A 60,948-nucleotide genomic window follows, 5' to 3' on the forward strand; every position below is an offset into this window, starting at 1 on the left:
AGAGAAAAACAACACATTACATACACAGAACATTTCAAATGACTGCAGATTTCTCATCAGATGGAAGAGATGCCAAAACAAAGAGAAATGGCATTTTTAAAGGGTATAAGGAAAACAACTGTCAACCGAGAATTCTGTAACTGGTGAAAATATCTTTCAGATATGAAAATGAAATAAAGGCATCTCAGAGGAAGGAAAAAAAAGGACAACTGGTCTCCAGCAAAATGCTCTAAAAGAAATGCTACAGGCAATTCTTTAGCTGGAAAGGAAATGATACCTAAGAAAAATCTGAAACATCAGAATGAAAGAAGAGTAAGAGAAATGGTAAGTATCTGGGTAACTATAATAGACTGTCCTTTCCCTCTTAAATTTTTTAAAATGAGTATGACAGTTAAAAAATTATAAACATTACATTAAATTATTACATCAAAAATACTTTCTAAACAATAGCTAAAAAACAAAGAATTCTATCTTTTAAAAAATGGGCCAAAGATCTGAATAGACAATTTTCTACAGAAGACATATAGATGGCCAACAGGTACATTAAAAAGTCCTCAATATCACCAATCATCAGGGAAATGCAAATCCAAACCACAATGAGATGTCATCTCACACCTGTTAAGATCACTATTAGCAAAAAGACAAGAAATAACATGTGTTGACAAGGATGTGGAAAAAAGAGAACCCTCATGTACAGTTGGTACAAGTGAAACTGGGGCAGCCACTATGGAAAACAGTATGGAAGTTCTTCCCCAAATTAAAAATACAGCTACCATATGCAGAAATTCCATGTCTTGGTATTTATCTGTAGGACACAAAACACTAACTCAAAAGGATATATGCACCCCATGTTCACTGAGACATTATTTACAATAGTCAAGATAGGGATACAAACTAAGTGTCCATCAGTGGATAAATTAAGTGTCCATCAATGGATGAATGGATAAAGAAAGTGAGGTGTAAATATATACGAGACATTATTCGATCATAAAAAAAGAAATCTTGCCATTTGCAATAAGCTGGATGGACCCTGAGAGCGTCATGCTAAAGTGAAGTCAGACGGAGAACGATAAATACTGTTTGATATCACTTATATGTGGAATTTTTTTAAAAATGACAAAAATGAGCTCACAGATATAGAAAATAGATTGGTGGTTGCCAGAGGTGGGGAGTAAGAAATGGGCAAAATGGGTGATGGTGATGAAAGGGTACAAACTTCCAGTTATAAAATAAGTAAGTCCAGGGGATGAAATGTACAGCAAGGTGACTACAGTTAATAAAATCCTATTGTAAGTTAGGTGGCTAAGACAGTACACTTGAAAAGGTCTTATCACAAGAAAAAAAATTTTTGCAACCTTGTACAATGATGGATGTTAACTAGACTTACTGTGGTCATCATTTCACAATATATACAATATTGAATCACTACATTGTTTATCTGAAACTAGTATAACATTGTGTCAATTATTGTTGTTCAGTTGCTCAGTCCTGTCTGACTCTTTGTGACCCCCTGGACGGCAGCACAGGCTTCCCTGTCCTCCACCATCTCCCCGAGCTTGCTCAAACTCATGTCCATTGTGTCAATGATGCAGTCCAACCATCCCATCCTCTGTTGCTTCCTTCTCCTACCTTCAATCTTTTCGAGCACCAGGGTCTTTTCCAATGAGTTCCCTCTTTGCATCAGGTGGCCGAAGTACTGGAGCTTCAGCTTTAGCATCAGTCCTTCCAATGAATATTCAGGACTGATCTTCAGGATTGACTGCTTTGCTCTCCTTGCAGTCCAAAGGACTCTCAAGAGTCTTCTCTTAGCACCACAGTTTGAAAGCATCAATTCTTCGATGCTCTGCCTTCTCTAGGTCCAACTCTCATATCTATAGATGACTACTGGAAAAACCAGAACTTTGACTATGTGGACCTTTTTTTAGCAAAGTGATGTCTCTTCTTTTTAATATGCTGTCTAGGTTTGTCATAGCTTTCTTCCAAGGAGCAGGCATCTTTTAATTTCATGGCTGTAACCACTGTCTACAGTGACTTTGGAGCTCAAGAAAATAAAGTCTGCTACTGTTTCCATGTTTCCCCATCTATTTTCCATGAAGTGATGGGACTGGATGTCATGATCTTAGTTTTTTTGAATGCTGAGTTTTAAGCCAGCATGTCAATTATATCTCAATTTGTAATACATAATAGTCTCATTATATAATACATGCATGAAGATGTAAGTGGATGTAATACATATAACAACTGTAACATAAAGAGGAAAGCAGTGAAACCTATATGATGGTAAGATTTCTACATTCTAATTGAAGTGGTAAAATGTTCATTTTAAGTAGATTATTAAAAGGTATATATATCATAATTTCCAGAGCAACTAATGAAGTCTACACAAAGAGATATTGTCAAAAACAGAGAGATTAAAAGGGAATAATAAAAACATTCAAATAATACACAAGAAGGCAGGAAAGAAGAACAGAAGAATGAAAAGCAAGGAGGATAGACACCTAATAATAAAATGCTGGACAGAAATTCAAGCATATTAATCACTGTTATCGTTCAGTCGCTAAGTTGTGTTCGACTCCACAGACTGTAGCCTGCCAGGTTTCTCCATCCATGGGATTTCCAAGGACAGAATACTGGAATGGGTTGCCGTTTCCTTCTCCAGGGGATCTTCCTGTCCCAGAATTCTGACCCGTGTAACCCACAACTCTCGCACTGCGGACAGATCGTTGACCACTGAACCACCTAGGAGGCCCACATTAATAATCACATTAAATGTAAATGGTCTACACAGAGAAATTAAAAGACCAGATGTTGTCAAAATTTGGCTACAAGCAAAACTGACTGATTAAATCATTACTGCTGTGAAAATCCTAGGGAATGTAAGCCTTAACGTCTGACTCTACAAGTACCATTTCCAGCTCTTCCTTTTGACTTGTCAACGGGTCTCTCAAATCAGTAATATCTCTGATATCTCTACGTTATTTACTAAACTTTATCATTTTCCCAATTCTTCAACTGAATTTCCCCATGACTTGGAAAAACATAAATTTCCTGAGAAATTTGAGGAAAAAATTGCTGTATGAAGACAACTTTTTCCCCTATGACGTGTACTGCACTGAGACAGATTTGTTGAAGTCTTCTAGTGTTAGCATTTTTTATATTTCTCTTTGCATGTCCTATAGTGTCTTTTTTCATGAAGGTAGCTGCTCTATTACTTGGTGTATAGACATTCACTATATTTATAACTTCACTCAGGATCATACCTTTCAACACTATAAAGTATATTTTGTCTCACTTAATGCTTTTTGGCATGAACGTTACATTTTCTGATGTCAGGACAACCCTGTTTCTTGCTGTTTTCATTTTCTCATATCTTCATTTCTAGTCTTTCTGTAACATTTCTTTTTCAATATGCAGCACAGTCTGCTTGTCTTTGTGAAACAACCCCAAAATAATTTTATTGGTAGGTGAGTTAATCTTCATTCATATTTATTGATAATGACCAATTTGCTCTTAATTCTGTCATTATGTTATACTTAACATACATAAAAATTAAATATAAGCAAGATTTTGAAAAAGCAAAAAATTTAAAGGCCCATAAAAACACTCACTAAGTTTCAGGTTTTTTTGGCTCTTGGTACAAGATCTTACTGTTTTGCTGACTAACCAGACCTGCCACTATTAGTAACAATAACAACAATCTCATAGTTTACAGATTATTGGTTAAAGAGATACCTCAATTTGGATAGGTAGATGGAAAAACAAAAGGAGGCTAGTGCAGTACTGCCAAGTTAAACCTGAACCTCAGATGCAACACTAAGACAGATGATAAACTCACTCTATAATAATCTCCCCAGCTACAGGAAAGCACTACTTAAACAAAAGGGCAGAATTTTTTAAACTTGGATTTTAAAATGGATTAAATAGATTGTGATTCATTAGTGCATCACAACTAATATTTTTTAAAAACTGAAATGGGATACTACTAGAGTAGCAAGGCAAAGTACACAGCAAGGCAAAGTAGTGTGTTATGAAATTTTGTTTCAATTACCTAAACATATTAGTTTGCTAAAGGTGCCATAACAAAGTACCACAAAGGGTGGCTAAAACAACAGAAAATCATTTTCTCACAATTCTAGAGGCTCAAAGTCCAAGACCAGGATTTCAGCTGGTAGGGCTGCTTACATTCCAAGGCTTCTCTCCCTGACTTGTAGATGCCTATCTTCTCCCACAGAGTCCCAGTCTCCTCCTTTAAGGACACTAGTCGTTATTGGATTAGGGGCCATCCTAAAGACCTGATTTTTACCTTAATTACCTCTTCAAAGACTTTATCTCCAAATATGCTTAAATCCAGAGAAATGGGAGGTTAAAGCCTCAACATGTCATTTTGGGAAGGACACAATTCAGCCCATGACAATATACTTATACATATATTACGCATGTACATAGATAGTGAGTTACAATCAAAGTTTGAAAACATTTTAGAGGGCTCTGAATAGATACTTTAAATGTATTTTAATATATTACAAGCTTTATGGGCCCAACTCTAATGTTATAATGGAGCCTTAGGCCTCCTTCAGTTTCCGGGTCTTAATGAGACAGTCTAGAATTTAACTACTACAGGGCTACTCATAATGTAATCATGATAAAACTCACAGAATCATATTCCTATGAACATGTAAGTACTTTTGCTAATTTCGTTACTTAAGCATTACCTGAATATTAAAAATATAATAGTTGTTAGGTCTAGAGTTTATTTACATTGAACCTCTGATAATTATATCTCCATGTTTTTAGAGAACATTATCAATTACTATTTTGACTTCCCAAACTACCTGGTTAAACTACAGAAGCTTAAAGGCACAGTGTCTCCCCTGTCTTTAATTTCAAATGCCTCAAACCTCTGAAACCAGTTTAGTTGATGGCTAACTTAGATATATCTTCAGGGCCTGAGGGAAAATATTGATGTTTTAAATTGTCTAAATTCATTTACAGCAACAATAATCCTTTGTTTTAAAATGTACTATACTACATACACTAAGTTAGATGGGTAAAAATTAATATATAAGCCATAAAATATTTTAAATAGCACTTTAAGTATATAAAAACCACACTGTATATTTAGGCCCCATGTCTAAAACAATTTCTTAATAATTTAGGGTACCAACAGTCCCAAATTAGTCCTGCTGTATTGCAACATGTCTGCTGATCAATTTTATGTCAACGTGTTTGTTGAGTTGGCTTAGTAACATAAAATAAATAATGATGTAATAAATAGACCAAATCAGGCCACCTGGAGTCTGTAACACTATTTGATCATGTCAGTTTTGAAAACCATTGGAAAATAGTCCAAATACTTGTCTTGTCCGAGTCCTGATTACTTCCAAAGTCAAATATATTAAGGGCTGGTTTCACTGGACTCTTTAAATCTTTTATCTTTGCATTTCACTGCACTCACCCCAAAAAGTTTAACTCCCCAGGGCATACCTCTACCTTTCTTTCACACACTTCCAAGCCCTTACACACTTGGAGCAGAGTCCTGAGAAGCAAAAAGCTTTCCTTGTTCTTTTTCTCCGCACAAACATTCTTTTTAACCTCCACCTGGCATTCTGTGAAAATCTATGAAAGATTCAAAGGTCATATGATGTCAGTCGAGTGCATTTACATGAATCTGAGACTAAAACATAAATCTGTTTCACCCAGAGCTAAATATAGGGTTTTTTTTTACTATAAAACTCATAAATTTAATAGGTCACACAATCATGTTCGATTTGCTAAATCAAAAATTCAAGAGAGAAGACAGTGATAAGTACACTAAAAAAATAAGTACTTCATAATCTTTCTAGCTATGAGTTCTAACTCTACATATAAAAATATATTAATAATTAGTTGTAATAAAAACCTGTTTTATAATATGTAATTCAAGGAAAACTAATATATACTCTTTAATATCTAAGCAAAGAGGTAAAACAGAAATCATATTACAATGGAAATGTAAGTACATTTAGAGCAAGAATCTTATTCATTGAATATCCCCTGTACCCAGAATATTACTGAGCATATAGTGGATTCTGAATAAATATGTTAAAATGTAAAAGAAATAAATGATATCATCACTCTATAAGAAAATAAATGAAGCCAGTTAAGAAAATCTCACTCAAATGAAAAGAATTGGTGGCTTCACTTCTTCTAGACACAAAGTTTTAGACGCTTCATTCTATTATTTCATATTTTCCACACTTGTCCAAAAGTTTGGACATCAGAACACAAAATGAAAAACCTCAAAGCTATTTCTCTCTTCAACATTTTCTGTACTCCACATCAGTCAGTCATGTCCAGCTCTTTGCAACCCCATGGACTGTAGTCTGCCAGGCTCCTCTGTCCATGGGATTCTCCAGGCAAAAATTCTGGAGTGGGTTGCCACTCGCTTCTCCAGAGCATCTTCCTGAACTAGGGATAGAACCCAGATCCCCTGCACTGCAGGCAGATTCTTTACTGTCTCAACCACCAGGGAAGCCCATACTCCACATCACCAGTTCTCAAATCGAATTCATCTTTCTATTCATTAGAACACAGCATTTTTTTGTTCTGTGCTATCCTGTGTTATCAAGGCAACAGATAGATATGGAGGCATATGGCTGTACATCTTCATTATGATGGCCTTCACATCAGTGAGATTTCACATTCAATAATATATCAGTTTCTCAAACTGTTGAGGCAACTCCAGAGAACTGTGTGCTCAGCTGTTATCATGTCTGACTCTTTGGGACCCTATGGAGTGTAGTCTGCCAGGCTTCTCTGTCCATGGGATTTTCCAGGTAAGAATTTCTTCCTCCAGTGGATCGGCCTGACACAGGGATCAAACTCAACGTCTCGCGCATCTCTTGCATTAGCAGATGGATTGTTCACTACTGAGCCTCCTGGGAAGCCTATACTAGGTGAAAAATTTCTGAATGATTCATTCTGGTACAGTTTACATTGAGAAAAAGAGGAGGTTTAAGGTAACTTTCCTTCATAGTCATCAGCCTCGTTTCTCTTTTTTCCCTACAATACATTCAACTAGGTCTTGGCATATCAAGACAAACATCTGCAAAAGCACATGCCCAGAAGCTCATTTCTCACATGTAAAAGTTAACAGGCTCACCAAAACTGACATAGATAAATCACTATCACTATCTTAGACTGGATCTAATTGCCAAAAATGTTGAGGAGCAGTATCTTTGAGAGATTTACTTATAGGTCACATTTATCATTTCATCTTAAAGATACAGAAGCCATGTAAACACAATTATAACAGACCTATCAACTAGTGTTTTCTACCACTGCATGAAGAAATACAGCAAAATGGTAAGTTGGGAAATAAAATAAGTGTGATTAGTTTTCTATGTAGATTTTAACTCTGAAGAGTGATTTATGAAACATTATTTTAATATTTATTATTGAAAATTCCTGAGAAAAAAATTGAAATACAACTGATCTAAGTCAGAGGATATCCTTGAAAATTATAAACATTAAATGTTAAATCAGAGGACATGTAACTCAGACAAAGGTAAGCACCTCAAAAGCAATTTGGGCTATGAACAGAAAGATACTGAATCTCCTATGTGTGAGGCAGAAATTCTTCTCCACGTCCTACAAGGCAATCCTACCTGCAGTGATGCATATGTGAATATACAGTGAGAACCAGACAGGAATTACTACCAATGAAGAAAGATTCTACTTCTCTAAGGTTTTTTTAACTTATTTCTTTATTTATTTATTGGCCGTGTTGCACAGTTTATGAGTTCTTAGTTCCCTGACCAGCAATTGAACCTGAGTTCGCAGCAGTGAAAGGGTAGAATCCTAACCACTGGACTGCCAGGGAATTCCCTTAAATTCTTTATTTTTTAATTCTGATCACATCTATTGTTAAACTCAATTTGCACCAAGATTAAGCACCTCTCAAAGGTTATCCAGCAAATAAATAAAATGTCATGGCATGCCCAGGCTTACACCAAACTCCATCATTTCTGACTATATACCATTACACAATACAATATAATGGTATATGAAGTCAACTGAGCTTCAGCTTTCAATGTGAGTTTACTTTCAAAAAATTACCCTAAAATTAGGTAATTACCTAAAATTACCCTAAAAAGGGTAAATTCTTAGAATAATGCTCAATCTACCACTTTAAGACCTACCTGCTTTAAAAGTTGAGTTCTGTTTGAAAGACAAAAAAAAGTTCTTAAACATGGTTCATTTATTCATTAAATATATAATGTATTCTGTACTAAGGATTACAATCCCTGCCCTATGACAATCAAACTCAAATAAAAAATACACTGCAGTAAAGACTAAATGATGTGCTACAATAGACGATATAAAAAACAAAGGTATTAAGAATGATAATAAGACTAAGATAATTAGGAGTCTTCCCTGAAGAGATCATAACTAAATCAACTAAACATTTTAATTTTAATTGTAGGAATTACACACAGACAAAAGGTATTAAGTAAGAGATTCAGCAAATATATTTTAAGTGGAAAGCTAAACTGGGGAACTAATGAGATAAATTTGGAAAAGATAGTAAACCTAATTGACAGATTGATTTTACGCTCAACATAACAGGAAATAGATTAGAGGGGGCGTCCCAGGTGGCACAGTGGTGAAAAAAATTCTGCCTGCCAACAGAGATAGAAGAGATTCGGGTTCAACCCCTGGGTTGGGAAGATCCCCTAGAGAAGGAAATGGCAACCCACTCCAGTAATCTTGCCTGGAAAATTCCATGGACAGAGGAGCCTGGAGGGCTACAGTCCAAGGTACGCAGAGTCAGACACTGAGAACACACATAATAGGAAATAATACCATACTACAAATACTAGGATAACAGAAGCAGAACATGAAGATGCTAACTGATGAAGATATTTCTTTCACATCTACATGTAGGACAGACTATAATACTGAAAATAAAACCAGAAAAACTGTCTCAGTTACCCAAAGGTAAGGTGATAAAGGTCTGTGTGAGAAGCTGAAGAAGGCTTAGTGTAGCCAGGTGACAGGCTAGGTAGGGTGTTACAGGAGGGACACCTACTAGTGTCTCTTTGTAGCCAAAGATACCACAAAAACCAACAAAAATTCCTGGGCTAGAGAGAAACTTAAAGGCCCAGAGGTCTTCAGAGTAGGGTCCTTCAAGAAGATCCCACAGCTATAATCTCAATGGTTCATATGAAGATACTCTTATTTCCACGAGGAACACACAGTCTTAGGATTGTACAAAAGTAAAACTTATTCCATTAACCACGCCAAAGTCGGCCACCTGAATTTTAAGTCCAAATTGATACTATGAAATAAAATTCAACTACAAGTTCAAAAAAGGTGTTCCTAACACACTGTGGTGTTGGAGAAGACTCTTGAGAGTCCCTTGGACTGCAAGGAGATCCAACCAGTCTATCCTAAAGGAGATCAGTCCCGGGTGTTCATTGGAAGGACTGGTGCTGAAGCTGAAACTCCAATACTTTGGCCACCTCATGCGAAGAGCTGACTCGTTGGGAAAGGCCCTGATGCTGGGAGGGATTGGGGGCAGGAGGAGAAGAGGACAACAGAGGATGAGATGACTGAATGGCATCACCGACTCGATGGACATGAGTTTGAGTAAACTCCAGGAGTTGGTGATGGACAGGGAGGCCTGGCCTGCTGCTATTCATGGGGTTGCAAAGAGTCAGACACAACTGAGCGACCGAACTGAACACATTTATGCCACCCACACCTTAATGCCTTTGGTGGAAGATCTCTGTGATACTATTATTCTTAAGTAGAAATTAATCCTTACTCATAAAGAGCACTGAAAATATATCAAGATCATAAATTCTTGATGTAAACAGTAATGGCGTAATGACTCTTGCTCTGAGATTGCCTATTCCATCAACCCACTTGAAACAGACACCCTCCTCAGCGACTTGAGGAAATTCAAACAGCAAACAGGTTATACCACTCATGTGATTCTTGTTAAAAGGCTACCCAGTACTTGGTCATGAATTATAGCAGGCAGGTACACTTGTAATAAAGTGTTTTGTCACATCAAATTTTCCCTTTTTTTCTACCTAAAATAGGCCCCAACCTGAAGAATAGAAAGGAAGAAAAAAAAAATCAAGCTAGCAATTAAAATCACTGAGGAAAAAATAAGTGGGAAATATTTAAAACTTCATAATGCTTTATGACCAGAAATACTAAATGATCATAGGTAAATAAAACTGTCATCATAAACATCAAAAAGAACTCACAGGAACTATAATTTATTAAATCAAAGAAATCACACGTCTTCATATGCCATTAATAACGATGAACGAATTACCAGGCAACATAGTCGGGGAGAGGGGTGCTGAATCCAGTTTTTGATGGAAAAAAGTGTCTAGTAAAGAGAATCCCAAAATGAACCAACAGGCCTCCGCGCTGACTGATGGCATTTTCCACGTACCAAATTCAAAGGAAACGTCAAAAAGCACACCCTTACACAAAAGGAACCATCTGCAGACAAAGCTGACTGTAAAAAGTGGGTGACTGCTAAAAAGCCAATAAGCAAATTTATACATGCCGAGGTGCTTTTTCATTTGAGAGAGATCTTGGGCGTTTAATTACCTGTGAAGAAAAAGGAAACAGATCTGAAAAGGGGTCTCTTGCACTGAATCGCCCTTTTAATGAAAAGGAGGCGAGGTCTTAGAAAATTCATTTCTAGAAGGCCCGATTCAAAAAAATCTGGCTCTCCCCAGAGCCCCAAGTCTGGGACAGGATGGTGCACCAGGCCACGGAGCGCCCGAGGCTGAAGCCATCCCCAAGCACGCTCAGCCTCTGAACCGCGTCCCTCCAGAAACCCAGAGGCCTTGACCTGCAGGTTGCTCACGTGACCCGCCACTCAGAGCACGTCTGCGCCCAGGCTGGACCAGTCGGGCCACCTCGCTCCCACAGCAGCCTCCGGGGATGGGCACCCCAGAGCGAACCTCGTTACGTGGGTTGGCACCCCGAGGCCCCCAGCGGGCAACCCACCTGCTACGCTCACAGACAACAACCGTTCACGCCCTTCGCTGCCACTCCTTTCTCTGCCCCGGCTCTGGCTTTTGGAGAAGCCGAGAAGTATTTAAAACAAGTTGTACATCTCCTGCGTTCCCCAAACGAGATGCCGAGGCGCCGAGCCAAACCCCCGGCCTCCCACCACGTTCCGGGGTACCCGCACCAGCGCCCCCGGCGGCGCCTCCGTTAGGCCAGCGCCGAGGCTCGGGGTGGACTGGGGGGCGCCCCGGAGTTCCCCCGCCGCCCGCCGGTCGGCCTGCCCCGGGGGGCGTCCCGGGGGCCGCGGGCGGAGGGGCGAGGCGGCGTCCGCGGAGCCGCCGGGGGAGGGTCGGGGTGCTGCAGCCCGTGAGCCGGCCGGAGACGGGGACCGCGGAGGGGCGGGCGGGCTCACCTTGTTGAGGTGGGGGTTCCGGGTGACGGCGTAGCCGCGCTGGGGGGTGTGGCGGCGGCGAGGGGTCCCGGGCTCCATGGCGGGGGGCGAGCGTGTGCGGCCGGTGGGAGCGGGCCGGGAGGCGGATGCTGCCGGGACGCCGGCGCGGAGTGCGGCGGCAGCGGCGGCGGCGGCGCGGAGAAAGGGCCGGGGGGCGGGCGTGGGTGGCGAGAGGGGGTGGACGCGGCGGGAGGAGCCGGCGAGGAGCCGGTGTCCCCAGCCGGGCCGCCTGCGAGAAGCGCTGAGTCATGGCAGGCGATCAGGCGAGCGGCGAGCGAGGAGGAGGAGGAGGAAAGCGAGGCCCGGCTGGCGCCGCTCCCTTCCACACACCCCGGGTCCCCCCGCTCGCCATCGGTTTACAGTCGCAACCGTCCCGGCCCATCCCTGCGTGCGGGACGTGCTTCCCGTGGAGCACCTAAAGGGCGGGGGGCAAGGTCAGGCTCCCCCGCCCGGCCCGGGGGTACCATCACCCCTGGCCGAGGTGCCCCCCGCAGCCGCAGCCGCGGGGAGGTTGAGAAAGGATGGGAAACCCAGAGCCTCGGGCGGAGGACACAGGCTGCCCCGGCACAGAGGGAGACCCGGGGGGAGGGCGGGGGAGCTCTTTGTAAAAGACCTCAACTGACCGATGACAATTAGATTTCATCTCTAATTCATCTAATTCATCTCAGCGTCTCCTATCAGACGCTTCCAAACGCTCTATTCACAATTCTGGATGCCTGCCAGGGCCGGAGGAAGCTTCCAACCTTGACCCAGAAAGCCTCGGCCCCGGGTATAAACTGGGAAAAAGGCCAGAGAGGAGAGTGCCATCCCTGGGAATTTTATTTTAGTGCTTTCATTAAAAGACAAGGTGCAAATGTGAGATCCCAATGAACAGTCACGTTTTTCTTGTATACGTTGTTCCTAAAAGTTCTGGAGACCAGGATGTTTAAGAACCTGCCTCTGATGATAATAAAGCCCTCAATCTTTAAGGGCTTCAGTTTCTTCTTTGGTAAACCGAGAAAGTCAAAGATCTCCCAGCGCTGAAATTCTGTTATTGATATTTATACTTTAAGTTTCAAGGAATGTTGAAGTAGTCGTATCACAGGCAAAAGGGGTGTTCACACACTAAACGCTTCCTGTGCCCCAGTTTCCTTTTCAGTTAATAGGATGGCTAGTTTCTGCCCTGTTCCTACCCAATGGTTTTATAAAGAAGTGTGTTTGGGATTCAGTATTTGATTTTATATCCCACTTGAGTATTCGTGCCTGGAGAATCCCATGGACAGAGGAGCCTGCCAGGCTAGGGTCCATAGGGTTGAAAAGAGTCACACGCAGCTGAAGGGACTTAGCACAACATGGCAACACACTTAATTTTATATATCCATAAACTAGACATTCAACCAAAGAGTTTTATTTCTAATTATGTTACTTTTCCTTATCAGAAAGATTTGTTACGGTAGTGTTTTTTGCCACACGTATATCCAGCAGTTTCTTAGTCCTGGTCTTTAAATTATCTAGAATCAGTTGCTTTTTAATAGGGAATATTTGTGTCACAGAATTCTTTCCATTCCTTGCATTTTGGTAACGCTTTTCACTGTGAGTTCTATAATATATAAATAATTCACCCAGCAACATCTGAGAAGAAGGTATACTTTACAAAACTCACCCTCTTGAATTAACTCAGGCACATTGCAATTAAAAGTATTTCATGGAAGATAAAAACAGTTCAATGACAGGCCTGGAAACAAAACACTTTGCTGAAAAAGAGACAAAAATGTGAGTACAACAGAACCTTATTTCAACACAGCTCTTAGACATAAATTTACACACATTATCTGTCTAGTCCTAGTTCTGTGATATATTTACAGATAGAAAAGCTGATGTAAATATAGAGTAGTCCCAAAGAGTGTGGGCTTGTCCCCCAAGCCATTATTACAGAGGGATTACACGATCCTGCCACATCTCTCTTCCATTACGTTTATTTCTGTCTTGAAAAGAGCTCCAACCCTCTAGGGATGAGGCCTAGCTGGGGAAGCCATTTTGTATATCTGTGTGCAGTACCAAAACTACTGGAAAGAACCTATTTTTCCACCTAAATGTCAACTAGGAAGGACACCAACTTTTTCAATCCTTTTTAAAGATTGTAAGGTTAGGTTTTATTGCAAAAAACATGTAAAAAAAAAACCCAAACAACGGAAAAAAAACTTGTTAGAATTTTCCTTGTGAGAAACTACAGTCACTGTACACACAATTGATCAAAGAATGGGTGTGATTCACAAACAAGGGACTAGAGTCTGTAGTTTCTGATGCTCAGTGAGAATACTATATCAAAATCAGATTTTTTTGATGCCCAAGTTTGATGCACAATGAACTGTAATCATATTTAAGTATGATTATAGCATTCCTACCTAATGTTGTTGAGGTTTCACATAGAGAAAATTCAGGAAATATCTAAAAGTACATGTAACATTTCAAATATAACTTTCACGAGAATAAAAGATAATCTAATAGAAAAAAGATGTAGCTCTCTGATGGCTTGTGGTATTAAGTAAATGATTTTGTATTTCTTTTTTTTTTTTTTATTAGTTGGAGGCTAATTACTTCACAACATTGCAGTGGGTTTTGTCATACATTGACATGAATCAGCCATGGAGTTACATGTATTCCCCATCCCGATCACCCCTCCCACCTCCCTCTCTACCCGATTCCTCTGGGTCTTCCCAGTGCACCAGGCCCGAGCACTTGTCTCATGCATCCCACCTGGGCTGGTGATCTGTTTCACCATAGATAATATACATGCTGTTCTTTTCAAAACATCCCACCCTCACATTCTCCCACAGAGTTCAAAAGTCTGTTCTGTATTTCTGTGTCTCTTTTTCTGTTTTGCATATAGGGTTATCATTACCATCTTTCTAAATTCCATATATATGTGTTAGTATACTGTATTGGTCTTTATCTTTCTGGCTTACTTCACTCTGTATAATGGGCTCCAGTTTCATCCATCTCGTTAGAACTGATTCAAATGAATTCTTTTTAATGGCTGAGTAATATTCCATGGTGTGTATGTACCACAGCTTCCTTATCCATTCATCTGCTGATGGGCATCTAGGTTGCTTCCATGTCCTGGCTATTATAAACAATGCTGCGATGAACATTGGGGTGCATGTGTCTCTTTCAGATCTGGTTTCCTCAGTGTGTATGCCCAGAAGTGGGATTGCTGGGTCATATGGAAGTTCTATTTCCAGTTTTTTAAGAAATCTCCACACTGTTCTCCATAGCGGCTGTACTAGTTTGCATTCCCACCAACAGTGTAAGAGGGTTCCCTTTTCTCCACACCCTCTCCAGCATTTATTGCTTGTAGACTTTTGGATAGCAGCCATCCTGACTGGCGTGTAATGGTACCTCATTGTGGTTTTGATTTGCATTTCTCTGATAATGAGTGATGTTGAGCATCTTTTCATGTGTTTGTTAGCCATCTGTATGTCTTCTTTGGAGAAATGTCTGTTTAGTTCTTTGGCCCATTTTTTGATTGGGTCATTTATTTTTCTGGAATTGAGCTTCAGGAGTTGCTTGTATGTTTTTGAGATTAATCCTTTGTCTGTTGCTTCATTTGCTATTATTTTCTCCCAATCTGAGGGCTGTCTTTTCACCTTACTTATAGTTTCCTTTGTTGTACAAAAGCTTTTAAGTTTAATCAGGTCACACAAAAATACATTACTGCTATGTAAAATAAGTTCCCTTTTTTTTTTTTTTAGTTGAATATCTTAACATGCCTGACTCTTGGTTTGTTTCTCTATGAAGCAAAAAACTTTGACCTTTTAGGGTTCTAATTTTGAGAATTCCAGTGTTCAATATAATAAGAGAAGGTCTACCAGAGTGGCTGACCCTAAAAGTTCAAAATCAAAAGTAGGCACCTGGGGGACTTCTCTCGTGGTTCAGGGGCTTAGACTCCTAATACAAGGAGGCCCCGGTTCAATTCCTGGTCAGAGAACTAGATCCCACATGTCGCAACTAAGAGTTCACATGCCAAAACAAAGATTGAAGATACCATGTGCTGCAACTAAGACATGGCACAGCCAAGTAAATAAATATTTTTTAAAAAACAGACAGCTGACTCAGACGTGGCCAGCCCCAGGGTAACTGGCAACCATGGCGAGAGCTGACTTTTTACCTACATACTGCAGTGAGATCAGGACTTGAATAAGTGCTAACATGGAGCTGGCAACAGTTGACCTCTACCCATCTTAGGTTGTCAGCTGGGACTCTAAGAAGATGACATATTAACAAAAGAAAAAGAGTTTGTTAAATAACACACACAGCACGAATTATTCAGGAGAAAACTGAAATGAAGAGTGGCTAAAGCAAGTAGCCTAGAGCTGCAGCCTATACATCATCTTCAACAAAGAACAATAAATCGGTAGAGAAATGACAAAGGAAAGCAGTTTTAGGCTTCCAAGGGCGGCAAACTAGGAATATGAGTACATGAGGAGAAACTAATAGAATAAGATTTGTTCACAGATTCCTCTGGTCCTCATATTTTGGGGTGACAACCTGGCTTTACCTGACTCTAAGGAATCCCTGATGAACCAAGCTCTTCGTTAGTGGTATTTGAGTGTTATAGTAAGAGGTGAAATGGGTACGTGAGTCATTTCACTAGAATGTTTTAAAGAGATGTACGCTTATTTTGGTGGTGGTTTAGTCATGTCATGTTCGACTCTTGTGACCCCATGGACTGTAGCCCTCCAGGCTCCTCTGTCCATGGGATTTCCCAGGCAAGAGTACTGGAGCTTGTTGCTGTTCCCTTCTCCAGGAGATCTTCCTGACCCAGGGATCAAACCCCTGTCTCCTGCTTTGCAGGTGGATTCTTTAGCAACTGAGCCACCAGAGAATCCTTGTACCCTTATTTTAATCTATTTGAAAACAAAAGTCTAAGCAAAAGCCCCATCCTCTGAGGCAGTGGTCCCCAACCTTTTTGGCACCAGGGACCAGTTTCATGGAAGACAACTTTTTCACAGACCGGGATGGGGGGATGGCTTCAGGATGATTCAAGCACATTACATATATTGTGCACTTTATTTCTATTATTACGTCAGCTCAAGCATTATATCTTGGAGATTGGGAAACCCTGCTCTAGGGGGACCCTACAGAATGTCTAGAGCTCCACAGAACACAGCTTTTTTTGAAGAAAGTAATATCCTTCTTTATTAACCCTTGAAAGCATTATCTCTACTGTTAGGAATAATGTAATACCACTTCATTCTTATTATATATAACAATCATTAAATATATATGAAAACACATACAAAAATACAGATACTGCATGGTGACTCCATAATTTTGGAGTAAATCCATAGACTGAGTCAGAATAAGCGTAAATCATTTATAGCTTAACTGTTCGTTTATACCTAAAAAAGTTTTCATTAAGCACGCTAATAGTTTTCAAATGACGTAATAAAAATATGCTTGCAGTATTTGGCTGAATTACATTTGGGGAAAAAGAAGCTAGCTGTTTCACCTATTTCAATACTAGTATACTCTGGATCATATTATACATGTACAGAAACTTAGAAGGTCATAAATCTCCCAAGAAGAGACATTATTTATTCTGTGTCGCTGATATGTATCTGTAAAACATTTTAACACTGCAAACATCAGAAGTTTTGAGATGGGGCACTGGAAAAGGTATATACTCCACTACAATGATGCTGAATACTTCTTCACAGTGCCTCTTCATGATGTCAATCAACTGGAAGTGGGAGTTTATCAATGAGTTGCTTGATATCCATCACTTCTAGGCGACATGAACTGGGTTTTTCAGGTTACATTGGCTGGATTTACCAATGTTTTTAACTTTTCTACAGTAAGAGAACTGACCATTAGATAAACTTAAAGGAAGTAATCTCCATGACCCTGAAGACAGAAACATCTTTATTAGCACCACTGTTAGGACCCTTGTTGGAAGTCAGCAACTGTACACAGTGTTACCTGCCTGTTTCTGCTGAATGGTAACAGTGGTGGACAAAGATAAAGCTCCTACCTGAAAAAGATCCACCCAAAATAATAATCTTAAAAGGATTAAAGGAATACTCTTCTTCACCTCTTGCTCTATCAAAGCTTTTACATTTTCTGCTGCCTGTTTAATTCTAGGTTTATCCTCCTGTCAATCAAGCCCAATAATATCAAACCAAGAAGGCACAGCCATGTTCACATTTAACGTAACAGATTAACAGATGCATGCAGGTAGATATATTTGATATGTGAACTTCTGATACCTGCAAAGGCTTCTTGCCCCACCCACACCCTGTATCTCCCCACCACAGCAGTGGGCTTTCTGGGGTTAGCAGGGTGGGGAACTAAGCCGACACACCTAAGGCTGAAAAGAAACCATGGTCCGGCCTCCTGCAGCCCCAGTTTAAAAATCATGGATCTAGGCCAGTGGTTTTCAATCTTTCTCCCGTATTAGAATCCCCTGGGGAGATTTAAAAACACTCTTGTTGATTTCGTTGGTCTGGGTGGTAACTTTATCACCAGGATTCTGTGCCCCAAGGTCCCCAGATGATTCTAATTTGCAGCCAAATTAGAATTCCAGACCCCAGGTTTAGAAGAATGTTTATCTTACTTTTGCTTGCATCAGAATCAGTTGCAAGGCTCCTTAAAGCAGGGCCCCACCCCTAAAGTCTCTGATTCATAAAGTGGAGGTAGAGCTCCAAAATTTGCATTTCTAACAAGATTCCAGATGACGATATTAATGGTAGCCAAGGGACCACATTTTGAGAACCGGTGGTCTAGAACAGCGCTATCCAAAAGAAATGTAATGTGAGCCGTATATATAAAGATTTCGAAGTAGCCAAGTTTTTAAAAAGTAAAAAAAAAAAAGTTGAATTTTATCTTCATCATATATTTTATTTAACCTAATACTATATCCAAAATATGAGTATGTCAATTTATCAATGTAAAATTAATGACATGTTTTACATTTTTCTTTTGTACTGTCTTTGAAATCTAATGTGTATTTTATTTATACACATTATTTATAATGTGTATTTATACATAAAGCACATCTCAATTTTGACATCAAATTTTTATCAGAAGTACTTGTTCTCTACTTAGATTTTATAAAATTTACAGTTGAAATGGTAAATGCATATACCCAAGTTGCTGCAAACATACTTGAACTTTTTAAAAACTAAATTGAGTTTTATATTTAAATTAAAATCTTCTTTTCCATACTTGAAAAATCTAAGACTACTTGGTCTACTGAAGGTTAACCATTAACATTTCCTACCTGGGACTTCCCAGGTAGTCCAGGATTGGGACTTCATCTTCCAGGGCTGGGGTTGTAGTTTCAGTTCCTGGTGAGGGAGCTAAGATCCCACTTGCCTTGCAGCCAAAAAAACCAAAACGTCAAATGGAAGCAATACTGTAACAAATTCAATGAAGACTTTAAAAATGGTTCACATAAAAAACAAAACAAAAACAAAAAAACATTATTTATTTGTATAGGCATTTTCCAGATTGGTAATGAATTATGTTCCTAAAGTTCATGTGTAAGTCAATGATTTAGAAATCATATTGCATTTTTCATAGCCATAATACAACAAATGCTTCCATGCTAGTTTTAAAAGCCCATGCATTCATGCTTAGACATTCAGTCATGTCCAACTCTTTGCTACCCTTTGGGTTGTAGCCTACCAGCTCCTCTGTCCAGGCAAGAATACTGGAGTGGATTGCCATTTCCTTCTCCCCTTAAAAGCCCATTAACACATAATGTTGGAAATATCATGCAAAGAATAAAAGAGTCTTCCTAAAGTTTTCTAAAAATAAAATATTTCTGAATAAAATGTCTGACAAGTTCCAATTTAATATTCCATGAGTAGAGTTATCCTTCTATATACCCTGGGGAAATAGAAGAATAATATAAACATTTCTCAGTAGATATGAACTATGTCATTTGCTTTAAAAGGCAGAAACAACTCTAGCCACATCTGGTTTGAAAAAATAATTGGTCTATCTCACTGCATACATAAAGGGCATTCATACAACCTGGGCCTTAAAAAAACCCCAAAGGAATATTCCCAAATGCAAAATATAGTTCAGATTTTCTATCCTAAAATTAAAGACTAGTTCTAAATTTAAATCCTCTTGCTCAAAATTCTCCAACAGCAACCACCTCACTCCTAGTAGAAGCTAAAGTCATTAGCTGACCTACAAGGCCCCATAGAAACTGTTTCAGTCCCTTTATCTCTGTGGCTTTATTACATTTATCTCCCCCCTCCTCTTTCCTGTTGTTCTAACTGACTGTGACTGTCTTATTTATCCCCAAACAGAATACACACATCCCTGCCTCGTAGACTTTGCTCTTGCTAGTCCTTCTCTGAAGCACTTGTCCCCCAAATATCTACATGGTTTCCTCAATCCCTTCAAGTCTTTGCCCAAGTGTCATTTGTCAGCTGAGGCCTTCACTAACCATGCCATGGAATACAGCAATCACTATTTTTCCTTCACACATCTTCCTTACTCTCTATAGGTCTTCCTTACTTAATTTTTCTCCACAGAATTTTTTATATTTAAATATAATATGCAATTCACTAATTAGTTTATCATCTCACTACTATGAATGCTCACATGTCAACCCCATAACAATGGTGATTTTACATCTTTTGGTCCTTCTGTGAAACCCATCACTTCTTTGTTCCAGAACTCCACATAAACAACTTTTCTAACTTATTTCATCATCTATTTATTCATACACACTTTTCTTTCATGAGTATTTATTTGACTATCTTCTTTAAGTCTTAAAGGGCATAGATCCTTTCCTCTTTGGCAAAAGATTTATCTAGAAATAATTAATAAGCCACCAGAATTGGACATAGAAAATTCAACATTTCAAATAATCCTTGGTTTTCAAACTGTTCTTGAAAAATTTGCTTACTATATTCCTACAGAATGACATAAATTTGATTGAGACTGTTCTCTGATGAATACTCACTTAGATTGTGCCATTGTATAATGTTTTAGCACCTTATAAAATTATATCTACTCTCAATAAAATTTCTATGTATTAATAGCATGTATTGCATTATTTGGCTTCCCTGGTGGCTCAGTTGGTAAAGAGTCTACCTGCAATGCAAGAGACGTGGGTTTAATCCCTGGGTCGGGAAAATCCCCTGGAGAAGGAAATGGCAACCGACTCCAATATTCTTGCCTGGAGAATTCCATGGACGGATGAGCCTGGAGGGCTACAGTCCGTGGGGTCACAAAGAGTAGGATGTGACTGAGTGACTAACACACACACATGTGACTCGAATGGTAAAGAATCCGCCTGCCAATGCAGGAGATGCAGGAGACATGGGCTTAACCCCTGAGGTGGAAATATCCTCCTGGAGGAGGAAATGGCAACCCACTCCAGTATTCTTGCCTGGGAAATCCCATGGACAGAGGAGCCTGGTGGGCTACAGTCCATGGAGTCACAAAGAGTTGGACAAGACTGAGCACACACACATACTTACTGTATTATTTAAAACATAAAGTTACATATATTATGAAAAAGACCCAGCTCAATATTTTTGCTATTCATTTTCATTGAATTAATATTTTACTACTTCCTTACATTTGCTTTACTCTATCTAGATAAAAACTACCTCCCATCATTGTCATTGCTTCCAGTGAAAAGGGGGTAGGTTAGAGTAGCTGATGGCTATCCAGACACTTCTCTTTGTCTCTCTCTGTTCAAATACTCTCAGGCTCTCTCCACGGGGTCTCTCATTCTGAGTTAATTTGGGTCCTCACAGCATGGCAGCCTCAGGGCAGTCAAACTGCTTATTTGGAGATTGAAGACTTCCAGAACAAGTATTCCAGGGTAGAAAAAAAATGCTCTTCCTTTTGGTTATTTACCCTTGTCACGTCTCCATACTCTCCTGATGTAGTCACAAAAACCCATCTCGATGGGAAGAGTGCCAAAGCCACACTGGAAGAAGAGCATGTATGATAGGAGATTTGCTGCAACCATTTGGAAAATACAACCTGCCAAATAGGAGTGTGAAGAAATCTATTAGACTGCCTGTTCCCATCACTTTTTTTAAAGATACTAGATCATCTAAAATATGCAGTGGGTGGTACACTTGATACACACAAGTTATTGACATAGACTGAAAATGTACATAAGGAAACAAGTTGAGAAAAATTTATTCCAGAAAAGTAACCTAGAGGCTAAGCCATAGTTCAGTTTAGATACAGACCCCAACCCTTACTATATCTTCAGTATATCAGATGTTGGAGTCACTGATGATTATCATATACAAGATTTCAAAGTGCTTTCTAAAATTGTTTTTAATGTGATTTAATGTGGTATATTTTCTTTTAATATTTTGAAAAATGACAGTTTATAGAAAATACACATATCAGTGCCAGAGTATTAAATTAGCTATAATACACTATTCTACAATACTTTAATTGTCTTAAGTAGTTAGGAGGTTACTAAATTAGGCTCATTTCATAGACTGTTAACAAGGAGCAGTAAAAGAATTATATATTAGAAACCAAAGATATTGGGGCCTATTAGGAATCATGTATTAGTTTAACTGTAGTCAGAATATCATATTAAAAGTAATACTGGGGACGCCCTGGTGGCCCAGTGGTTGGGACTTCACCTTCCAGGGCAGGGTGGTATGTTGAAACCCTGGTTGGAGAGCTAAAATCCCACATGACTCAGGATTGAAAAACCAAAACATGAAGCAGAAGCAGTATTGTAACAAATTCAACAAAGATTTAAACCCTGACTTTCAAGAGTTGCAATTCAGCCTACCAAGGCCAGGGTCTACCTTTAAAACACAGAAAGTAATACTGAATACTAAATGGATAGAGACTTTTTTGTTGTTGCCTTTTTTTAACTTGGAAAATTCTGCTCCCAAATTGTTGATGATTTGTTTTAGTCTATAGTTCTGTAATGTATGAAGTTTGTATAAAGAGTACATATTACTTTTACATTCAGAAAAAAACAAAACTTTAAACTTTGAAACATACCCAGTGGGTATCTATAATTAAAACAATATACTGTAAACTTTTAGGAATCTCAATTTTCTTCTTTGTTCCAAAGATAATTTGAGACGACAATTTGGCATTATACCACATTACAGTATGGATACCTTAAATCTCTGCTTGCCAGGAGGCACTAAAGCCAGCCACATAATGCGACTCTGAGACAGGGAGGATAAATTTCATAATACCCTTCTCTGCCAAACACCTGTGTGGATCTACCCTACTCGTCTAACTTTGAAAAAGCTGGACTAAAAACAAGCCAAAAAAAACAAGGATTCAAATTTACAGTTAAAAAGCTGTATAGAAAGGTAACCATTTTTCATAACACTATATATTGAATTTACCAGCTAACCCTGACTCACCCAAATAACAGATTATCCCAGAATTCAGTGAACAAATAGTTGACTTTCAAGTATAACACGATGTTCTAGAAATGACAATATTATGTGACTTTTTCCTTTTCCGTCACAGAGTTGAACATGACTGAAAGCAACTTAGCATGCACACACACAACACACACACACATCTGCTTCATATTTTGAAAAACTTGATGCTACAGTTAGAGAAAATACATACCAAATATGACTTATTTTCAAGTAAAGTTTTTCAAGCACAAAAAGGGGTTCAAAAAACTACTTCAATTTCTCCTTTTAATGAACAGCTAGTAATTGCTTTAAAACTGCCATTCATCCCTGACAATGTGCTAAATTATTTGCCTTTATATCTCAAACAGATGCTAGAAAATAATGAACCAAAAATCACACACATAAAAGCTACTCTTATTTTGTTGCTTTATCCAACTTGAAGTTTAAAAGAATAGTCTGTATTTTTGGAGATCAACTCAAAATACATTGACCTTGTTAATTTGGAGCCCATGGGCTGTATCTAGTGGTTAGCACCTAGTGATCTGGCAGAACTAAAACTAAGCCAGCATTAGGCACCAACTATCAATCTCTAATGGCACGAGAAACCTGTCATTTCAAGTCTAGTCCTAAGCTGAAGCTCTAATACCATGGCAGAGCTCCAGACCTCCAGGGTTACTGTGCATGAAAGGTTGTACTCAGGAGAGTTATACAAGAGATTCATTCATGACAGATGAAGAGGCTTGGGAGAAAGCACGTAGGCCAGGGTGGAAATGTGGAGCACTAAAATAAATTTCACTGTAGTGGAAATAGCAAGACCAAATCACTTTCCTAAAGACATGGTCTAGTTTCTGTAGGGACATTGGGAATCTTTGGGCAGGAGAAAAAAATTTTGCATAGATTCAGTAGGAGAGTCATGAAGTTATTCTGGGGTTTTGAAAATAATCAGGCTTAAAGGGGAAAGGTGCAAGTGGGGGGGATATATTAGGAGGTTGGGGATTTATTCTATGTTCATCCCAACCTCCTAATATATACACATTACTATATATAAAATAGATCATCAACAAGGACCTACTATGTGCTATGTGCTATATGCACAGGGAACTATACCCAATATTCTGTAATAACCTATATAGGAAATGAATCTGAAAAAGACTAGATATGGTAATATGTATAACTGAATCACTTTGCTGTACATCTGAAACTAACACAACATTGTAAATCAACTATACTCCAATATAAAATAAAAATTTTAATTAAAGAAGAGAAAAGAATCAGACTTTGGGTACTTGTCCACATGTATTCCTTGACTCACGCAAGATTTCCAAATTCAAGTAGAATTTATATTGAAAGAGGAACCTTAGATGTAATACTGTATTTCCAGCCCCGTACATATTCAGATTTGGAGATAGCTATTATTTGCTGGCCACTTCCCCAGTGGCTCAGTGGTAAAGAATCCACCCGCCAATGCAGGGACAAGGGTTTGATTCCTGGTGCGGGAGGGTTCCACATGCCAAGGCCGCACCTAAGCCCGGCTGCCACAACTACTTAGCCCGGGCTGTAGAACCTGTGCTTCATAACAAGAGAAGCCGCCACAGTGAGAAACCTTCACACCACAACAAAGACCAGACCAGGGCAGCCAAAAAGAAACGAATAATTAAAAAAAATATTTTTTAAAGGAGTATGTCAACATGTCTTCAAGCTCTTGGAATTAAGTTAGAAACAATTCTCCATTTGTCAGGAAATCAATGCTTAAAATTGTACAGGTCACATCCCAGAGCTGATTTATATGTCTTCCCTGTCTACAGGGTAACCAATACATAATCAGTATCAGTATCAGTCGCTCAGTTGTGTCTGATTCTTTGTGACCCCATGGACTGCAGCATGCCAGGCCTCCCTGTCCATCACCAATACATAATAGAAAATGCAAATATTAAATCACCTGGACTCTGTTATATATAGTTTTGCTTGCAATTTTCCTGACAATATCTGTTGGAGAGATACTAAATCTATCTCAAGAGAATCAAATAGGTTTTTTTAATCACAATATTGTCCTCCAGTCTGTATATATTCTTTAGGATATATCTGTACATAGGAAAAGTAAAAGGGTATAAGAACAAAGTCATATAAACTTGAAGCATTATATAGTTTCTGAACAATTAAAGAGCAGCAGAGAGGCATAGTGTTTTAATTTTCTTTTACCTCTTAAACCTAAAGCTTCCACTTTTTCATAAGTCCTTCTCCCAGCCCCTACATCTCAAGGAAGATCTAGCCTTACAATTTTTTTTTTTAATTACTTGCTTTAAAATCCTTATCAGGGTGGTGGTCCAGTGGTTAAGAGTCTACCTGCCAATGCAGGAGACGTGGTTTGATCCCTGGTCCAGGAGGATCCCACATGCATGGAGCTACCTAAATGTAAGACCAGAAACTATAAATCTCTTAGTGGAAAACATAGGCAGAACCCTCGATGACATAAATCAAAGCAAGATCCTCTATGACCCACTTCCTACAGTAATATAAATAAAAACAAAAGTAAACAAGTAGGACCTGATTAAACTTAAAAGCTTTTGTACAACAAAGGAAACTATAAGCAAGGTGGAAGGACAACCCTCAGAATGGGAGAAAATAATAGGAAATGAAACAACTGACAAAGGATTAATTTCCAAAATATACAAGGAGCTCATACCAGAATAAATTTTCTGAATAAATTTTTTGGTTTTTTCTGAATACCAGAAAAAAACAAGCAATCCAGTACAAAAGTGGGAAAAACAGCTAAACAGACATTTCTCCAAAGAAGACGTACAGATGGCTAACAAACACAAGAAAAGACGCTCAGCATCACTCAGTGTTAGAGGAATGCAAATCAAAGCTATAATGAGATATCACCTCACACTGGTGAGAATGACCCTTATCAAAAAGTCTACAAACATTAAATTCTGGAGAGGGTGTGGAGAAAAGGAAATGCTCTTGCACTGTTGGTGGGAATGTAAATGGATACAGGCACTATGGAAGGCGGTATGGAGACTCCTTTAAAAACTAGGAATAAAACCATCATATGACCCAGTAATCCCACTCCTAGCCATATACTCTGAGGAAACCAAAATTTAAAGAGACACACGTAACCCATTGTTAATTGCAGCACTATTTACAATAGCTAGAACATGGAAGCAACCTAGATACCCATCAACAGATGAATGGATAAAGAAAATGTGGTACATATAAATGACGGACTGTTACTTGGCCATCTAAGAAGGGTGAAAATAGTGCCATTTGCAGCAACATGAATAGAACTAGAGATTATCATACTAAGTGAAACAAGTCAGAGAAAGACAAATATAATTTGATATAACTTATGCATGGAATGTAAAATATACACAAATGAACTTATCTATGAAACAGAAACAGAGTCACAGACATAGAGAACAGAAGTGGTTGTGGGTGGGAGAGAAATGAATTGGAAGTTTGGGATTAGCAGATTCAAACTCTTATATATAGGATGGATAAACAGCAAGATCCTACCATGTAGCACAGGGAACTTATATGTAATATCTTGTACTAAACCACAATGGAAAAGAATACGAAAAAGCATATATATATATATATCTGAATCACTTTGCTGTATACAAGGAACTAATACAACACTGTAAATCATCTATACTTCAATAAAATAAGTTTAAAAAATCCTCCAAAAAATAAAATCTATTAGTTTTAATAAAACATTGTAAACGTTTCTACCTATTCAACTTATTAAAATGAAACAGAAGTTAAATGCTACAAATAAAACCTTAGAGGGGGATAAAATGTTGTTGAAGAAATGTGAAATTAAATAATTTTTTAAAAATGAGTCAACTGAGATTTTAGAAAGGATAGTTCTGCAGGTAATATGCTACCCTTATTATGAAATACTACTGATTTATTGGCATTTACGCTAAAGGTCATTTTAACATTTTAATTACAACACTAGTGTCTTCCTGGCAGTAGATAAGATAGTTCTTGAATATTTGCTCTCTTTTAATGTGTAAGAAGTTACTGCAAAACTGAATGATCTAAAACAACATTTTATCTCACAGTTTTTGTGGGAGAGGAATCTGGAGGCAGTTTAACTTGATACCCTAGTTCAGGGTCTCTGTCAAGACTGCTTCATGGTGACAGCTTGTCTCAAAACTCCATCAGGGAGGATCAGACTCCAAGCGCACTGAAGTGGACGCTGGCCGGATTCAGTTTCTAGTTGGCCTTACTGGCTATGTGGGGCTCTCCCTGGGCACAGCAACCATGGCAACTTGCTCTTTCAGAACAAGCAAGAAGAACCAGAGAGAGAATAGGGCATCACCTTCCAAATTTCAGAAGTGACATCCATAACTTTTGCCCTATTCTTTAGAAGCAAGTCTCTAGTTTTATCTACAATCAAGGAAAGGAGATTGTACAGAATGTGTGAATACCAGGAGGTAGCAGTCTTTGGGAGCCATGTTGGAGACTGCCTACCACACCTGACACGGGAAATTCTTTACAATTCCAGAGATTTTCCAGATCTCAGTGCTTTTGGATAACCATTTCCAAGGGTTACTGGTTTTAATTTTAATAAAATGTGGTCTATTTTGTATCTTTAAAAATTTTAATGAGGGAAGGGAGCAATTTCTTATACATATTTTAAAACAATCTCCTGGTGTTCACTTATTAATGATGCATCAGAATATTTGATATATCAAAAACTCTTTTTGACTCACCAAAATTAAAAGGAGTCAAAAGGAGAAAAAAATGAAATGAATAATATATTTTTCCAAAATATATTTCAGTATTGAGCCAGATAATGTCATGGAATATAGCTTGTTTGATACATATGTCATTCATAACTCCCATATTATAAATAAATTAAGAAAAAGGGCAGTGTTAAGTAGACATTAAAATCATTTTCAAAAAATAAGACCACAAAACTAGACTAGTCAATTCTTTCTAAAAACTTCCCCTTCTCACCAGGTCAAGAGTTCTCAACCAGATATTTCTATATATTTATAGATGTCAAAACTTGATGTGTATATGCATTTCCTGTAAAAGGAGTTAATAGCATTCATGAACTTCCCAAAAGAACAAGAACCATTGCCCTAAGCAACAGGAATTTAGGCACTGAATTCTCACATAGGGTCTCATGAATTTGCTTCATATAAACAACAACAACAAAAAGTAATTAAAATTTATTGAATTTTCTTTTAAGCTATCTGTTTCATCAGTATAACTAATGTTGAGTTCTATATTCACTCAACAAATATTTACTGAGTATCACTAAATCCCAGCAAGTTCTAGGCAATGAAAATATTAATACAAGTCCCATCCTCACATTCTTGAGAATGTGGGTGGGAGAAAGTAAACAGTATTGTGTACAATATTGCTTTGCAGAGAAAATAAGCAGGTTATTCCTGAATTATTTCAAGCTTTAATGGGAATATACAGTTCACCATAAATCAGCCCTACTGATCTTTCATAAAACTTTTGACGTCAGCACAATACCCTCAGTTCAGCCCAGCGAATATTTATGTAGCACTTGCTATGGGCTAGGTATTGGGCTAGATGCTGGAGGTGCAGAGATGAGCCTGCTGCTCTGAGAAGTTTATATTCTAGGCTTAGAGGAATCACTTCTAGGAATCCCTCTGGGCTGGGTTAGTGGTCCCCCTCTGTGATCATACAGTTACCTGGGCATATCTTTATTGTGCTTACCTTCAAGTTGAATCTGTTTAAGTGTCTCTCTTTCTTGCTTGATCATGAACTCTTCGAAAGCAAGACATACATTTCATTAATCCTTGAATTCCCAGCATTTGGGGCATAGTAGTTCAAGAAATGTTTGTTAACCTGTACTTGGAGATACTGTCTAACCATAGAGGGATTGCACATGCCCTGAGACTTTCTCTAACCTCTATTTTAAGTAGTAAGATGCAGAGTACAATTTTTCCTCTCACAGGTTTCAGTCAAAATCAAAGAATGTAATTAATATGAGATCTGTTATGACATAAGAAATGTCTTTATCAAGACCATATGCATTCTTTCTAGGGAAACTGGTTAGAAACACAGTGCTGTGTTTTATCAACCAAAGACTGTTTTATCAACAAAAGAATGTTCTTCATCTCAGTCCTCTCCCCCTTTCCTGACCTGAGCCAATGGCACAGCTCCACCCATCCTATCCCATCAGCTCTTGCCCCAAGATCAACAGTGACCTGGGACATGGGGAAAAGAGGACCATGCCATTAAGGTGATGATCCCTGATCATGTCTACTTCACTGGCAAGTTTTTGGGGAAAGGGCAGTATTAAATTTTACAAAAAAAAAAAAAGGAATCAGATTCAAGTGTCAGGTCTTTAGGGAAATAAAAGGCTAGATAAAAGTTCAAATAAAACTGAAACTTTACAAGGTCAATGTGTTCTATGTGCACACTGTATCAAAACAATAAATATCATGTAACAATTTCTCTCTGAATAAGAACAGATTCTCTGCCCACACCCAGCAAAAGAAATTTTTATACTAAACTTTTCTCAAAGGCCAATGGTTTCCCACACTCAGAAATGCATTGTTGGTCCTCTGAGCGTTTGTTTTCTGCCAAGTTTCAAAGTTTTAATTCTAAATTCTTTTCTTTAGTTTTTGAAGTATACACCATAGCACACTATGGTATATATATTTGAAGTATACACCATAGAACATTTTTTTTTGTTTGACTAGTTCAAATAGTTTATCATTATTTCCACGAAATCTTGAGAAAATTACTTTTAATCTTAGATATAGAAGGAGAAATTCAGACAATCACATTTTTTGAGAATATGACCGATATAAAGACATGGAATCAAAGGCCTGCACCCTTGTTATCTTGATGCCATACTGTATTAGCACGATTATTAGTATGCTACTATTGCCCAGGAAAAGTTGGGTGTAACCATCTTAATCATAATTTAACAGCTATGTATCAGCCTGGAGGGAAATCTCTAATAGAATGACACAGGACTCTATCATGGTCTTTATTCTTTTAACACTCTTCTACCTTTTAGATGAAAATGTAGAAAGTATACCTTTGTAAAAAGTAATGAAAAATTTCAAATAGCTTTTTTTAACTATAAGAAAAGTTCCTGCCTTATAGATAATTTGGAAAACACCAGGAGAAATCATCAATCATGGTGAGACTTTTCTTTCTCATGGGCATATCATGATGATTTAATGATCTAATGATTCTTTAATGATTTAATGATTCTTTAATGATTTAGCCTGGCTTTGAAATACTTTTGTGTGTGCTGGATGCCCATTTTATTTATAGGCCTAGCAACATATTAGCTAAATTTATTAATGACATGCAAATTGGAAGAATAGCTAAGATAGTAGAGGAAAGAATTAAGATGCAAAACCTCTTCAGAATATTGTACATCAACTATATTTCAATTGAAAACCCAGAAACCAAACAAAAACCTCTCCAGAGCTGGGAAGGATTAGGTTGAAACTAACAACTTAGCACAAGTAAACTGTAGAACTCTAGCACAGAAACAGCTGTGTAGCATAGGAAGGAGCAAGGTATCCAGAGGGGAGTTTCTGTGTAAAAGACCAGGTCATTCTATGGATGACAATTTAGTATTGGGCTATAGTCACTACAGAAAAAGATAATGTACGTTTATGTCCTGAGAGTGAAGTACAGACTCTAGGTGAAGGGAGGAGATGCTGTCACTGTGTCCCATGTGGTTTGGGCTACATCTGGAGTGTTATTTTCATTCTAAGGGTACATTTAAAGGCAATGTTGATAAAATTGGAGTCTTCCTAGGTGACATTTTTTATTGAAATCATATTATATAAAGAATAGTAGGAGGGACTGGTGATAGTCAGCTTGATGAAGAAAAATCTAAAGGAAAACCAGTTAACTTTGATAATTTGAAGGTTAATAACTTGAAAGGTTTACTTTTAGACCGTTCCACAGAGCATAACTAAGACAAGGGGTAGAAGAACTGTCATTCAGATTTCAGCCTAAGTGACAACTTCCTCAGTAACACCTTGCCGGATGTAGCCACCCCATACCAAGTATGTAACCCTATTTTAGTTTTTGATATAATTATCTATTATTTAATTTTTTTCTCCTTGTCAACTTAGTTCATTTATTTTTTTCTTTTTGTCTGTTGGTCTGTTTCTTCTTATTAGAATATAATTTCCTTCAGAATAAGGTCCCTTCAGTCTTTTCACAGTTATATACAGTACCTTGAACAGTGCTCCTATAAATATTTAGTGAATCAATTAATTTACAGAGAAGCAGATTTGAGTTTAGCATGAGAAAAAAGGTTTGTTTGTTTTTCTCCCCCTCTGGGGATAGAATTGTTGGGGTGAGGGGTGTAAATTACTGAGCATACTTTACATTAACCAGTTTTAGCCTCATAGAGTTTGTCATTCTGTTTTTTTGATCACTTATTTGCCAGAAATGGGCTTCCCTGGTGGCTTAGTCAGTAAAGAATCTGCCTGCAATGCAAGAGACCCGGGTTCAATCTCCGGGTCGGGAAGGTCCTCTGGAGAAGGAAATGGCAATCAACTCCAATATTCTTGCCTGGGAAAGCCCATGGATAGAGGAGCCTGGCAGGGTACAGTCCAAGGGGTCTCAAGAGTTGGACACGAGTTAGCAACTGAATCACCACCAGCACATGCCAGAAATCGGCAAAGAAGATGAGGCTCAGAGAAGGTTAATAACTGTGCCCCACCTCAGGTTGCTAGAACGGGAGTTGTAAACTAGTCTGTCAGTTTCCAAAATCAGTGGGTTTTACATTATACCATAAACAGAACAAGGTTTGTATGATGAATTCAAGCCAAGACTAGATGACGATCTATCAGAGTGCTAAGTTATACTAAATCATAGATTCTTTTTTTTTTTTTTTTAATTTGGGTGGGATGTTGGACTAGATCCAACTGCAAGAGCCTGTGATTTCATGATGGAAGGAACCCATTCATGATGGGAACCAATTCTGCAACAGGTTTTCTTCATTTTGGAAATAAAAAAGAAGAAAGGAAACCTCTTCTGAAAGTGTTGCTTGGAACCCAAGAAGGTGAATTTGCACAATTACCAAGACATTATCCTTTAATCCTAGCTGGGTGGTGTGGAAAGTGAACACAGAAATATATTTGTGTTTCAAATGGTAGTTCCTGTAGTCTACAAGTGAAAAATAAAATCCCAAACTTTGAAACTGTAAGATAGAAAGTTTTCAATGAAGTAAGAAAATTGTATTGTGATCTCAGGGTGAATGTCTAAGCAAAGCTTACATAAAACTCTGAAAAGAAGTCGAACAATGGAAAAAGGAAACAGACTTTGGCAATGTCCCAGGAGTCATTCTTGGAAAGAATTAGTCTACCCATTACAGTATTAGCATTAATCGGATTAACTAATACTGTTACCTTATACCTTGAATATATTCAGAATCATGTTTTTAAGTCAAGTACTGAAGTTTTTTAAGGGTCAATGATGAAAATTTCATTAATCAGGGACTTTCCTGGTGGTACAGTTAAGACTCCACACTTGCATTGCGAGGGCATGGGTTCAATCACTGGTCAGGAAATTAAGACCCCACGTGCCGTGTGGCCAAAGAAATAAAAACAATTAAAATTTTTTTCCCATAAATCAGAAATGTTTGCCCAGGTGTCTGAAAGAAGTTACATTTGGATTTGTGGACAAAAGATATTCTGCAGAGATTAGCTATAAAGTAGAGGTAAAACAATAACTCATGGCTTCTAGAAAGAGTACAAGGGACTAATCTTGTAAATGATTTTTTCAGAAATCTTAAGCACTTCCCTACTTCCCAATTTTTTGCAAATCTTTTTTGGTTTAGCTTTTTATTGCTTGCAAATAAGGATATTTCCAGTTATTTATTGAAAAAGATAGTTTTAAGTTAATATTCTTAAAAGTCTATAGTGAGTTCAGCAACTATTCATGAGAAATGAATGTGCTTCTTAATCGGTATAAAAATTGAGTGAGAGCAAATTATATTGTATTTGTAGAATATTAGCCTGTTTAGTGGAGAAGGAAATGGCAACCCACTCCAGTATTCTTGCCTAGAGAGTCCTTTGGACGGCAGAGCCTGGTGGGCTGCCGTCTATGGGGTCGCAGAGAGTCGGACATGACTGGAGCGACTTAGCAGCAGCAGCAGCCTGTTTAGTCAATCATTACAACATAAAGGTGATTTGTTGTATCCAAAGGAATCACAAAAGTGAAAAAGCAAGTGAATTCAAGGTAAGGTCGATGAGAACTAAAAATGGGTTTAAAAACTGAATTTTGAAAGGTCATTTCATATGTATATCTGCATATAGAGCTGCCTGGCAAAAATGTTAGTGTCCTTCTTTGCTATATATTGTATGTTCAAGTTCTGGGGAAGGAAACAGTTGAACAGTTGAATAGTGTCTTTCATAACTATAGACATGACCCTAAAAATGTAGGTTGAAATTTTATAAACTAAGTATCTTAACTGGATCACGGAATCCGCTTTAATAGTATTTGTTAGTAAGCTATAACGTTATCATTTCTATACTGTGTCAATTTTGAGTTGTTTTAAGAAAATTTTGCTTAAAAGGACACCTTTTTAGCTAATGAGAAATGGGTCATACCTACCTTGGCATAGGATTCAGAATAAAAATGCATTATATGACACCTCCATATTCAAACCAGTTATGAAATAAACTGTTGCTGCTGCTACTGCTAAGTCACTTCAGTCGTGTCCGACTCTGTGCGACCCCATAGACGGCAGCCCACCAGGCTCCCCCGTCCCTGGGATTCTCCAGGCAAGAACACTAGAGTGGGTTGCTATTTCCTTCTCCAATGCATCAAAGTGAAAAGTGAAAGTGAAGTCGCTCAGTCGTGTCTGACTCTTCGTGAACCCATGGACTGCAGCCTACCAGGCTCCTCCATCCATGGGATTTTCCATGCAAGAGTACTGGAGTGGGGTGCCATTGCCTTCTCCGAAATAAACTGCTACAATTCATTTATTCATAAGTGTCAGTGTGATGGGATCTAAGAGGAGTTCCGCTATTCTACTTTTCATTGAATACAACACTCCAAACTCTTGAATCAGAAGAGGACGTGTAGGTTATTCAAAATAATTACTTTTCATATAAATACACTGGTGAACTTATCTTTTGGGGCCACTGATCACCGTATAGTCCCCTAAAGAAAGCTGAGATGGAATTATGGTAAACAAGTGAAAATTTACATGAGAGTAGGTGACACTGGAGAAAAAGCCAGCTCCAACATAGGCAGGAACATAGTATGTGGGAGAAGCCAGGTGTGTGAGCACAGCTTAATACTGTGCGTTCCTAATGGCGGGGCTAGAGCCTCTTCACTTCAGACTAAAGCTAACCGCAGTACACCAAGATTTGCCAAAATCATTCTTTCCCCCTTTATACATGTTCCTACTTTCCTCCTCTGTGTATCCCACATTCTAAATGATATAACTAACTCTCCATAAAGAGGTAAGTTCTTTCACAAATATATAATATTAAAATCATGTTCTTACCTCAGAGGAATCTTCAGAGGATGGATGTTCTGATAGAGTCTTTTTACAGCTTTTGTTTGTTTGAGTTCTTCTAAGAAAAGAGTGCATCAATGACATCATGCACTAAGAAATAATTAGTATTAAATGTCTTGAGAGTAACTCAAATACTTGCAATTTCTAATCTGAAAATTTGGCATTTTTATTGGAGGCAATACAAGGAAGGTGATTATTTCCAAGATTAACTAACTTCCTGTAGATCACAAAACAGCAAGAGCAACTGTGCCTTGTAACAATGAGGAACATTAGCACATCTGCTCCAGTAACACACAACCAAGGCTCTGTTGTTATGTTCCAAATGGTGTAAAGACCCTGCCATGATTCATTCATCAACCCCCTGAAGGAGACTGAAAGGGAAACTCACATTGTTGGATACCTATTTTACACTAAGCGTTTTGCTAGGTACTTTCACACACAGTATCCGGCTCAGTTTTAGCAACATCCTGCAAAGTGAGTATCAGTTCAGTTCAGTTCAGTCACTCAGTCGTGTCCAACTCTTTGCGACCCCATGAATCGCAGCACACCAGGCCTCCCTGTCTATCATCAACTTCCGGAGTTTACTCAAACCCATGTCCATCGAGTCAGTGATGCCATCCAGCCATGTCGTCCTCTGTCGTCCCCTTCTCCTCCTGCCCCCAGTCCCTCCCAGCATCAGGGTCTTTTCCAATGAGTCAACTCTTCGCATGAGGTGGCCAAAGTATTGGAGTTTCAGCCTCAGCATCAGTCCTTTCAATGAACACCCAGGACTGATCTCCTTTAGGATGGACTGGTTGGATCTCCTTGCAGTCCAAGGGACTCTCAAGAGTCTTCCCCAACACCACAGTTCAAACGCATCAATTCTTGGGCTCTCAGCTTTCTTCACAGTCCAACTCTCACATTCATACATGACCACTGGAAAAACCATAGCCTTGACTAGACAGACCTTTGTTGGCAAAGTAATGTCTCTGCTTTTTCATATGCTATCTAGGTTGGTAATAACTTTCCTTCCAAGGAGTAAGCATCTTTTAATTTCATGGCTGCAATCACCATCTGCAGTGATTTTGGAGCCCCAAAAAATAAAGTATGTCACTGTTTCCACTGTTTCCCCATCTATTTCCCATGAAGTGATGGAACCAGACGCCATGATCTTAGTTTTCTGAATGTTGAACTTTAAACCAACTTTTTCACTCTCCTCTCTCACTTTCATCAAGGCTTTTTAGTTCATCTTCACTTTCTGCCATAAGGGTGGTGTCCTCTGCATATCTGAGGTTATTGACATTTCTCCCGGCAATCTTGATTCCAGCCTGTGCTTCTTTCAGCCCAGCGTTTCTCATGATGTACTCTGCACGTAAGTTAAATAAGCAGGGTGACAATAGACAGCCTTGACGTACTCCTTTTCCTATTTGGAACCAGTCTGTTGTTCCATGTCCAGTTCTAACTGTTGCTTCCTGACCTGCATACAGGTTTCCCAAGAGGCAGGTCAGGTGGTCTGGTATTCCCGTCTGTTGAAGAATTTTCCACTGTTTACTGTGATCCACATGGTTGATGGCTTTGGCATCATCAATAAAGCAGAAATAGATGTTTTTCTGGAACTCTCTTGCTTTTTCGATGATCCAGTGGATATTGGCAATTTGATCTCTGGTTCCTCTGCCTTTTCTAAAACCAGCTTGAACATCTGGAAGTTCTCGGTTCACGTATTGCTGAAGCCTGGCTTGGAGAATTTTTGAGCGTTACTTTACTAGTGTGTGAGATGAGTGCAATTGTGCGGTAGTTTGAGCATTCTTTGGCATTGCCTTTCTTAGGGATTGGAATGAAAACTGACCTTTTCCAGTCCTGTGGCCACTGCTGAGTTTTCCAAATTTGCTGGCATATTGAGTGCAGCACTTTAACAGCATCATCTTTCAGGATTTGAAATAGCTCAACTGGAATTCCATCACATCCACTAGCTTTGTTCATAGTGATGCTTTCTAAGGCCCACTTGACTTCACATTCCAGGATGTCTGGGTCTAGGTGAGTGATCACACCATCATGATTATCTGGGTCGTGAAGATCTTTTTTGTATAGTTCTTCTGTGTATTCTTGCCACCTCTTTGCCTAAACCCCATCGATAATTCTCCCTTGAAGAATGATACAGTCATGGATGTTACATTGATAGTCTTTTATTTCTGCCAATAAAATGATGGTGAGAAAGATTTGGAGGCTGCATTTTTCAATATGGCAGCCACTAGCCATGTCTGATTATTTAAATTTAAATCTATTAAAATTAAAAATGCAGTTCCACAGTCACACTGGCCACATTTCATGTGCTCAATAGCCACACATGGCTAGTGTCTACCAAGTTGGACAATGCAGACAAAACTCCCACCATTGTAGACTGTTTTATTGGAAAGTGCTCATTGTAGATTTGCAACAATTAGAAGAGATAGCAATTTCATTGGATAAAACAAAGGTGGACTTGATAGAAAAATTAATAATTAGATTGAGGAAAAATTATTTCAATATCAAATGATCTTTCATCATGTGACCATTGCCTACGAGGGCCTTAACTTCCCTTCAGCCTGACTGAACTTTAAGCAGGCTTCTTCCTCTGACCTTCTCTTTTTCAGACCATTGCTTTTAGTTCGTAGTTTAATCAAGTCATGTCCAACCCTTGTGACCCCATTGGCTGTAGCCCGCCAGGCTCCTCTGTCCATGGAACTCTCCAGGCAAGAATACTGGAGTGGGTAGCCATTTCCTCCTCTATGGGAGCTTCCTGACCCAGGGATTGAACTCAGGTCTCTTGCATTGCAGGCAGTCTCCCGCATTGCAGGCGGATTCTTTACTGAATAAGCCACCAGGGAAGCCAAGAAAACTTGTGATTTATTTCTCTGCCCCTTTGAGATGCCCTTTAAAAGCCTCTTGCAAGTTTTACAACCCAAGGATATCTTTCTCCATGACCTGGGAGCTCTCTCTTTAAAATGTGATCCTCAAAGCGGGTGCACTGGGACGACCCAGAGGGATGGGATGGGGAGGGAGGTGGAAGGGGGGTTCCGGATGGGTGGAGGGGGACACATATACACCCGTGGCTGAGTCATGTCAATGTATGGAAAAAACCACCACAATATTGTAAAGTAATTAGTCTCTAATTAAACTAAATAAAATTTTAAGAAACGTAATCCTCAAAGGAGATGGCACCTCTATCTCCCAGTTCCCTGGGAGGGAAGAGCCTAATTTCAGTGGACACCTTCCTCCAAGCTACAAAACTACCTTATATGATAAAAGTAGGAGGAGTTTATTTATTTATTTATTTTTGGTTGAAGCCAATTAGCAAACACAGATGACCTATGACTTCCTCAAACATTCTCCAGCTTCCCCAACCCTTAAGAAACCTACCTACTCTCCAGCAAAGTTGAGTTCAGAGTCAGTTCTGACATTCAGAGTTAGTTCTCCCCTAATGCAATAGCCTTGAATGAAATCTTTCTTGCCTATTTAACTGGTATAATTTTTGCTTTTTTTTTTTATATTGTAACTGGTATAATTTTTGCTTTGAAGGCAATTTTCAGAAAATGAAAATAGTCATTCAAACTACTGTTTCAGTTTATACCAAAAATTCTTTTGAGTTTTTTTTTTTTCCCTAAGGCCAACCACCTGTTGAATGATCTACATAGGTAATCAGACAGTTATGTGTGCAAAATGAAATAGTTTGATTGCAAAGGTAAATACAATTCCAGGATTGAAGGATTCAGAATTGCAATTATGTGTAGCTAGGCCTGATACCACTTCAGTGGTACACAGACCTGTTACCCAGTCAAACTGATCGATCATATAAACCTGATGGGAAAGGAAGCCAAGCTTTCTGATCCATGAACACTTTCTTCTGGAACATGTTCTTCCTCAAGCTGAACATCAAAGTACACCCCACCTAGGCTTGGAAAGGTGGAGTTGGGTTCACTGGTGGGTCATTCCAGTGATCTGTTTCCATTAGGATTTGCAGGCTCAGTCAAGGCCACTTCTAGCCCAAATCTAGACTCCCAGTCCTTCCTCCATTTTATATTCTCTGCAAATTTCAGGGAATTAATCATCATGTCTGTGGGCTGCTTCTCAGCATTTAGCCAAACCTGAATCACTATTAATACAAAAACACTTGCCTCTCAGAGAGTAAATCCAATAGTTTGTAGAGAGAAGGCTCTTTGAAAGGATTTTTTTTTTTCCTTTCTTTGAGACATCTCAGGGCATTTCCTTCCACTTACCACCTGAGCACCAAAGGGGGTCAGCAAATGTTGACTCCACACAGCTCTCGTTCCTGGTTCACTACCACTTTTTTGAAAAAAACCTAGATTTTAAAGGAGACAACTGGTCTTCTTTGGTAGTAAAGAATCTGCCTGCCAATGCAGGAGACATGGGTTTGATTCCTGATCCTGGAAGATCTCACATGTCATGGAGCCTGTGCACCGCAACTATTGAGCCTGTGCTCTAGAACCCAGGGGCCACAGCTACTGAAACCCACATGCCCTAGAGCCTGTGCGCTGCGGTAAGAGAAGCCACTGCAATGAGAAGCCCATGCACCACGACCAGAGAGTAGCCCCTGCTGGCTGCAACGAGAGGAAGCCCTGTGCAGCGACAAAGACCCATCCCAGCCAGAAATAAATAAATAAATAAGTGTGTGTGTATGTGTGTGTGTATATATATATATTTTAAGAAAAGAAATGGCTTTGGGGCAGTGGAGGTGGGAGTGGAGGTGGGCATAGAGGAATCACACTTTCATTAGAACTAAAGATACCTGATGGAAGCCCCAGGTGGTGCAGTGGTAAAGAATCCGCCTTCCAATGCAGCAGATGCAAGAGACATGGGTTCGATCCCTGGATCGGGAAGAGCCTTGCAGCAAGAAATGGCAACCCTCTCCAATATTCTTTCCTGGAAAATCCCATGGACAGAGGAACCGGGTGGGCTAGAGTCCATGGTGTTGCCAAGAGTCAGAGCCGACTGAGCATGTGCGCGCGCACGCACACACACACAAAGATACCTGATTATATATATATTTATACATTTCTGATGCTTTATAATTTTCAGAAACTTTTTCATGTGAATTCTTTAAATCCTCTCAGCAGTCCTGTGGGGTGGGTTTTAACATTCTACAAGAACAAAGCGAATTAGGAAGTTTAGAGATCCCAAGCGGCAGAGCTTACAGAAGAGGTGACGTCCGCTGCCGCTACGGCCCCTACTTCTCACTGCCCCTCTCTGTGACACCCGGTGGTTTGTGCCTGGGCCCCTACCACGGACTGAAACCACCCCCACGGTCTCTCACAGCCTCTTGTGGGAGCCTTTTAGGCCTTATCTTCCAAGAGAATCCTCTGTACTCGCCTCTGTGGGCCACACCCTCCTTGGCTTCTGGGACCCTACACTTTTTTGTTTCTCTCTTGCTTCACAAGTTGCTCTGTTAAGGATGTAACCTCTACCTCAGAGCTTCCCAACAGTCAGGAGGCAGAGAGATATTGATTGCTTTACCCAGAGTGTGCCTGCAAGCACAGAACCTCCTGGCTGATGGCTCTCCTTACAAGCACGTTTATTTTGTGATTCAATGCCAAGCGGTGGGTTGCCAGTCCGTGAGTTACAGACCTCATGGACTGTAGCCCTCCAGGCTCCTCTGTCCATGGGATTTTCCAAGCAAGAATGCTGGAGTGGGTTGCCATTTCTTTAAGGGCCACCTAAGAAGAGTGGGTCCTAAAGTATGCTTCTCTTGTCAGCAGCATATGGAACTCACTTCCAAGGCCAAGTTGCACATGAATTTTATCAGCCCAGAGAGGGGAGTGCGTAGCTCCAGAGACAGCTGGTGGTGGTAAGGAAGCCAGGAAGGAATTCCTTCCTATGGGCACAGGAATCAGAGGACTAAATTCGCTCTCCAAGTATATTAGTGCCACCTCTACTTTTAGTAGTCTCCAAGGTAGCTGCTGGATGACCACCCTAATAAGACAGACTTGCTCATCAAGAGAAAAATTCGATTGGAAATCCCACTCCAGAGAAAAGTCATCATTCAAAAAGAAACATGCACCCCAATGTTCATTACAGCACTACTTGCAATAGCCAAGACATGGGAGAAACCTAAATATACACCAAGAGATGAATGAATATGTACTACATATTTACAACAGCATATTACTCAGCCATGAAATAGAAAGAAATAATGCCATTTTCAGCAACATGGATAGACCTAGAGTTTTTCAGACTAAGTGAAGTAAGTCAGACAGAGAAAGACAAATATCATGTGACAGCACTTCTATGGGGAATCTAAAAAAATGATACAAATGAACTTATTTACAAAACAGAAACAAGCTCACAGACATAGAAAACAAATTTATGGTTACCAAAGAGGAAGGCTGGGAGAAGGGATAAATTAGGAATTTGGGATTAATATATACATATTATTGCATATAAAATAAACAACAAGTACCTATAGCACAGGGAACTATACTCAATACTTTATAACAACCTAAAAGAGACGAGAATCTGAAAAAGATAGATATATGTATATGTAAAAATGAATCACTTTGCCCTACATGTAAAACTAAAACATTGTAAATCAACATTATATTTATATTTCAAACAAGAAAATTCAATTGGATTCAAAATCCATTTTCACCTTTGCAATTTACTGTTACATTTGTCATCAAATTTTTTAAAAAGGAAGGGTTGATAGATTCTTTATGTATAATTTTTAACTTCATAAACATTTGAGTGGTTATAAAAATTTTGTTATTACCTATCTAAGTGAAAGGAAAAGGCTCCTTGCATCTTAGCAATTCAATGAACATGAACTTGGGCAAACTCCAGGAGATGGTGAGGGACAGGGAGGCCTGGCATTCTGCAGTCCATGGGGTCATAAAGAGTCAGGCACAATTTGGCGACTGACCAACAACATTTCAGTGAAACATTTCTTACTGTTTATAACAATCAAGAATATGAGAACCAAATTCCCTGAGCAAAAACACCTTGTCTGTTTTAAAACTAAATGGCAAGTGGATATTCAGAGCCCGGATCCTACCATGTACCAGTTAAGAGATCGGAAGTCCAGCAAAACCACCGTCTACCTTTTCACCAATTTTGATTCTCAATCCAAAGTGCCGCAAGCCATAGGGTCCACAGTGTCCAGCTCCACCAGAACTATGCGGCACAGGAGGACCATGGACTCCAAGAGCAGCAGGGCCCTGGCCTGGAGCAGCAGTAAAATCACCTCCAACTCTCCAGCTCAGAAATTCCCTGAGATGCCAAGTTGGTAGAGAAAGGCTTTGCAGCAGATGTTAACCCAAGCATCCAAAACCTGACAGTGGTTGGTTTCCGCATCCTCCTGCTGACAGTAGGGGCAGGTTAAAACCAGTTTTAACCTGCCCATGATGCCCTGGCTCTGATCCAGCTGAGGTCACCAAGGTGGCAGATTCGGAGAGCCACCTATGCCCTCCCTCATTCCTCATCTCCTCCTCCTCTTTCCCTTCAAGCAAACTTTGCGCCCCCATGAAGGAAAACCCTCCTTCCGTCTCTCTGCCCTTCTTCTTCTTTTTTGAATTAATTATTTGGCTGCCCCAGGTCTTACTTGCGGCCTGTGGGATCTAGCTTCCCAACCAGGGATCAAACACCAGCCCCCTGCATTGGGAGCGTGGAGTCCCTGGACCACCAGGGAAGTCCCTCTTCCACATCTCTGGCCCCACTGGCAAGGCCACCAACTGGATCCCACTGGATATTTGTGATGGAGATGCTGAAGACCTGCCAAATGCTGCCGCCATCTGCTCTGTTCCTTCGTTGCTGCTCCTCACTTGCTGAAGTTTCCAGCAAAGGTGAGGGCTGCTGCAGCACCTCCTGGCCTTGGAGAAATTCCCTGCCCCTCCCGGAGGCTGTGTCCAATGGATGATGGCTCGCCAGTGGCGTCTCTTGGGCTCTAGCTCCTGGGGAATGTTATGAGTTTATATTTTTAACATGGTGCTCATGAAGAGATACATATCATCTTTTCCCCAAGATGTGGGCAAAGTTGTCTCATTATCCAGCCCCTGCTATGGTGCGTGTCTAAACCATGCTGTATATTCTGCTGCCCATGGCTTCATTCAGAGGGATTTGCAAGAGGAAAAAGGAAATGGAAGAGATCACATATAATTAGAAAGAAATCCATTTCAAACAAAATTTGATATTAAAAAGTCAGCTTAAATATTTTATAAATGCAATATTTAGCATTCCTACTACCTTTATTTTATTACAGTTGTGCTATAAAAAGAAGTTATTATGGATTGAATTGTGTTTTCCCCATAAAAACATATGTTGAAGTCATAACCACCAGTTCCTCAGAATATGACATCATTTGGGAAAAGAACCATTGCAGACATAATTAGTTAAGATGAGGTCATACTGGAGCAGGCTGAAGCCCTAACTGAATATGACTGGTGTCCTGACAAAACAAGGCTTCCCCGGTGGCTCAGTATGTAAAGAATCCGTCTGCAATGCTGGAGATACAGGAGATGCAGGTTCAATTGCTGGGTTGGGAAAATACCCTGGAGGAGGAAATGGCAACCCACTTCAGTATTCCTGTCTGAAAAATCCCATGGACAGAAGAGCCTGGCGGGCTATAGTCCTTGTGGTTGCAAAGAGGCAGACACGACTCAGCACAGAGCACAACATACATGGTGCCTTAAAAAAACAATGGGCATATGAAAACAGAGAGATACACAGGAAGAATATCATCAGATATCCGAGTTATGCAGTTTCAAGACAAAAAACAAACAAACAAACCCAAGAGCCAAAGACTGCTGGCAAACTACCAGAGGCAAGGAAAGATTTCCGTCATAGATTTCAAAAGTACCATGGCTCTGCTGACACCATTGATTTTGGACTTAACGCCTCTAGATTGTGAGGCAATAAATTTCTGCTCTTTTAAGCCACAGTTTGTGGTACTTTGTTATAGAAGCTCTAGGAAAACCAATACATAAAGTAATGAAAAATTTTACCATGCCCATATAGACACCCCTAAATCTCTCACAGCTTACCCGCAGCATGCGATGTCCCATACAAATGCTATTTTCTATGCGTATTACTGTATGTTTAAAGTTGGGAAATACATTCCTTCACCTTTTCTGAAAGGATTCACATTTCCTAGGAGCTATCATCATTGGCCCTCCTCTCAGCCAATTCAGTCCTTAAAAAAAAAAAATTGCCATGCCCCGAAGCATGTGGGCCCTTAGATTTCCAACCAGGGGTCAAACCTGTGCCTCCTGCATTGGAAGGAGGAATCTTAACCACTGGACATCAAGGCAAGTCCCTTAGTCATCTCATACTTTCTGAGTAGTCTTACCTACTCAATTTATATCTGAAAATTTATTGCTTCAATTCTGTGTGTACAAGCGCAGATCTCTCTCCTGAGCCCCAGACCACATATCCACTATTTTGCAGAACTCAGAGTCTCCACCGTTACTCAAAACTTCAAGACCCAAGTGACATAACGCAAGATATTCAGAGTGCCTTGAGTTTAGACTTTTAAGAGAAATTTGGAGACAGGTGCCTGGGCATTGCTTCAGGGCATAGCTCAATCATTTTCCCTTTTTTAGATGGAGATTCACCACTAGTTTCTCCCCTAAGTCCAGCTCCCATCCCAGTGAAGACTGTGTTAATAACCATTCCTGAGGAATAGCATCACCTTCAGGAGCCTGAAATGCTGCTGAGATGAAGTATATAATCTGTGAGAATTCATCCACACTAATATAGAGTCTGATATGCCACATGGAATAAAGGGCCAGTTCATGGTGTTAAAGAGAAATTATTCACCAGACTCTGGTTAAAAGTAGCAGGACAGGTTTTACTTAAGCTACTGCAGAAGGGGAAAGGGACTTCACTGTAGAGCTGAACTAAACTTGGCAAAACAAAAGGCAGGAGGCTTTTTAAATGCTGGATGTCTGTGTCTCTATTCTTGCCCTGCAAAATGATCATCTGTACCATTTTTCTAGATTCCACACATATGCATTAATATATGATATTTGTTTTTCTCTTTCTGACTTATTTCACTCTATATGACAGTCTCTAGATACATCCACGTCTCTACAAATGACCCAATTTTGTTCCTTTTCATGGCTGAGTAATATTATATTGTATATATGTACCACATCTTCTTTATTCATTCATTTGTTGACAGACATTTAGGTTGCTCCCATGTCCTGGCTATTGTAAATAGTGCTGCAATGAACATTGGGGTACCTGTGTCTTTTTGAATTTTGCTTTTCTCTGGGTATAGCCCCACTAGTCGAATTTCTGGGTTATATGGTAGTTATATTTTTAGTGTTTTAAGGAACTTCCATACTGTTCTCCATAGTGGTTGTTATCTCCATATGGTTGTATACATATATCCATAGTGCATATATGTATACATATAGCTGATTCACTTTATTGTATAGCAGAAATTAACATGACATTAGTCCAGTAGTCATGTATGGATGTGAGAGTTGGACTATAAAGAAAGCTGAGTGCTGAAGAATTGATGCTTTTGAGCTGTGGTGTTGGAGAAGACTCTTGAGAGTCCCTTAGACTGCAAGGAGACCCAACCAGTCCATCCTAAAGGAAATCAGTCATGAATGTTCATTGGAAGGACTGATGCTGAAGCTGAAACTCCAATACCCAGGCCACCTGATGTGTAGAGCTGACTTATTTGAAAAGACCTTGATGCTGGGGAATATTGAGGGCAAGAGGAGAAGGGGATGACAGAGGATGAGATGGTTGGATGGCATCACTGACTCAATGGGCATGAGTTTGAGTAAACTCTGGGAGTTGGTGATGGACAGGGAGGCCTGGCTGCTGCGGTCCATGGGGTCACAAGGAGTTGGACACGACTGAGCAACTGAACTGAACTGAGCATAACATTGTAAAGCAAATATACATCAATTAAAAAATAAATTAAATAAATTAAAAAATTAAAAAATGCTGGATGTGCTAAAGGAGCATTACTAAAGGACATTAAGGTGGTTTGGTCAATGAGATTAGGCCATCTGTGTCTGCTAACTGGCACCTATGTAAGGTAGGCCCCTATTCTCCCAAAGGGACTAGGAGACAAGTGTCCCGTCCTTGATGATTGCATTTTAAAGGGGTGGATCCCAGATTCTTGAGAAAGACATTCCTGAGTTATAGAAAATATGATCTCAAAGAGACAGAGAAAAGATTAACAATGACATGTTTCCAGAAGTCAATGCTCTTTTAAAAAAAAGTGAAGTCATGGGCCTGTAGTCAAATTTTTGCTAGGACAAACAATAAATTCTTCAGGCAGTATTGAGTTTTCCCAGGCCTGGCATTTTAAGGGAGCTGGGATTGTCATCCTAGAAACACAGCCTTAAGCTAATAGAAATTGTATTGGTGTTTGTTCAAGGCTTTTAGTGTGAAGTATGGATAAAACCATTTGTGCTAAAAAGTACAGTTCTTAGAGGCAAAGTCTGAGGTCTAGTCAAAAGGAGGCCATAAAGAATAAAGTGAAAAATTTTAATTTTTCATATTTAAGTTTCCAGATTTATGCTTTTTGTGAAAAGTAAGAGTCAGACTCAATGAAGTTGAGATGTCTATTATCACTAAATTCCAAAAGATAAATTTAATCCATAGTGGTGGACTATGATGCTGAGAAAGGAGTTTATTCAGAAAGTAAATGATGAAGCTTCTGCTATCTGTGTCTTTGGGTTGCATCTTTTATTGTAAGTAGGCAAATAGACTCTGCCCTCACCTAGGTATTTTACCTTGAGATACATTTTGTGCTCTAAGGAGATGCCAAAGCATTCAACAAAATATTGCTTACCCACCATGTTCTAGGGACTATTCAAGTCTCTGAGGATACAGTAGTGAACAAGACAAATAGATCTCTGCCTTTAAGGGGCTCACATTCTTTTTTAAAATTATTTTTTTTATTGGAGTATATTTGCTTTACAATGTTGTGTTCGTTTCTACTGTACAGCAAAGTGAATCCGTCATATGTATACATGCACCCCTCTTCTTTGGATTTCCTCCCCATTTAGGTCGCTACAGAGTGCTGAGTAGAGTTTCCTGTGCTATACAGTAAGTTCTCATTAGTTACCTATTGTATACATAGTACCGATAGTGTATATGTGTCAGTCCCAGGCTCCCAACTCACCTCCCCTCCCACTTCCTCGGTGTCCTTACATTTGTTCCCTATGTCTGTGTCTCTATTTCTGCTTTGCAAAGAAGATCATCTATACCATGTTCCCAGATTCCACATATATGTGTTAATATACGATACTTGTTTTTCTCTTTCTGCCGTACTTCACTCTGTATGACGGTCTCTAGGTCCATCCAGGTCTCTAAAAGTATGGAACACTTCATGAATCTGCATGTCATCTTTGCTCAGAGGCCACGCTAATCTTCTCTGTATTGTTCAAATTTTAGTATGTGTGCTGCCAAAGCGAGGGCTAGGGGGCTCACATCTTCATGGTGGGAAATAGACAATATGTGAGTAAACAAGTACGTTAGAACATTTTATAAAAAGCTACTGTCATTTAGGACTTTCTGGGTGGGCCAATGGTTGGGAATCTGCCTACCAGTGCAGGGGACATGGGCTTGATCCCTAGTCTGGGAAGACCTCACATGCCACAGAGCAGCTAAGCCCACAAGCTGCAACATCTGAGCCTGCATGCTGCACGGACTGAAGCCCATGCACCTAGAGCCTATGCACGAGAAGCCACCGCAATGAGAAGCCTGGGCACCTAAACTAAAGACAGCCAGCGCACAACACTGGAGACCCAGTGCAGCCATAAATATATACAGTAATTAAATAACACACCAAATACTTTAAAAAATTGTTGTTTAGTCACTAAATCACGTCTGACGCTTTTGTGACCCCATGGACCGTGGCCTACCAGGCTTCTCTGTCCATGGGATTCTCCAGGCAAGAATACTGGAGTGGGTTGCCATTGCCTTTTCCAGGGGGTCTTCCTGACCCAGGGATCGAATCTGAGTCTCCTGCATTGCAGGTGGATTCTTTACCACCGAGCTACCAGGGAAGCCCAGTGACTGTAATTTAAACCCAAACAGGGTGATGTGATAAGCGTGAACCCCCAGGAGGGATCTGCTTTATGTTTGGAGCTCAGAGAACCTCTCTGAGCAGACATTTGAGCTGGAGTCTGAATGATCCTGTGGTTGTACAGAGATCTGGGGAAAGAGCATTCTGGACAGAGGGCACATGTGTTCATGCCTTGATGTGGAAATAGTTTTTGTGAGTTTACGGAACAGAAAGGAGACACTAAAGCATAGTGAATGAGCAGAGATATGGTTGAAGGAGAGCCAGGTCACATGGGACCTTAGAGGCAGTGTTGAGGAGTAAGTGCATTGGAAACTCAGGAAGGATAGATCCATCTATCTGTCTATCTATCATCTATCTATCTATCTGTAATCATTTTTATTACCTGTGTAAAAGAATGGTAGGGGATAAGAGTGGAAATAGGAGAGCAGATTTGAAGGTATTAGAAAATCTGGAGAAAATGTGATGGAAGTTTGTCCTAGGGTGGTAGCTTCAGGGAGGATAAGATTGATGAGATGAACTGATGGAGATGAAAATGAACAGAATCAGGATATATTTGAAAGGGGAACTGACTTGCGAATGGATTAGATAAAGGGAAAGGAAGCCACACTGCCTGATGGCTTAAGGAATATTTCCACGGGGAAAATGAGTTAAGTTGAAAAGGAAATGTCAATCAGGCCCTGCATGTATGAATCTAGAAGTCAGGAAAGGGTTCAAGTTCAGGGTGTCCACTGGGGAGACATCAACACATACATGATATTTATGCACATACGTTTAGGAGTCAAGGAACACAGAACACAAAATGGTGATATTTTAGACAAATGGGTGGATGAGGCAAATATAGCTATCTGTTATTTATTACATTTAACGGTAGTTGTTATTATGTATTGCATTATATGCATTTTATAGGCTATATTTTGGGCTTCCCATGTGTTGCTAGTGGTAAAGAACCTGCCTGCCAATGCAAGACATGTAAGGGACACTGGTTCAATCACTGGGTTGGCAAGACCCCCTGGAGAAGGGAATGGCAATCCATTCCAATATTCTTGCCTGGAGAATCCCATGGACAGAGGAGCCCTGAAGGGCCACAGTCCATAGGGCTGTAAAGAGTCGGACACGACTGAAGTGACTTAGCATGCATGCACACATACTATATTTTAAAATGGCCCCTTGCACACACTTATAAATGTGATGGGAGAAGGTTGAGAGACCTTGCCATTATGCTTTATATTTTAAGGTGTTGTAATCTTCAATAGTATTTGTCAGTTTCTCAAATCAATTAATGTTCCATGTGCCAATAATGGAAACAGAACACTTAGTGGTATAAGTCGTCTCCAGGTGCATTTCTGCCTTATTATGCAACAAGTATAATAAATGCTATAACTCTTAGCTGTCACTCACTTCTGGATACAGGAGGGTGGAGCAGAATTTCTCCTCTGGTTCATCAGAGGCTATGGCCGTTTATGATTACTGTGCATTTGAAGCAAGGCTCTCATGGCACATTCCCAAAGAGAGTCAGGCTGGGCCTGTCACAACCAGTAGGGAGTTCAGCCCTGGTTTGCTTATACCCAATCTCCATGGCTCATATACTCTGAAAAATTCTCCTTTTTATGAGATTGAATTATTACCCTGAAGCAGGTCAAGCAATTCTAAAATTCAGCCGACACCGTTCAGATGGTGGAGCTGTTTATTTGTAAAGGTGTGTTTCTTGTTGGCCTTGTGCTCAGCCACAGTATAACCATCCCCAGTTGCTGCAGTTTTAGCATCAGTGCAATTTCGTAAACATTACTAGGCACTCAAAATCTAATAAGCATTTTATGGAATTAGAAGGGGAAATTATGCTTCTCATTCTTGGGTGGTTGGATTAAATGATCATTTCCTTCCAAATTTAATGTTTTATTAATTTGCAATGAATGCTACAGATTACTGCCCAATAGAAACTGTCTTAGCCAAAAGGACTTCTATTCTTGCCTAAATGTCTCAGGTGATCAAGAAAGTTCAATTCTTTGACACAGTTAATTCTAAGGGAGCATAGTGGTTTCATGCTGATTTATTCCTAGTACATATAGCAGTGGTGGCACATAAAACCAAAAATATTAAATTACAAGCTTTGGATGAGGCAGCTATAGTTTCAGATCTCAGTTCTGCTTCTTTAAAGCTGTGATATAGGAAATATTAACCTTGTAAACCAATACAGTAGAAGCATTTATCTGTTACAGGTCAGTTATACTTCAAAAACAAACTCATCGAAAAAGAGATCAGATTTGGTCAAAAGGTACAAACTTCCAGTTTTAAGTACTAGTGATATGATGTATAACATGATAAAGATAATTTAACACTGCTGCACTGAAAGTTAGGAGAGTAAATTCTAAGAGCTCCCATCACAAGGAAAAGATTTTTCTCCATTTCTTTTATGCTGAATCTAAATGAGATGATGGGTGTTCACTAAACATATTATAATCATTTCATGACAGATATCAGTCCAATCATTATGCTGTAAACTTTAAACCTATACAATGATATATGACAATTATATCTCAATAAAACTGGAGGGAAAAAAACATTAAAAAAAGTAGAAAAGATTTTATGTTTCTTTTTTAAAGAAGGGGTGTTTTTGCTTTGTTTTACAAATGTATTTATGTTTTTTTTTTTTTTTGGCCAAGTTGGTCCTGGACCAAGGGATCAAACTCATGCCCCCTGCAGTGGAAGCATGGAGTCTTAACCACTGGACTACCAGAGAAATCCCTTTTGCCATGTTTCTGTAGCTTAAAGGGACTTTCCTAGCGGCTCACACAGTAAAGAATCTGCCTGCAGTGTGGGAGACTGGGGTTCGATCCCTGGGTCAGGAAGATCTCCTGGAGAAGGGAATGGCTACCCACTCCAGTATTCTTGCCTGGATAATTCCATGGGCAGAGGAGCCTGGCAGGCAAGGGGTTGAAAAGAGACATGACAAAGCGACTAAAAGTTTCACTACTTTCACTACAGGTTAAAATAAATATGAAGATAAATTTTTTAAAAAAAACAGCAAATAAGCACAGGACGAATGACCATATTAAAATCAGCATTTTGCAACCTTTAATAATTTATTCAGAGCTTATCATCAGCATAAGCTAAAAAACTTTAACCACCAAATGTCATATTGAAGTTTAACTAGATGCTGGACTTTTATAAAATGCTATCAAATCACCTTTGGGGTAGTAGGGGACATTTTAATATGGGCTGTATGTTAGTGATGTTAGTAATGATGTTTGGTTTTGTTTTGATAATATTTTGATAGTGTTGTTATGCTGTAAATCTGTTTATCTCACAGGGCTAAGTAGGGATAAAATGTGAGTGCCTAGGAGAAGAAAATGGCAACCTACTCCAGTGTTCTTGCCTGGAGAATCCCAGGGACAGGAGAGCCTGGTAGGCTGCCATCCATGGGGTCACACAGAGTTGGACACAATTGAAGTGACTTAGCAGCAGCAGCAGAACAACATTTGGCAATACTGAGCATCCAATCCATGGTGGTCAGGGAAAACTTTATTGCTATTTGTGGTGGGTTCCTTCCTCATACCTCTCACCCCAAGAATCTCATCCACTGGGGCCACTAGAAGAACATTCTGAAGCTTCCATTGCCTCAAATAGGTGACTTCAAACAAAACAAGACTTCAGAATGTCAAGTACTTCAAGAAGGATCTGGATGAATAAGTGACCCAATTCCTTTCTATCCTGCCTCCTCCCATTCCCTGAATCCATAAAGATTCTGTGAACTGAGGGGAGAGAGAGGCAGAGGAATAGAAAGAGTATAAGACTTAAAGTGTCCCTGGACCATACCTACCTGAAACCACCACTGCCTGTCCCCCTCAGGACCTGTCATCCGTGGCTTGAGAATGGCCCGCTCGTGAATCCCTAACTAATCCCGGTGCCCTGGTGCACGCTTGGTATATCTGTAGCAAGAAAAACGCTCCCTATTTGAGGAATTTTGAACTGATCTAATTTGCCTTGAAATGACATTTTCCCTGCACTTGGAAACTTGAGATAAAATCTGACAGAAAAAACAAAATTACATTTTGTGTACCTTAGTCTGTGACTTAAAAATTCCTACTAGCAATAGGAATTTTAACCTTTATAATAGCCAAAATATTTCTCTGGTCTACTTTCTATCCAGTAGCCATATTTCTACCATTGGTGTCATAGAAACAGAATTTATCTTTTATCTAATCACTCTTCAAGTACTTTAACATGAACATTTGTCTCTCAAATTTTCTCTAAGTTAGTATGGCTAGGCTTATTAATCATTTAGCACATAAAATGATTCTAGGCCCTTCCACTGTTGTTACTGTTATCTGTACATACTCAGGTAGTTTTGTCTCCCTTAAAAACCAATGCTCAAAACTGGGTTTTACATTTAATATAAAAATTTTATCCTGCTGGGGGGAGGATGAATTGGGAGACTGGGATTGACATATATATATACTATTGATACTACGTATAAAATAGATAGGCTATATCTATTTATTTATCTATTTAAATATATAATTTATGTGTATAAACTAATGAAAACCTACTATATAGGTCAGGGAATGCCACTCACTGCTGTGGTTACCTAACTGGGAATGAAATCCAAAAAAATAGGGGATATATGAATACATATAACTGATTCACTTTGCTGTACAGTAGAAACTAAATATTATATAGCAACTATACTGCAATAAAAATTAATTTTAAAATGTATCTTGCTAAATGGGACTAATCTTTCCTGACACTAAAGTCATAAAGAACTTTTAAAACAATAGGAATACTGTTCTAAGTAAAACCAAAACAACATAACCACAAATTGAGTGTAGTAGGAACTCAAATGATTTTTCTCTTTCCTTCATTCTGAGCTTTGTCATCTCTTTTGGACTCTTCACAAATGCTAACATTTATTGTGTTTATTATAAAGTAACTTTAGCAGTCAGAAAAACTGCTCCTTGTATCTATTTATAAAAATTGGTTATTTTAACAGTTAAAAATATGTAATTAAAGTGAATTACATACCATTTTATTTACATTTTTGGAGATTACAGAGTGTCTGTAAAATCTTACGAGCAAATGGCAGAGACATTGGCAAAATCTAAATGGAAAATCAGTCTGTTCAAAATGTTTAAAAAAAAAAATTGAAGGGTTTTGTCTTCCCCACGGCTCTGCTGCTTTACACAAGCAGTGACTCTGGGTTTCTGGTGGCTGTCAAAGCTGATTGCATGTTGGGTAACATAATGTTAGTGTTGAACTTACGACTTAGTGCATTAACAACTTCCTCCAGTGTAACCATCTTTCCAGATTTTTCAATTTGCTTGAATGGCTTACAAGCTGACATCTTCATGCTGTCCTCGTTACTAATTTAAGTCCAGCTGGCAAAGCGCATTAGCCTCCTGCACCAGCAGGGCCCAGAAAGAACCCTATAGATGTTCAGCGGTAGCTAGGGGGGCCCCTGATCCCCTAGGGACGTTTCTTTTCACTGCCCTTGTGGTGTATGGTCTGATTCTAAGCACCAGTGCAGCGTGGCCTCATGAGCTGGGGAAGGGATCAAGATTTACAGGGTTTATTCCTGCCTTTGCAGCAGATTTCTTAACAGCTATTGTGTACCAGCAAAATTCAGTAGTTTAAATCATCCCCACTTAGTAATGAAACAGTTTTACTGGAGCTTGAAAGTTTCCACTTGTTCATGTTCAGGTCTTCCATATATCCAACTCTCCATCCACTTTCTTTCTTTTTAAGATTTTTAAAAAACTGTTTTTATTTATTTGTTGGGTTTCTAGTTGTGGGCTGCAGGATTTTTGCTGTAGCATGTGGGCTCTTTCGTCGTGGTGCGTGGCCTGGCCTCCTTGTTGGGGCAAACAGGCTTCTCTCTAGTTGCGGCATGGGCCCAGGAGTTGCAACACACAGGTGTAGTTGGCCCATGTCACATGGGATCTTAGCTTCCCGTCCAGGGATTGAACCTGCCTCCCCTGCATTGGAAAATGGATTATTAACCAGTGGGCCAGGGAAGTCCCTGCCCGCCCATTTTCGATGACTTTCCTCCTCTGATACCTCCATAGCTATTTTTGTTTATTTTGTTCTATCTACTTTCAATTTTAGCAAAATATGTATAAAATAACATTACCACCTTAAGCATTTTTAGAGCTTCCCCAGTAGCTCAGCGATAAAGAATCCACCTGCAATGCAACAGCTGCAGGAGACACAGGTTCAATCCCTGGGTCTGGAAGATCCCCTGGAGGAGAGCATGGCAACCCACTCCAATGTTCTTGCCTGGAGAATTCCATGGATAGAGGAGCCTGGCGGGTTACAGTCCATAAGATTGCAGAGGGTCAGACTCGACTGAAGCGACTGAGCACACATGTACACACATAAGCATTTTTAAGTACACTGCTCAGTGGTGTTAAGTACATTCATATTACTGTGCAACTAACCTCCAAAGTCTGGCAACTTGCAGAACTAAAGCTCTACACCCATTAATCAACAATTCTCCATTCATCTGCCTGCCCTCACATCCGCCCCCACTCCTGGCATGCACCATTCTTTCTGTCCCTATGAAAGTGACTGTGTCATTTAAGAAGAATCATAAGTGTTTGTCCTTTTGTGACTGGCTTACTTAGCATAATGTCCTCAAGATTCATCCATGTTGTAGTATGTGTCAGCGTTTCTTTCCTCTTTATGGTTAAATAATACTCGTTTGCATGCATATACAACATTTTGTTTATTCATTCACCCCTTGATGGACACTTGGGTTATGTTTCCCTTTTAGTTATTGTAAATAATGCTGCTATGAATGTGTGTACAAAAATCTCTTCAAGACCCTGCTTTCAGTTCTTTGAGGGTACATACACAAAAGTGGAATGGCTGGATCATAAGAAAATTTAATTTTTAATTTTTTAAAGACCACTCTACTGCTTTCCGCAGCAGCTGTGTGACTTTACATTCCTACCAACAATACGCAAGGGTTCCAATGTGTCCACATCCCTGCCAACACTTGTTATTGCCTCTTTTTTCTCATAGTTGCTCTTATGGACTGAACTATGCCCCCTCAAATTTCCTATGTTGAAGTCCCAGCCAGTATCTAAATGTAATTATATTTTGAGATAGGGCCTTTAAGAGGTAATTAAATAAAAATGAAGCCGTTAAGGTGAGCCTCAAACCCATCTGACTAGTGTCCTCATAAGAAAAGGGGATTTGGTCATCCAGAGAGAAACCAAGGATGTGCACACACAGGGGAAAGGCCAGGTGAGGACACAGTGAAAAGGCTGCCATCTGCAAGCCACAGAGAGAGGCCCTGGAAGAAACCAAAGCTGCCAACACCTTGGGACTTCCAGCCTCCAGAAATGTGAGAAAACAAAGTTCTACTATTAAAGCTCCCCAGCCAGTGGTATTTTCTTATGGCAGCTGTAACAAACTAATACAGTCCCCACCCTAATGGGTATGAGGTGGCACCTCATTCTGGTTTTGATTTGCATTTTGCTAAAAATTATGGGGAGCATCTTTCTATGTGCTTTTTTTGTGTCTGGCTTCTTTTGAGATATATCTATTCAAGTCCTTGGCCCATTTTTAAATTGAGTAGTTGGTTTCTTTGTTGTTGAGTTGCAGGAGTTCTTTGCATATTCTAGATGCCAACTCCTTATCAGATATAAGATTTATAAATATTTTCTTCCATTCCATGTCGAGGGTCCTTTGGTGCATATAAATTTTTAATTTTGATCTCATCCAATTTACCTACTTTTACTTTTTTTTTTTGTTTTTTTTGCCTGTTTTTGGTGTTTTGTCCAAGAAATAATTGCCAAACTCACTGTCAGGAAGTTTTCCCCCTTTATTGTCTTGAAAGAGTTTTACAGTTTTAGCTCTTATGCTTAGGTCTTTGAGGAGATTTGACTTAAGTTTTATATATGATATAAGTAGTTCTTTTGCATGTACATATCCAGTTTTCCAAAGAAGGACATGGCAACCCACTCTAGTATTCTTGCCTGGAGAATCCCATGGACAGAGGAGCCTGGCAGGATATGGTCCATGGGGTTACAAAGAATCAGACACAACTGAAGCGACTTAGCACGCACACACACAAGCACATCCAGTTTTCCAAAGCTGTTTTTATGGCCAGTCTTCCCAAAATCACAGTGAGAAATCAACCCTTGGGAAATGCTCTAAACTGAGTCTGTAAGTTAAGAGCAAAGTTTCCAGACTCCCGTTGGGGTCCTTGCTATGACAATGCATGGTTATAGAATTCGGGTTGGAAATATGACTTTCAGAAAGTACAGCTGCCATATAAAGACAAGAGCCAGTGCTTGGCCTGCCAAAGACACTTCGGGGTTGCGGTGGGGGGGGGAAGGGACGGGGGTTGTCCCCTTCTCCCAGGATTCCTGGAGCTGTTTCCAGTATCCTCTACTGTCTCTAGGATTACTGCCTCTCAGGCAACCCTTAACATTTCACTCAACCTCACCTTCTGCCCTAGGATTCCTTCAGGAACTCACCAGGCACTCATAGCTGCACAACCTGAAAGCTTAGGGAGTCAGCCCCCATGGGCACACCCTTGGGGTGAGAGGTGATTGGTAAGGCTTCTTGCTTTTGTCCTCTAGTTCAGGGGCCCCCAACCTCCCGGCCATGGACTGGTTCCTCCTGTCAGATCAGAGGCGGCATTAGATTACAAATAAAGTGCATAATAAATGCAATGCACTTGAATCATCCCCAAACCACCCCTTCACCCCCATCTGTGGAAACACTGTCTTCCATGAGACTGATCCTTGGTACCAAAAAGGTCGGGGACTGCTGCTCTAGTCAACTCTCAGGTCACTTCATAGGGTCCAGGAAGAATCCAGCCCCATCACCTGTCAAGGGGCCAATTTGACAATTATCCTTATTTTTCTTCCCCTCCCTCTCAGTTTGACTCCCTCTGTCTGCCATACTGCTTCATGGAATCTCCATTCTCAAATAATCTGCCATCACGCAAACATTTGTCTCAGCCTCTGGTTTCAGGGGAATCCGGGTTAAGACAGACATTATAGAGTTTCAGAGAACGTTGAAAGAGAGAGTGAAGTCATTCAGTTGTGTCCGATTCTTTGCTACCCCCATGGACTGTAGCCTGCTAGGCTCCTCTGTCCATGGGATTTTCCAGGCAAGAATACTGGAGTGGGTTGCCATTTCCTTCTCCAGGGGATCTTCCCCGACCCAGGGATCGAACCCGGGTCTCCCGTACTGCAGGCAGACTGAAGGGGGACATTTATCCCCATAAAATGTCTACCCACCCACATGGATGACCTTCTGGCTTGTTTCTTTGGCTGAAAAGGAACAGAAGGAACCAGAAAAGGTCATGGAGGATATAGAGATGATATTCTGTGGGTAGTGATTAAACTTCTTTGTATCTCAATTGTTTTATCACCAATAGAGATGAACCTAACTCAAAATCTTTCCAGCAATTGCTTCCAAATGCCAGGAATGGGGGAAAAAGCCCATCAACAATGCCTGTGGGGACTCACTTCTCATCATGTCATTTGTTCTATGTTGCAAGATTCTCAGTATTGCACTTCAACCAGCAGGCTGGTCCCTATGGAGACTTCTTGCTAAAGCAGAGTAGGTGGCAGTTCCCTGGTAAGTTAAACATTTGTACTGAGTGACACAGAGTTTCACTTGATGGTAGGAATAGAAAGGATGAGAACATGGGTCCCTGGAGAGGATCTCTGAGCAGGAAGCAGGAAACCCAGTGTCTATTCAGCTCTGTCATTGAGACAAACAACAGCTGTTGGGTCTCCCAGAACCTACCTGCCTCCACCAGCTCACCTAGGAAGCAGGTACCTTGGTTTTGGTCTCAGTTGGGTTTCCTGGAGCTGCAGCTGGACAGGTGAGGAAATGAGACTCCAAGAGGGGAACTTTCATAAAGGCAGGCTCCGGAAACAAATAAAAAAAAATCACCTTAAGCCTGCTGTGCACAGAGATAAAGGCAGAGACTGCCATCGGATCACCCAGGAGAAGGCTCAGACCAAGGCAGAGTTCCCAAGACAAAGCTAGAGCCGATCTCCTGAGGAGTTTGCACAGAGGACAGGATTCCGCAGCCACAGCTCTGGGTGGGTAAGGACCTAGTAAAGACACCTAGAGACTTCAGACATCCTATCATTTAGATCCCTGGACTCTTTTGTTACTCAAAGTGGAGTCTGCAAACTAACAGTCTCAGTATCACCTACAAGCTGGTTAGACCTCCCCAGACAGAGTCTGTGCTTTAAATAAGATCCCTCATTGATTCCCACACATGTTAAAGTTTCAGAGGGGGTGTCAGTGAGTCAGTTGTGTTAGCATGGGTTTCCTGGTTGTCTCTGACCCATGTGGCTCAAAGGTTTTCAACAGGGAGGGTACAACTCCCTGGGGGAGTGCCCTCTGGGAAGTTGGTGGGGGAATGGTGGTTGTCATAATGACTGGCACCTCCTGGCATTCAGTGAGCAGGTGCCAGGGATGCCAGACATCCTGCAATGTGTGGGATGATCCCTCGGAGCCAAGTATTGTCCTGCCCAAACGCCAATGGTATTCCTGACGAGAAACATGTTGGCTATTACTTAATCCATAAAATGAGCGTTTAGACTAGATGAATTCCCATGTTCCTCCCAGCTCTTTGAGTCTTTTATTCTACCACTGTTTTTTACACCAATTTAGAAAGTTCTCAGCACTGCCTTTCCCTCCTAATTATGGCTGTTCTGAACCCAAGTCATTTTCGTTTAGACAACCCCATGGAACCGGTCACAGAGAATAACCTTAATGAACATAATTCATAGCACTCCTTGTTACATATAACATGTCCATTCTGGTTAGAGTTCAAAGAGTCCTTTTAGTCCATTGAATGAATTTGTCATTGTGATGCTGGTAATACAAAAGAGTCTGGAAACACCGCAGTCAGCAAAGTCGTACTAGATAGCAGCGAGGGCGGTGAGGTTTGTAGCTGGAGTGCTTCTCTCCCCCTTGCCACAACCTCTGCCCTGTTTGGATTAAGCAGGAAGGGGAACACTGGAGGAGATGCAGTTGCCAACAGCTGTTTAACGTAGTCTCCAAACAGAGAGCAGCAGGCAGCAGACACGGAGGGTCACAAGCAGGGTCTGCAAGCCTGGCTGCACTGAGAACTTCCTGAATACGTGTGCCTGGTGGAGGAGATGAAGGAAGATCGGATCTGGTAGAAGCACAGGAAAATCTTCTATGTAAATAAGCGGGCTTATTTACTCATAATAAGTGAGTAAATAAGTGGGCTCCTTTTGGGTGTGGTGTTCTGATATTTCAAAATGAAAACATGAATTAATTGCTATTTCTTTCACTGCAGTGCAGTCAGGACAAAGGAAAGGATCTAATGAAAAATGTGAGGAATCCCTTGGTGGTCCAGTGGTGAAGTCTCCACATTTTCAACACAGTGGGTGCTGGCTGGTTCCTGGTTAAGGAACCAGCTCCTACATGAAAGCGAAAAACGTTAGTCACTCAGTCGTGTCTGACTCTTTGTGACCCCATGGACTGTAGCTGGCCAGGCTCCTCTGTCCATGGGATTTTCCAGGTAAGAATACTGGAGTGGGTTGCCATTCCCTTCTCTGGGGGATCTTCCTCACCCAGGAATCGAACCCAGGTCTTCTGCATCACAGGCAGATTCTTCACCATCTGAGCCATCAGGGAAGCCCCACCCATACTATAATCAATACACACTGCAGGTGACTAGGTTAAGAAATGAAGGTCTGTGCAGTCCTCGAGGAGATGACCTTTCCTAGGATTGTGTGTCCCAGAAGTCTGTGTAGTAGTCTTTGCCAGTGCACTCACATTGTCCTCTGACTTCAAAAATTAATGGCGTGGATGAAAGCACAGCCTTTTGATAATTGGTGCTTGCACAAAGCTCCTCTATACATGTGGGTGGCTGGCTGCTGAGCTAAGCAAACAAGAGAGACAATGTTGAAGACTGGAGTTTTATCTGCGGCTTAGACTTTGTGTCAATCAATAGGGTACTAATTGTGACCCCAATGTAGCCCTGGTCAGCAATAGAATGCTTTTTTTGATGTGATTTGGAAAAACAGATAGTCAATAAAGGCAGTTAAAAATACTTTTTCAAAAGCATGCATTAACATTTTACGGTGAAATGTGTAAATGCACAGGATGTGAACATGCTTAATAATGTCCATGCTTTGAATTTGCTGACTTGGGAGATCCACAACCAGATCTTTCCATAAAAAATATGTGTAACATATTTGCTATGATATCCAGTTTCAGTTTCTTTAAAGTGGAAGGAGAACTAAAGACATTTAAGAAACAATCTTGGTGCAGATCCCAGATTTTCACTTACTGTTTGCTAATCTCTTACAGGGGGCTTTTCTGGTGGCTCAGTGGTAAAGAATCCACCTGCAAAGCAGAAGATACAGGAGACCTGGGTTCAATCCCTGGGTGGGGAAGACACCCTGAAGAAGGGCATGGCAACCCACTTCAGTATTCTTGCCTCGAGAATGCCATGGACAGAGGAGCTTGGAGGGCTACAGTCCATGGTGTCGCAAAGAGTTGAACACAACTAGAGAGTGAACATGCATGCATATGATATCTTACAGTGGTCTTGTCAACTATTATTACACTTACGAAAACTATTGAATCTTTCCAAGAATTGCCAATTTAGTTTTCATGGAAACAATGACTCTTTTTCTTTTTGTTCATATCTATTAGTTTGCATTGCTGTGCATGCTAAGTCGCTTCAGCTGTGTCCAACTCTTTGCAACCCTATGCACTGTAGCCTGCCAGGCTTCTCTGTCCAAGGGATTCTCTTGGCAAGAATACTGGAGTGAGCTGCCATGCCCTCCTCCAGGAGGTCTTTCCAACCCAGGGATTGAACCTGTGTCACCTGTGTCTCCTGCAGTACAGGCGGATTCTTTACCAGTGAGCCACCAGTTTGTATGACATTAAATTATACAAGTTCAGTGGGGCATGAACAGGTTTGGAATCAACACAGCTGACCATTCAAAATGTGGGAATATGATTTTGGGGCATACTAGTGAGTGGCCTTCTAGTCACAAGCATTTGTCTGGCCGTTTAAGTATATATGCTTTTGAAAAGGGAATGAAGAGGACTACTTAACCTGGAAAATAAGTTAAATGAAGGTATTTATTAATAAATAGCTACCTGTTAAGGACTGAATCTTTGTATCTCTCTCAAATTCCTATGTTGAAGCCCCAACCCCCAACTTGGCTGTATTTAGAATACAGAATTAGAAGTTAAGTCTTAAGGGTAGGGAATGGATTTGATGGGATTAGTGCCCTTTTGAGAAGAGATAACAGAGAGAGCATGCACTCTCCGCCAAAAAAAGGTTGTGCTCACTGTTTGGTGGTCTGCAGCAGGTCTGATCCACTACAGCTTTCTGAATCCCAGTGAAGCCATTACATCTGAGAAGTGTGCTCAGCAAATTGATGAGATGCACAAAAAAAATCGCAATGCCTACAGCCAGCATTGGTCAACAGAAAGGGCCCAGTTCTTCTCTATGGCAATGCTTGACCATATATTGTGCAACCAGTGCTTCAAAAGTTGAGCGAGTTGGGCCGTGAAGTTTTGCCTCATCTGCCATATTCTCCTA

General features: G+C 40.0%; 1 protein-coding gene, 1 long non-coding RNA gene and 1 other non-coding gene across 3 annotated transcripts in view; all 3 read right to left on the reverse strand.

Annotated features, from left to right (window-relative positions):
- ME1 (malic enzyme 1) overlaps window positions 1-12,435 on the reverse strand; it is a 252,142-nt gene extending 239,707 nt beyond the window's left edge. The window contains exon 1 of the mRNA XM_043438919.1: window positions 11,435-12,435. Coding sequence (XP_043294854.1) covers window positions 11,435-11,512 — 78 coding nt within the window. The 5' untranslated portion in view covers window positions 11,513-12,435. The remainder of the gene's footprint in view (window positions 1-11,434) is intronic.
- On the reverse strand, window positions 10,257-11,418 carry LOC122422501. The gene is made up of 2 exons (XR_006263864.1): window positions 11,020-11,418; window positions 10,257-10,614 (listed from the first exon to the last, which is right to left on the reverse strand). It is a non-coding gene; the product is annotated as an uncharacterized LOC122422501 (long non-coding RNA).
- Window positions 12,436-46,661: 34,226 nt separating the features above from the next.
- LOC122422979 lies at window positions 46,662-46,764 on the reverse strand. Its single transcript, XR_006264061.1, has one exon. It is a non-coding gene; the product is annotated as a U6 spliceosomal RNA (small nuclear RNA).
- Between the last annotated feature and the right edge of the window lie 14,184 nt (window positions 46,765-60,948).

The sequence above is a fragment of the Cervus canadensis genome, chromosome 20, assembly GCF_019320065.1.
Source record: "Cervus canadensis isolate Bull #8, Minnesota chromosome 20, ASM1932006v1, whole genome shotgun sequence".
Classification (NCBI taxonomy): Eukaryota; Metazoa; Chordata; class Mammalia; order Artiodactyla; family Cervidae; genus Cervus; species Cervus canadensis.